Here is a 72,089-nt window from a genome sequence, read left to right as displayed (position 1 = left end):
TTGGTGCACTTACCTAGTGATGGTTTGGGGAGGGGCCTGTGACCTCCTCGAGAATCACTGAGTCTCAGATCTATCTCAATGGGCAGACTCCCAGTATCCAGGTTTATGATGATTAGATCTCGATAATGAAGATCGTAGTCACTAATTAACTTTTCCCAGCCAGGTCCATGAATTTTAGACCGGTTAGGTTCATCGGTGATGTAGATCTCATATGACAGATCCTTGTTGGTGATCAGTACTAGATTTCTTTGTTTTCCTTCTTCTTGAAATGCTTCCTCTTTCCACCGATAGATTGAAGAAGTGACTTGCTGCCTGCAGTAGCATGGCACATACTGCGCAAGAAAAAAAATCTTACCAGGCATGTATAACCAAGACAGATAGCGCTTATCATATATGTACCAATTGTTTTCAACAGGTTGCTATTTGATAAAACAAGGTACATCAAAAATTGAAAACATATCATTAAATGCTTAAATGTAGGCATTCCATTCAAACAATATGGTAGAAACTTTTATGTCCTTCATCAGAAAGATACACTAGTTGGTAGTAACTGATGGGCAGCATGGGGTGGCAAACATTTCTCCTTACCAGGCATGTCTTCAATCATCGAGGAAGATGCACTATTATCGCACTGTGAAGAACGCCTGACTCTAGTCCGGAGCAACGGAAGTTGGTACATATACCACAGCACATGGTTTCCCCTGGAATACGTTGCAAAACAACGTTTATATGAAATTCTCAACACGAGGAAAATTTTATTATCTTGAAGAACTATTCGGCTAAACCGGCATTTTTACATAAATAGTCGTTCACAAGTAATTTCCTAAAAAGGATTTCTGCTGCTTGGTTTTAAAAGCAGCTTTAGCAAATGTATATTTCAAGACAAGACAGGCAAAAAGGAGAAACAATGGTCTATCATCAGGCGGCTCAAAGGAGTGTTTGTAACATTAAAATTATATGTAAATTGGTCGGGGCTGCACCCAGCAACAACGTCATCCGCGACCATACGCCACCGTCGCCGATGCCAACCACCGGAACATGTGTGGCTAGGTGGTATTTGAAATGGGTGATCCATCAATGTTAACCTTGCCTCCAGCGTACAGGACCCCAAACGCTATCTTCAAGCACAGACGCCGACTCACAGTCAACAACACCCCAAACGCCGACCTCCAGCACCCTGTGGCCGGTTAAGCAATAGAGCTCAACGTCTGGCCACTCGCTTGGACTTCCGGCCACCGCCGTTGTTTGCAAGACCTAACGGGCTTCAATTTAAACTACCAACCTCCCTCGGCGAAGTTCATCGCTCACCTGTGACTTGGCCGCCGCAGGTCGCTGCAGCTCATAGCGTTCTCAAGCACAAACGCCGACTTCAAATCAACACCACCCCTAAGAGGCACGGGTCGTGTACAGGTTCGGCCTCGTACTGCGTTTATTTGGTCTAGATCACAACAAATTTCCAGGCAATTCCTAGCATAACAGCGCAGATGCGTCGCTTTCAATCACGGAGAGACGAAACCAACAGAGAGGAAAACGGATCGTAGCAAAAAAATTCACATAGAAATTAAGAGAAAATAGACTAACCCTGGATCTAGAGGGAGAATCAAGAGAGAAGAGACGATGAACGCTACAGCGGGTGAGTGGGAGGGGGCGGTCTGGGTTTGCACAAAACAGAACAGACAGTTATAATACGCGCCTTCTCACTGACATGGGGCTACTGTACAGCGGCAAAGACAAGACTATAGGCTTATTAGGAGCATAGAGGCACGCACGGACGACCCCAACACGCATGGACTTACATGCAAATAAGGCACGCTTTTGTTTCTGTTTTCGAAATTTTCTCAGTGAGGCGTTCACTGAGACAGGTTGTGCACGTCCATGACGCACGACCATGCTTCTGTTTTCCGAAGTATTTTTCCCTAGTACGGTCTCTCGGAGGGACAGGGACGTGAACCCACGGTGCGCATCGTCCTGTAAGGATAAGAATGAGACGCACGGAAAGGCCTCTGTATTCTAAATGTACATGCGGACGGTTGGCACACGGTTGTACATGCAGATGACGCACAGACGTCTTTTGTGTTCTCCTAGTTGTTTTCGCATGACACGGCCATTCCTCGTTGTGTTCTCCTAGTTGTTTTCGCATGACACGGCCATTCCTAGTTGTGTTCTCCTAGTTGTTTTCGCATGACACGGCCACTCCGAGGGACAGTGGAGTGAAGCCACAGTGCGCACGGTTATCCAAGGAGAAAATGCAGTGAAGTGCCTCAGTTTTCGTAACATTTTAAGTTGCTTGTTCACTGAGAGAGGCACGGGTGTATGTTTAAATGACGCAAGACTATGCTACTGTTTTCTGAATTGTTCATTTCTGACACGGTCTCTCGGAGGGACACGGTGCCTGCAATTAAAAGGGGCACGTAATCTTTCGCTTTGACGAATTCTTCGGATGCATCAGTTTTGTTCAATATGATAATGAGAATGGAAACCCAGCATCTAAAAAGTGATTGGAGGTTCGTTGCTGACCTTAAGTCATTATCACAGCATTCCAAATGTTTTCAGAGACGTGTTCACACGGACGTATGATTTTCACAACCTCTTGATGCACGTTCGTTTCCTGTGGGGTGCATGGACGCATGCTGCTTTTAAAAGACAGAATTTCATGCCAAGCAACTGAGATAAACAAGAGGATACTAGTTTGATTTTTGAGCATCTGTGTGAACTGATTTCTTTTATCATGGGATCCAGAAACATATGATCGATATTGAAAACAGAAAGCATGTACATAATTGCTTGACCATGTTTACACAATGCACTCATTCAATATAGCAAGTACATATCTTCAGACCTATTTTCAGCATCCACAGTTGAATGGATCTGGCAAATCCAGATATTCAACACTTGTGTTTTTAAGTCCATGTGAATGTGCTCGCAAGTTGTTGTTAATTTAAGTTCTGCGCAATTAGAAGCCCTTTTGTCCATCTGTAGTACCTCTTCTTGCCGTTTGTAAAATTCACGAGTGAAATCTCTACGCAGGCCAAACTTAAGCCTGATGGTCAGTAGCATCCTAGCATTGAGAATAAAGAATGTCACAAATTCAGTGTTTGCATCTGTGACTTCATAGTCTTCCAGCGTTAATGTCCTCAAATAGATGTCGTGATTATTGAGAAACACCCGCTGCTTTTGGCGCCCTTCATTTGTTATACCTCTTTGATCCCATCCTCCCCCCTAAACACACGAGAAGAGCAAACTTAAGAGTTAGTGCCAGTATATTATGCATATTATGCGTGGGCTTTCAACGTGTGTGAAATCATCACCTCGATAAACAAGTTTTGCAAGCATTGAAAGCATCGCAGCAAGTCAACAATCTCATCCAGATTAAAGCATGTGTGTGAGATAAACAAGGTCTTGACAGAATCCAGCACCGCGTGTAGGCTACTTATGCAGAGACCCTTCATTGAGCACATAACGTGATATTATTAGCTCGTGGATGTGAATCTCAAGTGCTTTTGAATAACGTAGGTCAAAGTAACGTGCAGAGGCAGTACCTGAATAACTGTAGTCCCAATGACGCTATTTGTTTCGTTGGATAATTCAGAAATTTTTCCCAGTGTGTCCAACACAGGTGCGGACAAAACTGTTATCTGTAGTTGTGCATCTACAGAATCATGTAGCAGTCTCCGGAGGGAAGGCGCATCCTCAATGATCAGTTTTCCTTCGTTGGAACGAATGCCAATGCTTACAAGCCTAGCTGAGTTTATTCGTAGACAGCAGAATTTCTTGTTGCAAACAAGCAGCAGGCACTGCAGGGCAGGGCAACCGTGGTGGATGAACTTCCGCAAGGAGACATCCGATATATAAACCTCCACCAGCGAAAGTCTCTTGAGCAGTGGGAGGCAAAGCATTTCTACAAGATTGTCTTCTAGTTTGCACATGGCGAAGGTGATGGTGTGGAGAGACGAGCGAAATCTCAAGATGGATGCCGGTGGCGATGGCATAGAAGAAGGGATTCTACGTGCTTGCCTGGGCCCTGGGTAGAAGAACTTTGGGAATACATGATAGAACTCTAAAACCTGGAGTTGGTCCAGATTCCGAGACAGGAACAACTCATCGACGCCACAAGGTTCGCACTGGAGGTAGCTTGTCGGGATGCAGAGGCGGCGAATAGGGCCCTTGTGATCGGAGAGGATAGATACAGGAAGATTGAAGCCATCAGCAACAGATTCTCCGCGGCAGTTGCAACTAAGATGTCGGCAGTGAGTTCCGACGTATGTTACCTAGATGATTTGCTTGCCCGGGAGAATGCCGATGATTTGGCAACAGATTTTTTCCAGAGATCTGGTAGAACGAGTATCAAGGATCACACGAAAGTCAAGATCGAGTGGTGCGGTGCGCCATATGCGGCGCCACCGAGATGCGAGCACTTGTGTGCGCATGCCTTCCTTTATGGGCAGACGAGAGATGATCTCGCCGAGGATGGCGTCGGGAAGATCGCTGATGCGGTCCGAACCAGACTCAACATGGTTCTCGGATCCAGTGGGCGAGCCACAGTCGCTCCTCTTAACGAGCTTAGAGGGCACAGGTACAGCCGCGAACCTCGTCTTCTTGTTGCTAGAGGCACGCTTCTTCATCTCCATTGCCAAGCTCGTGTCGCCTCCGTTGCAGGTCTCTGTGCGGTGGATCTGGGAAAAGGGTTAGGGTTTTATGATCCATAAAGACGACAAAATATATACGTACCTAATCTAGAAGATTTCGACAGACATGGTGGAATAGTCACGGCGTGGACAGACGTGCGTCTTCACGAGGCACGGGTATCAACTGTCTAGATACACAGAAGTTTGGTGGGAGAGGCATGTGTCCGAATACTCAGTTAGAGACGCACGGTTGCGCGGTCTGTAGAGACACGGGGGTGTGGTGCCACGACACGGGGGAAAATGTCATGTGAGGCACGTGCGTGCAGGCGGTGGAGGCATCTAATTGCAATATGTACAAGCACGGACCTTGTTGAAGCCTCCACAGAGCCAGCTATCAACTCCCTGGATGCACAAAAGTGTGGTGGCAGAGGCATGCCTGCGAACACTCAGGTGAAAAGACACGTTCGTGAAGTTTCTGGATCCATGGCAGTGTGTCTCCAGCGGAACGTAAAAGCCACGGCTCGTGGCACGTGAGGCACAAGGGTGCAGGCTCCGGAGGCACCGAAGTCTAGCCTCTACAGGCACGTACGATTGTCAACCCTCTGAATGCACAAAATTTCGGTGGCAAAGGCATGGATCAGAATACTCAGCTATGGAGGCACGGGTGTGTATTCTCTGCAATCACAAGGGTCACGGCAAGTGTCATGTGAGGCACGTGTATTGAAACACCATAGGCGCGGAAATGAAGCCTCTTAGGCACGAGTGTCAGCCCATTGGATGCACAAAAGTGTGGTGGCAGAGGCATGGGTGAGAATGCTCTGCTGGAGAGGCACCGTTGTGAGCTCTCTGGACCCGCGGGCGTCTGGCTCCACGGGCACCTAACAGTCACGGCTTATGTCAGCTATGGAGGCACGTAGATGCACGCGCTGGAGGCACTGTTGGGGAGTCACTACACGCACGGGCATGGCGCTTCTCCATGCCTGACTCAGCATAAACCCTCTCTGGGTGCAGAAAAGTGTGAGCAGAAGGCGCCGAAGTAAGGGCTCTACATGCACGTGTACCAACCTTCTTGATACTCAGTTAGAAAAGCACGGTTGTGAAGTTTCTAGACAAAGTCTGACCTTAAGACGAAGTGCAGCCGTCATGTCACGAGACACACGGTTTTATTGGCCTACTAATCACTGACTTGCTTCGGTATTGGAAAGGTTCCCACTGACGATTTCATTATCAGTGGGAACATGGTACTATACTAACAAAGAGTCAGTGTCGTGACGGTAAAATACTCAGAATCTTTCCGCTGAAACATTGACGTTTGCACAGTTACAACACTTTCATTTGCACAGTTACAACACTTTATAATCAAGGATTGTTATGGCAAGCTTACAGACGGTACAAAATATTTACAAGGGTTGTATGTTCATGTTCAGATGAAACGCACGTTCAAAAGGGTGCAACAACATGTAACCCTGCAAGCTTGGACAACTTACTCCAGCTCTGTGTTCAGCAGTCACATCTGAATGGGTCCGTCAAATCCAGGTATTCAACACGCGTGTGTTTTAAATAAAAGAACCGGTGCTTGCACGCTCCTGATAAAATAAGGCGAGCATGTTCAGAAGCCTTTTTGTGCCACAGAAGATCCTTTTGATGCTTTTCGTAAAATTCTTCCGTGAAGTCTTGGTGGTAGCGATAGTTATGCCTCATGGTCTCAAGCTTGCTTGCACTCAGAACAAAGAATCTCACAAATTCAATGTTTACCAAGCAGGGTTCATAGTCATCCAGCGTTACTGTCTTCAGACAAAAGTCATCTCGTTTGACAAACGGTCGGTGCTTACGACGCCATGTATTTGTTTCTCCGCAACAAAGTCCTCCCTAGATGTACATGAAGAATGAAAATACTTAAGCTCTAAAAACAGAGATTCTGTCGAAAGAGCATCCAGTGTAAGGTATTTATTGGATTCTTTGTAGATACGGGTGTATGTAATACTAAAACATGTCTAGCCACGGGTGTATCAATTTACAGACGAATGTAAGACAAGCCTTTTAAGACATATAGTAGAAGTAGTACAGTATGCATGTTATGGGCTTTCAACGTGTGTGAGAATCATCACCTCGATAAACAAGTTCTCAAGGCTTCGAAAGCATTGCATCAGGGAAACGGCCACGTCCACTTCAAAACACATCTTGATGAGCAAAGTCTTGACCGTTTGAAGCACTGTTGTCAGGCTGACTGCCGGCAAACCCTGCATGGTGCACGCACAACGATTTTAAAATTTGAACAAAAGGTTCTATTGAAATTTGTTTACTCGGACAAATGCAGCTGAAAACTAGGTACCTGGATAATTGTAGGGTTACGCGTGACCTTGGATTCAGAGAAAAAATCATGGAATTTGCCCACAGTCTCTAGTTTAGGTGCAGACATGACAGTTATCTGCAAGTTGCTGCTGAGAATATCGTTAAGCAACCGCTGAAGTGACGGGGCATCCTCTATAACAAGTTCGCCATGTCCACAGCAAATTCCAATGCTTACAAGGTTACGTGAGTTTATTCTTATGCAGCGGCTTTCCATATTCCAAGTAAGCAGTAGGCACCGGAGTGCGGGGCAACTAGAGTGGATGATGCTTTCAAGCGAGATGTCTGATATACCAACGTCCACAAGTGAAAGTCTCTTGAGCAGTGGTAGTTTAAGAGCTTGAACGTAACTGTCTGGTATTTGGCAAAGAGCAAAGGTGGCGGTGTGTAGGGAGGATGCAAACGGAGAGAAGGACGCCGGTGCAAAAGGCGCAGATGATGGGTGTGTGAGTGGTCGTACGACACACTCTCTCACGAAATCTGGGAACATGTAATAGAACTCAAGCACCTGGAGATTGTTCAGTTTGGATGATTTCAACCAGGCATCGATAGCGGAGGGTCTGGATTGGAGGAAGCACGCCGGTATGCAGAGACGGTGAACTGCGCCCACATGGGCAGAGAGGATGGCATCCGGAAGGGTCGTATCGTCAGTGCCAGATTTGCGAGGGCACCGAGTTCCGAAGTGCCTTTCGCGGGCGAGCTCCCAGGTAGGAGGCGCCACAGAGATTTTCTCGATATGAATTGTTTCTAGAGGCTTAAAACAACGAGCGGCAGGGATCTCACGGCAGTCGAGATTCAGAGGAGCGGTGGGCCATAAAGGACGCCATCGATGAGCGAGGATGCGAGTACGGATGCTATCCCTGATGGGGAGACGAGAGATGATCTCACCTAGGATGACGTCTGGGAGATCACTGATGCGGTCCGGACGAGTTTTTTTCCCGTGCTCCCCAGATCCGGTGGGCGGACCCTCACCGGTCCCTGCCGGTACCACCAAACACCCAGAGCAATGCGTCGTCGGTGGCACGAGCCTTGCCCTCTTGGTACTAGAAGCGTCAGACTCCATCTAGGAGCGACGGGTGCGGTGGATCTGCAAAGACGGTTTGGAGGACGGAGGTGTTGCAAAACACCATTTATCAAAAAAAAGTAGTATTTTTTAAGTGATGTCATTGCGAGAATAGTGACATCGGACAGTGGCAACAACCCGTAATCCATGCCTCCACTTGATTCACGCACATGCCTCTCCGAGCAGCGTGTCACTACAAACATACTGAGCACGGACGCACGATCGCAACTCTTCTTTTTGACATGGGACGCATGACCGCAAGTCTTCTTCCTAATATGGGACCGTGCCTCCGCTTGCTCGACCAACATGCCTATCTGAGTACACGACTCAGCTGAAATAATGACAACTGGGAGGCACGACCATCCCCTCTTATAATATATGACCGTGCCTTGACTAACTTCACGGTTGTGCCTCTCTTACTACACAAAGTCAGGTAAGCTAATCATAGCACAGAGGCATGACCATGAGTCTTCTTAACACAAGACTGAACCTGCACTAGGTTCAAGTGCCTCTCTGAGCAAACATGCCGACCGAGAGACACACCCACAACAACAACAACAACAGCGACGACAACCATGTTTAGGATCGCATCTGCTTTCAGTACCATAGTTTGAATAAGAATTTGAACTGATAAGTTCTATTAGGTATGTACTATGAGGATTTGAACTGCACTCGTAGTTTGAAATAACACACGTACGATACTTAACTTAATACCACAGTAGTTAAAATTTATGTGGTGTAATGCCATCCCTCCATCACCGTACACATATCGCGTCATTCCGTTTTTTGTAAAGACCGGTGATCACAAGTGAGAGTGAGTCCTGCACGCGCACAGTGTGCCACTGGATACTGATGAGTACAACGCAATCAACTGTCAGCCTAGCTGCATCTGCAAAAGCAGAAATCCCGGTGATCGCCATCCTTCCATCTTTGTGTATACAGTAGGTGCCAGGCAAATCAACGCTGCTGAAAATTTGTACAAGCCTGATGCTGCCCTTGAGAGGCAAATATCCAAGCTTCATCCTAAGATCATTGGTAACAATAGCTAGGATTTTCTGTACAATAACAAATTATTCTGGCATTAGATTACGAAGACACGCATGTTGACTGTGGTTTAGAGAAAGAAACAACGACGTACCAAACGGTCTGCGTGAACGTTGGTGAAACATAGACGGTGCACAAAGGTAATGGCAGGGATGTGTTTAGCATTTAAGACTAGTTTAATCATGCAAGCCATGTCGATATAGGAAAGTTTTATGCCCCAGGTGTAGACTGTCTCGTCTATGTAGCTCCTTTCCGATAAACTGAGGCCTTCAAGGGCAAAATAAATACAACCATGTATTAGCCACTATGTGTGAAGCAATGAATAGAGCAGTTAAAACTAAAATAAACGAATATTGGCTTTTAAAAGGGAAATTACAGTTTTAAACTACATTGTGAGTACAAAGAAAGATTTAATACATTATATCACAGATATTAAGCTCATAAATATCAACGGCATACCACAGTAAAATTATAATATATAAATGTTAAACCAGAACAAATATTGATAAGCGATCAGAACATACCAACGGAAGGTTTGGGAAACGCTTTGTGACCTCCTCGAGATTCACTCAACATCAGGTCAATGGGAAAGAAGAAATTTTCTGCTTGCAAATCCAGTTGTATAATATCACCATAAAACAGATCATAGTCACGTATCAACTTTTCCCATCCAGGTCCATGAAACTTAGACCTGTGGTTGCCATCTGTAAACTTAATCCTGTAAAACAATTCCTCAGTAGTGCCGAACACAAGGTCAAAATCTTCGTCTTCAAAACCATCCTCGAAAGCTTCATCTTTCCATAAAGAGATCAAAGAAAGTACCTGGTTCCGGTAGTAGCATGGGACATACTGCATAAAAGTAAAATTAAGACAAAGGTATATAAATGTTTTACTGATTTTCAAAAGAAAAAAATGCATGAAAGAGTTTTTTTTCCTTGAAATTTCTTGGCTTTCAGGCACGGGCACACGCAACATCTATGACATTTAATTAAACCTATACAAAACAATTGAACTTCTAATTACATCAAGGCCTATAAAATAAAAACAAGCATGCGCAGTATAGTTCCTTCCGAAGGAATACGTGTGGTTGCTGACTGCTGAATAAAGATAACTGTAACAAATACAGTGACGAAGGTTTTTTACTGGCCACGCGTGATTTGGTAGCAAAACTTACCAGGCATGACTCATAACAACGAGGCAAAGACACAATCATGAAAGATTGGGCAACATCAGATTCAACACCGGGACAGTTGAGGTTCCTGCAAACATCACACGCCATCTTTGTCTGCGAGATGTAACAATATATAAGACTCGGGTTCATTAATTATTAAAGAAAAATTTATTTCAACACTCCGCTAATGGTACAAAGAATTAAAGGACTGTATATCACTGATACACGCTTGTTTCAACGAGTAAGACAGAGCGGAGCGAATGCTGATATGGTGATATCCATTGATGTTAGTGTCTCTGTAAAAAATGAAAGAACGCGCACAGACCTCTTCAAATCTACAAGCTCTTGCAGCGAACTAGTTGGAAAAAATCAATTGTTGTCCTCCAAGATTATTCGCCTATAGAACCTCTTCAAAGGGGTAGGATATTAACACAAAAACTAAAATTAAGAGGGTAACATACAACAAGAATCCATCTAAAAAAGACAGTGCGCAACGCGTAAGTATTAAGCAGAGGGGAAAAAATTTACTGTATTTCAGAGCAAGTGGGGGAATCGTAGATCCATCTATGTGGGCTGTAGAGTGAAGAAGACGAAGCAAGAAAGACGGAAGGAACCAGAGAAGGGGAGCGGAAGAGCAAGTGACTCGAGAGGGAAGACGCACATAACGATGTATTTATGGAGTAATTATGGAGAGGGAAGAAATTTTGTGTACTCGCTCGCCAAAGCTGAAACTACTGACAACAGTAAATGGCTCCTTGCCATCCCAGCGCAAAAAAGGGGCGTGGGAGGGGGTGGGAGTTGGTGGGTCTGGAGAGTAGGTGGAGTATTTGGTCGAGCCGGACCATGTCGAAGTCCCTCGCCTTCATTTCCCCTCTCGCTCTCTCACTATATCTCTTCCTCTCTCTCTCTCCTCTCGAATTCGACGCCGCCTACGGCATCACATCTGCTCACATCCTTTGGGCCATGTCGACACAAAACTTCGGACAAGAGGGGAGGAAGGAAGGCTTGAACTTCCTTGAAGTGGATTTTGATTTCTATGTAGGTGATTTCCTGCTACATGCGGAGCGTTGAACTGGGGTTTGTTTTCCAAACAAAAGATCCGAGCTCTAAACATTCATGTGTCCTTGTAGGATAACCCTGACACCATCGAAGACCATGATTTCTGTGGCAAAGAGCTCGACCGTCCTCTCTACTGTGTTCTTCACGATACCAAGCCTCTCAGGTGTGTGGCTTTTGAAGGAAGTGACATGGGGAGGAGGTTCTTCGGCTGTGCTGTGAAAGTTAGTCACTTTCGAAAATCCGAGTTACTTTCTTGTTGAATCAAACTGTTTGGATATAGGACTTGTAGTCTACCAAAGAAGACTGATTTCTTCTTGTGTTTTCCGGTTGATTGTAGGAAACATTGTGTAGTCCTTTTACTTTACATAAAAGGGTAAAGGTCACTACTTATTTTACATCATTGAACACAAAAGAAGTGATCTAGACACTCTCATGTTTGTTTACAAATGGGACTTCTGTTTAATAGTCAGTATATTATTCAAAAAAACTCTCTGAATAAGTTGTCTGCAGAGGTAGCTCCAGATTAATCCAAGCTGGCTTAAAAGAAACTAAGTACAATTATGAAATAACTCCGCGGACAGGGTGGGCGAAGCACCATAATTGGTGTTGTGGGTACCTAACCATTGAAGTGCCACATTGCACAAACACGGTTCATAGTTAGTTGAATGAGGTTATAAACCAAGTATATGTGAACTTTATTATGTTCCAGAGCTTCTGCAGCAGTGTATTAATAGTCTCTGTTTATTTTGTTCCTTTTTTGTTCGCAGAGAGGCGTGAACTATGGAGTCGTCGAATGGGTTGACCGCCCATGGCCTATCATTATGCAGAGGTGCCTACTCAAGCTCTGGGGGATGTTAGATGAGAGCAATGATGATAGGCAAGCAAAGGATGAAGAGATAAGCAGGCTTAAAATGGATAGTGAACAAGTGAACCTTAAGCTCGAGAATCTTGTTGCAGCTGTGGAAAGAACTAATGTAACTACCATGAAGATTGACAGGCAGAAGAAGCAGATGGGTATCATTGATAAAGACGTCAAGCTCATTCAGAGGTCTCTTACAAGTGCCATTCATAATCTTAAGGACGACAAGGGTGAGATTAAGCTGGACATGGATTTTCTGAAGGAGGAGGTGCATAAGCTGAAGGAGAATAGAAAGAAGATGCAAAGCGTCATCTGTGATCTTTTGGGGCAAGGGTTTGCGAACACTGATGACCTCCTGATGATCAAGGCTATCCTCGAAGAATGATCATTAACAGTTGCCTTCTTTTGAAACGTTGCAAGGGATACTCGTCTAGTATAAGTTTATGCTTGGACATGGTTACTTGACTAAAGGCATGTATCTCATTTTTTGCAATCTTTCAGAGGGTGTGTGACGGTCTACACACATCAAATATTGATCTCCTGAATATTTTTATATTTCAAAGAGGGCGCATCCGGCAATCTTTCGTCTTGGATCGTTCCACGAGACATGGGTTACTGTAATCTAGCAAGGCACAGATGTCGCTGTGGCAGGCATGGGGAACCATGCCTCTGGTGACGTGGCACTGACTTGTCAAAGGCACGGTCCTATGTCAGACAGGAGTGCCGCACTAGCACTGACACATAAAATCTACAATCTACAGAGTCGCGCTTACTCCTGAAGCCGACGCACGCCAGTGCCGACTCGATTGTTTGTACTCAGACATAAACTCGTTCACGGACATGCGTTTACACGAAAGGCACGTACAGTCTGAGGTCGCTGGGAGCACGGTTTGAGATTAAGCAGAGCCACGGCCATGTGCACGTACAGTCTGCCACGAAAGGAGGCAGTGCCGTCTGGTCACTGCAGACGCACTGGTTTACATGCACTAGATGCACGTTCCTTGCAGAACAGGCAAGGCAGTGCCTCTTCTCTTACAAATGTTTTTGTTCCCTGGTCGACGACCGCACACGAATGTTTTTGTAGCATCACGATAGTGACATAAAACTATCAAATTTTCAGAACAGCGGGTGCATAGCACAAAAGCATTGTTATAACAAGCTTACAAAACGGTGCAAAAGGCTTCAGCCACGTTTAGACATAACACAGAATCAGATTGGCGCAACAACATCTAACTGTACTAGCTTGAGGAACTAACTACAGCCCTGTGTCTAGCACGCACAAGTGAATGGATCTGACAAATCCAGGCATTCAACACGCCTGTGTTTCAAATCCAAGCACAGATGATTGCAGCATGCTGATAACTTGAGATGGGCGCATTTGGAAACTTTATTCTCCCACAGGAACAACTTCTGTTGCTGTTCGTAAAATTCTTGCGTGAAGTCTGAGGGAAAGCGAAACTTAATCCTCATGGTCTCTAGCTCCGTTGCATTCAGAATAAAGAACCTCACAAACTCAGTGTTCTTCCCGCTTTTTTCATAATCTTCCAGCGTTACTGCTTTAAATGAATGGTGTGTTCTTTGAGAAACGCACGGTGCTAGCGACGCCAAAAATTTCTTGCACCATCAGGAACGTTTCCTCCCTGAAAACACATAAAGGTTGAAAGATACTCAAGATCTACGGAAGGACAAAATGAACGATAAATTCCATGACCCCCGTCCCAATCAGTTTGTCGAACATTTCCCTAGATACGGATGTATGTATAATAATAAAAAAACATGCCTAGACATAGGGTGTATCCATTGCAAACAAAATGTGAGATAAGCTTTTTGAGATGCAAGGAGTGCTCCACTATGCACGGTATGACCTTTTCATCGGGCGTGAAAATCATCACATGAACAAACAAGTTCTCCAGATTTGGAAGGCACTTAAGCAAGTGAATGACCAGGTCCACTTGATAAGTCATGGCCAAAAACAAGGTTTTTACAGATTGCCGCATTGTAGATAGGCTGGCCGTCGCCAAAACATAAAATTATTAGAACAAAAGGTTAGATGACATGAAACTACTTTCTCAAGGAAATGCAGCTGGAATTATTGTGAAATGTCAGTACCATAAGACCTGTGGAGTCAAGTGAGATCCTGAATTTGCCCAATGTCTCCAGTTTGGGTGCAGAGACGATGAATACCTCCATGTTATTGCTCTAGAGATCGTGGATCAACCTTTGAAGTGAGGGGGCATCCTCGATGATGAATTTTACTTTCTCACCACGGATGCCGATGCTTACAAGGTTAGAGGAATTTATTGTGATCCGATGCCTTTCTCTATTGCAAACAAGCAGCAGGCACTCGAGTGTAGGGCAACTAGAGTTGATCATGCTTTGCAACGAGAAGTCTGATATATCAACCTCAACAAGTGAAAGTCTCTTGACCAGTGGTAGTTCAAGTTCCTCTACATAATGGTCTGGTATCTGGCAACACGCGAAGCTCATAGTGCGCAAAGAACAGGAAAACCGAAGGACGGACTTCGGTAGTGAGGGCGTAAATGAAGAGCATGTGTGCGATAGTTTGACAGATTCTTTCACAAATCGTGGAAACAGGTAGTAAAACTCCAGCACCTGGAGATTGTTCAATCTGGGGGACTCAAGCCAGGCGTGGATAGTAGAGGGTCTGCATTGGAGGTAGCACGCCGGTATACAAAGGCGGAGAAGTGCGCCCACATGGCTGGAGAGGATGGACTCTGGAAGGCAAGAACCATCACCAAGAACTGTTTTTCCCTGATGCCAAGTTCCGATGTATCGTATACGAGCAAGCTCCTCGCTGTAGGTAGAGACCCTACTGATGATCTCGACATGAACTGTTTCTAGGGTGTTAAAAATACGAGCGACAGGGATCTCACGGCAGTCAAGATTCAGAGGAGCGGTCGGCCAAACAGGACGCCAACGACGTGCGAGAATCCGAGTGCGGATGCCCTCCCTAGTGGAGAGGTGGGAGATGACCTCAGCGAGGATGGCGTCCGGGAGGTCGCTGATGCGGTCCTCGTCGCTTCCAGCCGCTACCGCCAAGCCACCAGAGGACGGCGTCGCCGGTGGCGCGAGCTTCGCCCTCTTGGTGCATGGCGCACCGGAGTGGATCTCCATCTCCGTCTCCGTTGCTGGGATCGCGCTGCCTGCGAGCGCTGCTATATGTGGCGTGGATCTGAAAAGACCAAGGAAAAGGGTGTGTCTAGGGTTTCGAGACGTCGTCCGTTCGCCTTAAATAGCCAGAGCCTGGCCTCGGGCGACGAGCCAGAGCGGCGTCGCCGGAGGGGACGCCCGTCGGACCCTTGGGTTTCCGGAGCGGTGCCACATGGCGTTCACACCTGAATACGAGGAGACACCCGTCAAAACATAACTGGGGACGGGAGGGAAGGGCAGAAGAGTGGAGGGATCCGTTCAAAATGATTCCATTGACTCTATCACCAGGAGAGGCACGGTATGGCGGCCCAGATAGGCATGCTTGCTTTTTACGTGGCGTCACGTTCGTGCGTTTATAGCGGAAACCTGCAGCAGCCGCCTCATCCTTGATTCAGTGTTTCGGGTCACAGGCATGGGCATGAAGCGCCCAAAGGCATGGTCGGTGGTATTACATAGAGTCACGCTAGCCTGTGACTCTATCAGACGAAGATGCACGGGCGTTTAGCCCACGGAGATGAACCTTTGTCTTATGCACACCCACGGACGTTTACTCTGCGAGGCACGGATTGGCCTATAAGAGAGACGCTGTTTTTAAAAGCTTATTTCCTTGTATTTAAGAGCACAGACGTGCAGTCCATACAGCCACGGTTCCGTACTGAATTGTGTCACGCTTCTTTCTTGATAAAGGCGTCGACGTTCGTGGCTGTCTGTGTTTCAGTGTCAAGGGTCACAAGCACGGGCATACAGCCCTCAAAGGCATGGTGTGCTATTATATAGAGTCACGCACAAAGGTTTTCTGATTGTATTCCGAATGAGTCAGTGGGCTCGGTCAAAAGGAGAGGCATGCACGTCAAGCCCTCGGAGGCATAGTTTGTTCTTACTCGGAGTCACGTTTGTGCATTTATTTCAGAAACCTAACAGATTCGGGCGACTGTCCTTGTTAGAATTGTTTTCGTTGTATTATTTTAACTCAAATGCATGAAGACGACTTTCTGTGTGTCAGTGTTTCAGGTCACAGGCACGGTTGTCATGCCCACAAATGCACGAAGGCGACTTTATATGTTTAGTAGCGTCACTGTCCTTTACGCGTGTCAGTGTTTCAGGTCACAGGCACGGTTGTCAAGCCCACAAACGCATGTCATGTAATTATCCAGAGTCACCTTCGTGTCTCTTTGTGTTCCAAATGCATCCGTTGACTATATTACCAGCACAGGCACGGTCGGGATGTCGAGGGAGGCATGCTTGTGTTTTACGTGGAGCCACGTTTGTGCGTTGATTGCGGAAACACAACGTTTCGACGGGCGTCTCCACCTACTCGGGTGTGAACTCCACGTGGCGCTGCCACGGAAACCCAAGGGTCCGACGGACGTCTCATCCGGTGACACCGCTCTAGCTCGTCGCCTGAGGCCAGGCTCCGGCTATTTATGGCGGACAGACGGAGTTTCAAAACCCTAGCCACACACTCTTCCATCCTCTGCCCGCCGCCATGCCATTCATTCCTCTTGCTGCTCTCTATCCTGACCCTCTCCGCCATGGCTGGTCAGGAGGAGACTACTGCGGAACCCAGTGTCCAGACACTGCAGGAGATCCAGGCTGACGAGGGTTCCTCATCTGTAAGTTCACTCTGCTTCCGCTTCATTCGTTTTTTCTTTCCTTCGGCTACTTGGTTTAGTTGTGAAACGTGAATAAGCCAGACGGAGTCTCGAAACCCTAGCCACATCCCCTTCATCCTTTTGTCCGCCTCCAGGCCATCCACTCCTCTTGCTGTTCTCTATCCTGACACTCTCAGCCACGGCTGTGCAGAAGGAGACTCCTCCAGAGCGCCATGTCCAGTCGCAGGAGAAGATCTCGGCTGGTGAGGGTTCCTCATCTGTGAGTTCGCTCTGCTTCGGCTTCATTCGTTTTTTCTTTCTTTTGGCTACTTGATTTAGTTGTGAAACATGGATCATTGTGGTGAGCTTCATCCTAATGTTGATGAGGGTGCGTCCTGCCATCAATCTGACATCTTCTCCTTTGACCAGCTGAAGAACCTGTTCAATACTGTGGAAGACTTCGTGAAGATATCCACGAAGTTGGACGAAGGGAACAAAGCCATCATTGCACTTCTAATGGATGAGAAGGCGCAGCTCGAACTTCAGCGCGATAAGCTGAAGCTGGAATCATACGTTATGAAGAAACAGATCGATGAACTTCACGCTGAGCAACCAAAAAGAAGTCTCGCCAGACTAAGTAGACAGCAGCGACCCTGATCCTCGTATCTGAAGCTGTTAAGTAGTGCACTAAAAGTTTCTTATTTTGTCTTCCGTTACCTCGTGCCGTCAGTAACTTTGATAACAAATGTGTTTTACTTTCCTGGGTCACGTTCATTCCAAGTTTATGGGTACAGATGAACATTAACGTAATGGCCAGTTCTAGGGACGTTGTTTTTAAAAGCACGGACGTGAAGTCTCTGCAGCCAAAGTTTTTGAACCAACTAGAGTCATTTCTTGTGCACACATGAAGGCGTGGACATTCCTGCCTTTCTTTGTTTCAGTGTTTCGGGTCACAGGAAGGCATAGTCGGTGGTATTACATAGAGTCACGCTAGCCTGTGACTCTATCAGACGGAGACGCACGGGCGTTTAGTGTTAAGGTCACAGGCACGAGCATAAAACGCTCAAAGGCATGGTCGGTGGTATTATTGACACGAACTCTTGTTAATAAAAGTTCACAAGATATGAACTCTCTACTGACACAATTGCGTACTGAGATGGGTCACGCTTTTTCTTGATGTTACGTATATTATTCGATAGAAGCATGGAGGTTTGTCGTTGTATGTGTCACATTGTTAAGGTTCACAGGCACGGGCGTACAGTCCTCAAAGGCATGGTATTGTATTATATAAAGTCACGCTCGCCTGTCTTTGTGTTCCGAATGATTCCGTCCACTCGATCAGATGAAGAAGCACGGTCGTTAAGCCCACAAAGGCAAAGCTTTGTCTTACGCACAGCCACGTTCGTTCTTTAATTGCGGAGACCCAGCAGAATTGGTTCAGATGAGAACACCCACTGTTTACTCAGAGAGGCACGGAATGGCTTATTCGAGAGACCTGGTTTGGTATATTGCTCGCACGGTCGTGAGTCCCTGAAAGTTACGGCGTGCCATTGTGTAGAATCACGTTAGTTTGTCTACGTGTTCCAAATGAATCCATTGAACTGTCCGCGAGCACAGGCACCACCATGAAGCCCAGACAGGCATGGTTATGCTTTACATTTGATCACGTTCGTGCGTTTATAGCGGAAACCCGCAGCAGCCGCCTCATCCTTGATTTAGTGTTTCGAGTCACAGGCACGGGCATGAAGCGCTCAAAGGCATGGTCGGTGGTATTACATAGAGTCACGCTAGCTTGTGACTCTATCAGACGAAGATGCATGGGCGTTTAGCCCACGGAGATGAACCTTTGTCTTACGCACAGCCACGGACGTTTACTCTGCGAGGCACGGATTGGCCTATAAGAGATACGCTGTTTTTAAAAGCTTATTTCCTTGTATTTAAGAGCACGGACGTGCAGTCCATACAGACACCGTTCCGTACTGAATTGTGTCACGCTTCTTTCTTGATAAAGGCGTTGATGTTCGTGGTTGTCTATGTTTCAGTGTCAAGGTTCACAAGCACGGGCATACAGCCCTCAAAGGCATGGCGTGCTATTATGTAGAGTCACGCACAAGGGTTTTCTGATTGTATTCTGAATGAGTCGGTGGGCTCGGTCAAAAGGAGAGGCATGGACATCAAGCCCTCGGAGGCATAGTTTGTTCTTACTCGGAGTCACGTTTGTGCGTTTATTACGGAAACCTAATAGATTCGGGCGACTGTCCTTGTTAGAATTGTTTTCGTTGCATGACATTCGTGCCTTTATTGGGGAAACCCAACGGTTCGACGGGCGTCTCCTCAGATTCGGTTGTGAACGCCACATGCCGTTGCTCCGAAAACCCAGTGGTCCGACGGGCGTCTCCTTAATAAATAGTGTTGGTACCCTAGCTAATAACAACATATATCAACATTGGTCCTAGTTGCAGCTTCACAGGACCACTTATGCCACACATGGAGCACAGCCTCGGTGCATTGTTTTTTTTTCGTGTGTCTGTGTCTGGATAAATGTCTTAAGGAAAGGCAAATTGGTTCGGCCGAACATTCTGCATCAGCCGAACTGGCTAGACCCTTTACCTCACAGCCGCACGGCCCTGGTTCTAATCCCCGTGAGGCAGTTGGAAATGCCAAAAATTTTCTATGGGTACCGACACGTGGGGTCCCCTTGTCATCCACACAAACGCGCCACCACATGTACCACATTTGGCTAAGTGCACCTAGTACTCCACATCATTTTCAACTTCTTCGTCCCCTTCTCGACAAGCGCCGCCGCCGCCAGCTCCCGACGACGCATCTCTTCGCCGCCGGATCTGCGCGGCCGCCGCCAACTCCGGCAAGTAGGTGAGATCTCCCCTCATCCCCCTCGCGAATCTTCTTCCCTTCCCAAACCGCATGCGTCTCCCTCCGGGCGCGGATCTGATCCAGAAATTTTATTTGATACATGCGGTAGATGATTTGTTGATGGATATGATGGTTCTTTGATAGATTGATGGATGTCGTAGTGTAGGATCTGAGCCGTACGAGGGAAAAGAGAGGAAGCACCGTGTATTGTACTATGGTAGCGTACAATTCAACTTAGAGTTCAATATGTTCTATGTAGAATGGAGGAAGCACCGTGTCGACTATGCAAGTCACGGTGCCGGACCAGCCTTTGTATTGCCATGCTGTTCGGCATCTACTTCCAGCCTACTTTTGTTTTTGCAGCGGTAACAATTTATATGAACCTTCGGACAGTTCATTAATTTTGTTTTTTATTGCTATTTACACTAATGCATTGTGTTTGTTATTTCTTTTTATCTTGCATAGATCGTCCCATGCAATGTGAGATTGGCATTCAATGAGCTCGTCGGAGACACCGTGACCTTCGACGCTCTTGGGGGGCGTACACTATGCAGGTCGATAAGGGGCGAACGATAACCCAGATTGGAGGGAGATGAATGGGATCGTTTCATCGCCCGCTTGCGTCTTAGTAGGGGTGAATTGATCAGCTTCTCCTTCAGAGGAGAAAGGCCCAGGATTTCTATTATCTATCTGAATTTGATTTCCGACAGTGAGGATGAAGTTCATGAGGAGGACGATGGTGAGGATTCAGATGATGATGAGAACCCACTTGATGAAGCACTCTATGCCCAAAGACTGAGGCTGAGCGGCGATGAAACATGCAACCTCTGGGACATGCTTCCGCTACATGAAGACTACGTTGGGATGCCATTCGTGACCCGCCTCACAAGGACGAATGTTAAACAGCATCTCATGGTATGTTACTTACTGTGGTAATTACATGATATGCATGCTTAATAACTGTACTAGTTGATATGATATGCATGTTGTAGTACTGTGATGATATGCCATGTGTAGAATTCATTTAGTGCAGAATTTTTTATGGTATGCATGTGTTGTAGTAATGCGATATATCCTTATGTAGTGTAGTAATATGCGATGATATGGTTAGTGTATGTAGTAAACTAATGATATGCTTAATTACTGTAGTAATTTGATGATTACCGTCTAGTGTAGTGATGTGATGATATATATGCTCAGTGTTGAATCCAATGATATATGTGTCTTCAAGTGTATGATTTGCTGATAATTGCACGTGACATGCTCATATATCATATCAACTGTTTTCAGAAATTACCTAAGAGGTTATCTATTAGTTGTGGCATCGAGACGCATGAAGAAGGCATGGCTGCTGGACTACGCCTTACCAGAACAGGCTCCATCACCACCTGTGCCTACGCAGTGGACACGGACGGTCGCACTGTCTTCTACCGTGCGGGGTGGAAGAAGTTCCTTCATGGCAAGAATCTTCGGGCAGGTCAGGGCATCCTACTCACTGTTGCGAACACCCGTCGCCGTGACTTGAGGATGATGATCACCATCAACCTCATTTAGAACTGGCTGGGCCATGTTTCGATGTCAAATGAACTTGGTATGTTAGCTCTTGTTTCCAAGTACTTGCCGTGTATTACCGTACCTATCTATCTATATATATCTAGGTTCAGTAAATGGGCCATGTATCGCTGTGAAATGAACTTGTTATGTTTGGGGCTTGTTTTGCTGTTGCCCCAGTGGTTATTTGAGACTTCCTTCAACTTGAAACTGTCTTGACTTGTTGTTGGATGCTTGGTGTTGTTGCTTTATTTGAGACTTCCATCAATCCTATGGATGAGAAGGCGAAGGCGAAGCTCGACCTTCAGTACGACAAGCTCAAGCTGGACACATACGTTATGACAAGCTCAAGCTGGACACAGGCACGGGCATGAAGCGCTCAAAGGCATGGTCGCTAGTATTATTACATAGAATCACGCTAGCCCGTGACTCTATCAGACGGAGATGCACAGGCGTTTGGCCCACAGAGCTGAACCTTTGTCTTACGCAAAGGCATCGTGTGGTATTATATAGAGTCATGTTCGCTTGTGTCTTTTCCGAATGATTCCGTCGACTCATTTAGACGGAGAGGCACGGCTGAGAAGCCCATCGAGGCATACTTTAGTATTAGAGAGAGTCACATTCATGCGTTTATTGCGCAAACCGAACAGAATTGGGTTCTGATATGAACACTCGCCGTTTACTTTGTGAGGCAATGAGTGGCATATTAGAGAGACGCTGTTTTTGAAGCGCTCAAAAGGCATGGTCGATGGTATTACATAGGCTCACGGAGATGGACAGGCATTTAGCCCACAGAGCTGAACCTTTGTCTTACGCACAGCCACAGGCGTTTTCTCCGTGAGGCACGGAATGGCCTATGCGAGGGGCGTTGTTTTTAAAATCTTATTTCCTTGTATTTAAAAGCACGGACGTGAACTCCCTACGGACACGGTTCCGTATTGAGTTGCATCATCCTTCTTTCTTGATGTTACGTATATTATTCGATATAAAAGGCGTAGACGTTCGTGGCTATCTATATTTCCTTGTATTTAAAAGATAGCGACGGCACGCTTTTAAACAAAGCACAAGAACAGTGGTTCCACGACAAGCACGTCTCAATTTGCAGAAACAGCACTGTCGTGATTCTACAGGACGCTATGTTCTAGGCTGTGCACCATGTTTCCACCCGAATGTTCACCACAGGGTCATGGACATACACAGAGGAAGTGTCGTGTTGTGATAACAGACGCACAGTCTTACAGGTACAAGAGGCACGAGGAGGCATGTAGATTAACATCACAACAAATGAAACAGATTATACATGCGCACGCATATAGAGAGATGCATAAAAAGTGGACTACAAGAGATAAACTAAGTTGATAGTACTAAACGACCAATGTATTAATTAATAATGGAAATTAACGACAGGCATACAATATTAGAGTCAAATTTATAGTAGAGCACACACAATAAATAGAAGTCCTGATCATGATAGATCGGCTGGGTCACTGGAAACTCAAAAGTAGTAGTAGCTAGCATAAATATATAGAACTTGCCTCCAAGCATGTGGGATGTGGCTTGCAGCAAATGAACGGAGAGCCAAGGCAAGGACCTAATCAAGGCGCCCGGGCTTGTGCCCTTGATGGTCCACAGGTTGGACGAGAAGTGGGGGCGGCGTCGGCGAGGTGGATGTGCTCCTGAATGAGCTTCGCCAAAGTTTGCCTGTGGTCGAAGTAGGCCGCCATGGTCGACTCGTGGACGGCGCTGCAGGTGTCCTCGTAAACAATCTGTCCGTAGATCTGGCTGAACTTGTCGATGTCATCATGCATGATGAGGCGCTGCGCAACGAGAGCGACCTCCAGGTGTTCCTCCGGCGGCGTGCCGACCGGGAGCTGCAGGGCCATCAGCGCGCGAAAGAGATCGTTCCCATGGAGGCCGGCGAGCCGGGTCGCGGAAGCCGAGGTGGAGGCTCGGCCTTTACGTTGGCGACGCATGGAATGGAGGCGAGCAGTCAGGTCCTTCACCTTGCTGTTGGCGAAGCTGAACTTGTGAATGAAGTCTTGCAGTGCACCCTTGAGCCAGGCGGCGAAGCTGGCGTCGAAGAAGGAACGCGTCGTGGCGGACATCAGCAGCCCTGGAGGCACTGCAGCGCGTTGGGCTGCGGGTTGCTCTCCCTGACGACCTCGATAAGACATACGATGGTCGCCTAAATCGCCTCCATAGCCGATCTCTCACCGTCTCGCTCTTGCTCTGATAGCCAGATAGTTGGATCGGAGTAGAAGAAGATGGATGGTGATGCTTTTAAGCAAAGCACAAGCACAGCGGTTCCACGACAGGCACGTCTTGATTTGCAGAAACAGCACTGTCATGGTTCTAGACTGTGCAGCGTGTTTCCACCCAAAACGTTCACCACAGAGTCACGGACATGCACAAAGGAAGTGTCGTGCAGTGACAACAGGGGCACGGTCTTACAGGTACAAGAGGCACGCCCGCCTCTGTATTGTAAAATACTTCAGCTAACGAGTTATTTGGAGAGGCACGGCCGTCACATCACACGTGACTTCGTGTTCCAGATGATTTTAGTCGCTCGCTCTATTCACAAAAGGAAATCCAAACATACAGACGGTGCACAAAAACATGAAAACTTGATAGTTTTTTGAGCTTGTGAGTTGCTTCATGGCTGAAGGGCACAAAAACAAGTTCCTGACAACCTTACAGACAATGGATAAAGTACAAGCTCGAAGTCCAAACGGGAAAGCACGCAACAACACCTATCTCTGACAGCGGGATAACCGTTTTCAACATCCACAGGTCAATGGATCCGGCAAATCCATGATTGGACACTGGTTTGTCCAGATGTGTACTTTTAAATCCAAGTTCATATGCCTACAATACCCTAACAATATAAGACGAGCACGTCTAGAAGCCTTGTTGCCCCATTGAAGCACCTCTTCTTGATGTTCATAAAATCCTTCAGTGATGTTGTCTGGGGGGAGAGAAACTTAAGCCTCATAGTCTCTAACTCTGCGTTCCGAACAAAGAACGTTGCAAATTCAATGTTTTTGTTGTAGTGTACATATTTTTTCAGCGTTACTGTCTTCAGGCGAATGTCATGCTGTTTGAGAAACACCCGGTGCTTGTGGCGCCACTTATTTGTTACACCTTCCTCGCGGCATACTCCTCCCTGAAAATGCATGAAGAGTGAGAATACTCGAGGACTACAAAGGGAGATAGAGGCCTCGAATATAGTACGCTATGCATTGTATGTGCTTTCAATGTGTCTGGAAATCGTTATCTCAATAAACAGGTTCTCTAGGCTAGGAAAGCATCGCATCAAGGCAACAACCTTGTTCAGATTTAATGACATGTGGATAAGCAGGGTCTTCACAGATTGAACCTCCATTGATAGGCTGACTACGGACAAAGCCTGCGACAAGCACATACCATAAAATTAGCTGGATAAAAGGTCGCGTGACATGAAACTTCGGCACTGCAAGGAATGCAAGTAAAGAGTATAGTGCAAAAGGTGAGTACCTCGATAACTGTAGAGCCAAAAACAATCTTGGATTCAGGAAATCCTTCATAAAAATTACCCAAACACTCAAGCTTAGGTGCAGAAAAGACAGTTATCTGCAAGTGTCGGCTCTGAATATCGTGAATCATTCGTTTAAGTGAGGGCGCATCCTCAACAATGAGTTCGCCATTCTCACAAAGGATACAGATGACTTCAACTTTCCCTGAGTTTATTATGATGCAGTGGTCCAAGTTATTGCAAACAAGCAGGAGCCACTCGAGGGCAGGGCAACCATGGCTGATTATGCTTTGAAGTGAGACATCTGATATATCAACTTCCAAAAACGAAAGCCTCTTGAGGAGTGGAAGTTTAAATGATCATGCATACTTATCAGGTATCTGGCAAAGAGCAAATGTGACGGTGTGCAGTGAGGAGGAAAACAGCAGCGTGGAAGTCGGCGGTGAGGGCGCGGACGAAGAGATTTCGTGTGGTAGTGTGATGGTTTTTCCCACAAAACCTGGGAACATGTAATAGAACTCGAGAACCTGGAGATTCTTCAGTCTTGGGGATCGAAGCCAGGCGTCAACTGTAGAGGGTCTGCAGTGGAGGTAACACGCCGGAATGCAGAGATGATGAACTGTGCCCCCATGACCGGATAGGATGGCTTCCGGAAGGCACGAACCATCAACGTCAGGTTGAAAACTACACCGAGTTCCAAAATATCTAATGCGAATGACATCCTTACTGGGGAGCATGGACAGTACGTCGATATGAACTGTTTCTAGGGGCTTAAAAAGACGACCGACAGGGATCTCACTGCAGTCGAGATTCAGAGGAGCGGTGCGCCATAAAGGACGCCACCGACGTGCGAGGATTTGAGTGCGAACGCCTTCCTTAGTGGACAGATGGGAGATCACCTCACCGAGAATGGCGTCCGGGAGGTCGCTAATGCGGTCCGGACCAGACTGCTTTTCTTGATCCTCGGATCCAGTAGGCGCACCCTCGCCGCTTCCAGCCGCTACCGCCAAACCACCAGAGGAAGGCGTCGCCGGTAGCGCGAGCCTCGCCCTCTTGGTGCTCGGGGCACCGGAGTAGACCTCCATCTCCGTCTCCATTGCTGGGATCGCGCCGCCTGCGAGCGCCGCTATATGTGGCGTGGACCTGGACAGACGATGGATCTGGAGAAATGGACTAGCCTGTCAATCCACGAAACGACTTAAATACCCACGACGAGGAGCGGAGGGGTCCAGATTAATTACTTCTTCTATTTTTCTTTCTGACAGGAGGGCCCGGGTTAAGTACTACTTGTAGCAAGTCAATGGTAGATGGGTGCTTGAAACATTAAATAAAACCACGACTTTCAAGGTACGAAATGCATTGTTGCACACGCAGACCAGGCACGGGCGTGCCCCACAGTGCTCTAATTATTTACGGCACACATTCACTAGAAGAATCTGTTCGACGCCGGAAGCACGGTGGACCCGGTAGGAAAGAGAGGCACGCACGTGACGCCCACGAAGGCATGGGCTAGCACTCTGTGCAGCCACGGTTATGTACGTTTGTGATTCTCTGTGTTTCAGTCATTAGGGTCACAGGCACAGGCGTCAAATCCACAAAGGCATCGTGTGGTATTATATAGAGTCATGCTCGCTTGTGTTTGGGTTCCGAATGATTCAGACGACTCGTTCAGACGGAGAGGCACGGACGAGAAGCCCATGGTGGCATACTTTAGTATTAGACAGGGTCACAGTCATGCGTTTATTGTGCATGGTCGATGGTATTACATAGAGTCATGCTCGCCTGTGAGACTCGACCAGACGGAGATGCACGACCGTCTAGCCCACAGAACTGAACCTTTGTCTTACGCACAGCCACGGGCGTTTGCTCTATGAGGCACGGAATTGCCTATATGAGAGACGCTAATTTTAAAAGCTCATTTGCTTGTATTTAAAAGCATAGACGTTAAGTCCATATAGACACGGTTCAATACTGAGTTGCGTCACACTTCTTTCTTGATAAAGACGTCGACGTTCGTGGCTATCTGTGTTTCAGTGTCAAGGGTCACAAGCACTGGCATACATCCCTCGAAGGCATGGCGTGCTATTATATAGAGTCACGCACAAAGGTTTTCTGATTGTGTTCCGAATGAGTCGGTGGACTCCGTCAAAAGGAGAGGCACGGACGTCCAGCCCACGGCGGCATGGTTCGTTCCTACCCGGAGTCACGTTTGTGTGTTTATTACGAAAACCTGGTAGAATCGGGCGACTGTCCTTGTTACAATTATTTTCGTTGTAAGATTTTTAACTCAAATGCACGAAAGGCGACTTTGTATGTTTAGTAGCGTCACGATCCTTTACGCACGAAGACAACTTTTTGTGTGTCAGTGTTTCAGGTCACAGGCACGGTTGTCAAACTCACATACGCATGACGTGTAATTATCCAGAGTCACCTTGGTGTCTCTTTGTGTTCCAAATGCATTCGTTGACTATATTACCAGGACAGGCACCGTCGGGATGGCGATAGAGGCATGCTTGTGTTTTGTGCGGAGCCACGTTCGTGCGTTGATTGCAGAAACACAACATTTTGACGGGCGTCTCCACGTATTCGGGTGTGAACACCACGTGGCGACGCCACGGAAACCCAAGGGTCCGACGGACGTCTCCTCCGGTGACGCCGGTCTGGCTCGTCGCCAGAGGCTAGGCTCCGGCTATTTAAGGCGGACGGACGGCGTCTCGAAACCCTAGCCACACCCTCTTTCTTGGACTGTCCAGATCCACGCCACATAAAGCGGCGCTCGCAGGCGGCGCGATCCCAGCAATGAAAATGGAGATGGAGGTCAACTCCGGTGCCCCGAGCACCAAGAGGGCGAGGCTCGCGCCACCGGCGACGCCTTCCTCTGGTGGTTTGGCGGTAGCGGCTGGAAGCGGCGAGGGTGCGCCTACTGGATCCGAGGATCAAGAAGAGCAGTCTGGTCCCGACCGCATCAGCGACCTCCCGGACGGTGTCCTCGGTGAGATCATATCCCGTCTGTCCACTAAGGAAGGCGTTCGCACTCAAATCCTCGCACGTCGGTGGCGCCCTGTTTGGCGTGCCGCTCCGCTGAATCTGGACTGCCGTGAGATCCCTGTCCCACGTCTTTTTAACCCTCTAGATCAAGTACATTTCGAGTTGGTCACCGCGAACTCCGCCACACCGAAGGAACTCGTCCGCGTAACATACACTGGAACTTTTTTTAGAGGAGAACATGTCGGTGAAGATAATTCCTATGATGATCATATGGGCCATTCCGTGCCTCACAGACTAAACGCCCGTGGCTGTGCATAAGACGAAGGTTAGCGTGACTCTATGTGATACCACCGACCATGCCTTTGAGCACTGCATGCCCGTGCCTGTGACAATTGTGACCCCGCGTAAAACGCAAGCATGCCTCTCTGGGTCGCCATATCGTGCCTCTCCTGGTCATAGAGTCAACGGAATCATTTGGAACACAAAGAGACACGAACGTAGACACGAACTGTTCTACATGCATGTGTGGCATGTAGAACAGTGCGTTACAATGATGAAGGCAAGACCGTGTGTCTGGTACGTGACAAACCGTGCCTCTGCCATGCTTCATTGGTTTTGTCCATGAGCGTTTCAGCAGAATCATCTGCAAAGCAGAGGCACGACCTCGAATCTTATAGTGACTTAATTTTCAACGTGCTCGTGGAAAATTTTGCTGCTCGCAGAGGCAAGATGACTATAGAACTGTGCTTCCATCGTCAAACAGATTCTTCTATTGAATGTGTACCGTAAAAAATTAACTCACGGAGGGGCACGCCCGTGCCTGGCCTGCGTGTTCAACCGTGCATCTCGTGGCTTGAAAGCCATGGCTCCATTTAATGTTTCAAGCAGCCACCTACCTTTTATACCTGTTACGAGTAGTAATTAACCCGGGCACTCGCTCCAAAAAAAGAGGTAATTAATGTGGACCCCTCCGCTCCCCGTCGTGGGTATTTAAGTCGTTCCGTGGGTTGACGGGATGTAATCCATTTCTCCAGATCTACCTCAGTGAGCACTGGTCGTGGGCGGCGCCACCCCAGCAACAGAGGTGGAGATGGAATGCGCTGCTCGTAGCATCAAGAGGTCGAGAGTGGCGCCACCGGCGACACCGCCTTCTGGTGGTGCGCTGGTCGTCGGAGGGGATGGAAGCGGCGACCGTGCTCCCTCTCGATCCGAGGAGGAAGAAGAGGGATGTCGTCCGGATCTCATCGGTGATCTCCCCGACGTCGTCCTAGGTGAGATCATCTCTCGTCTTCCCATCAAGGATGGCATCCATACTCGAATCCTCGCACGTCGCTGGCGTCCTTTGTGGCCGATCGCTCCTCTGAATCTTGACTACCGCAAGATCCCTGTCCCACATCTCTTTAACGCCCTAGAAACAGTTCATATCGAGACTATGCCTCAGCTGTCTGCCTCCACCAAGGAGCGCGCGCAAATGCTATTCTGGAACGCGGATTTGTCGAAATCCTGTTGTCAGTCTTCCGGAATCCATTCTGTCCGTCCATGTTGGCTCGGTTAGCCGCCTCTCTATCCCGGCGTGCTACCTACAGTGCAGACCCTCCACCGTTGATGCCTGGCTCCGATCCTGGAAGCTGGACAATATCCAGGTTCTTGAGTTCTACTACCTCTTCCCAAGATTTCTGACGCAAGAGGTAAAACTACTGGATCTATGCACTTCAACTACACCCTCGGCACCGGAGTCCGTGTTTCGGTTTTCCTCCTCTCTCCACACCCTCGGCTTTGCTCTTTGCCAAATACCAGAAAATTACGTAGGGATGCTTAAGCTACCACTGGTGAAAAGACTCTCGCTTGTGGAGGTTGATATATCAGACGCGTCGCTGCAAAGCATAATCCACTCTAGTTGCCCTGACTTGAGTCTCTCCTGCTTGTTTACAATAGAGGAGGTCGTCGCGTCACAATAAACTCGTGTAACCTTGTAAGCATTGGCATTTGTTGTCCATACGGAGACCTCATTCTTGAGGATGCCCCTTCGCTTCGACGGTTGATTGTTGATTGTCTGCTCGACGACTATTCGATAACCGTTGTCTCTGCACCTAAACTGGAGACGTTGGGTGAATTCGTGTTCGTGTCTCCCTCGACGTGTGTTGAGGTATTGACTTTCCTTCATACTGGAACAGAGCTGCACTTGTTCCGATGTTTGTTCTATTAATTTGATGGTCTATGTTCTATTCTTCATGCAGAGTCAGGAATTGGAGTTAAGTGGTGTCTCTGCGTCTGAACCGTATCCATGTCGTCTCACGTGTCTTGAGGTATTGAGTTTTCACGATACTTCCAGCTTCACTTTGTTTGTGAGGAAACAAGTTTTATTTCATCCAACCTTTATTCTATTAGTTTTGTGATCCATCTTCTGTTATTTTTCATCAAGGGTGTGAAGGCAGTCAGTCTAACAACAATGCGTCAATCTGTCAAGACCTTGCTTATCTACATTGATTACAAGGTGGGCATTATTGTTGATTTGCTGCAATGCTTTCCAAAACTGGAGAACTTGTTTGTCGAGGTGATGATATTCAGAAATGTGCATACTGTAGTACTCGTTCCTTTTCAAAATGCTTGTCTTAATTTTGACTGAAATTGATGCACCCGTATCTACACATGATTTATTGTTGGATACATCCATATATAGACAAGTCTATGTCTAACTTCTTGTTACGGAGGTGGTAGAACTAATTGTTTCATTTGGTTTTTTGATGGTATGTATCTCTTTTTATAGACGCTAAGTATTTTCAACCTATCATTTATATTTTAGGGATCGTTGATTTCTTACGGTGAAAAAAACAAATGGCGTCGTAAGTACGGGCAGTTTCTCAAACATCACGACGTTTGTCTGAAGACAGTATCGCTGGAAGATTATGTTCGCTCCGGGAGTTACGCTGAATTTGCGATGTTCTTTGTTCTTAGTCCAAAGGATCTGGAGACCATGACCATGAAGTTTACCTCCCCTCCTGCAGAGTTCAGGGCAGTATTTTACGAAAAGCAACAAAGGGTTCTGGAGTGGCATAGAAGGGCTTCTAAACGTGCACGTCTAAGATTATCATCAAGTTGCAGCCACGCACGTCCGCATTTAAGAAAGAGGAGTGTTGAATACCTGGATTTGACGGTTCCGTTCAGTTGTGGATGCTGAAATCAGGCCTTGTGTTAGTTCTCCAGGTGTATGGAGTTATTTGTTGTTGCGTTCTCTTGAGCTTGGGTTTTATGTAAACTTTATCAAAGAACCGTTGTAGTCTTTGCACCGTGTGTAGGCTTGTCTGTTTTTGTGTTGCGTGCGGCCATGAAGGAAGCGTGTGGTTTTGCGGCTTTGTACGGGCCGAAGGACTATAAAATGTTGTGGCACCAAGGTTAAAATATATAAAGTAGATTTAATTTTTCAGTGGAGAAATGCACGCTGTATGTGTAACCGTACCTATGTTGTATGTACAACAGTGCCTGTCGTATGTAGCTGTCATACATAGAATGGATGCACATCCGAGCCTGTGTTGTAGGTAGAGCGGTGCCTCTCGTATGTACCTGCCATACACACTGACGAGCTGCAGTTGAGCCTTGCACTGATGGAGCTGCGTTTGAGCCGCTTCAATGTTTCAGCTCCTCGTTATGTGGTTATAAAAAACGGCTTGTAAGTTTATTTGGTTCAGTTGTAGAAACAAAACAAATTTAAGCAGAACAGATTTTGCTTGTTTAGGTATTTTTATTACTCAGCTGAGAAAATATTATAAGGGCGATAGGTTTTCTTGTTAATTTTTGCAGCCGTTTATTTATGAAGTTGGATGGTGTAAGAATACAACCATGCGTCTCTGCTGCGACACAGGAGAGATGAAAAGAGCTGAAAGCATAGATAGCCACCCCAGAGGTCAACCAAACCTGTTTCGCGGGGCGTTACGTAGTGGCTTTGGTGACCGCACAACCGAGTTTCTACTCAACAGGCCACACCCAAATGTGTCTCGAGGATTCTAGCCGTGACACTGCAGACTCACGACCATGCTTTTGACCTTGTCGTGACATTGTGATGTTCGTTCTCTGCTTGAATAACGTGCCTTCCACAGCCACCCTACTGTGCGCGTAGCAGAGGAGCAACGCCAGTTGATAAAGTGCTTTTTCTACTACTAAAATTGTGGCCCTCGTTGCTTGAATTCCATGCGTTTGACAGTGGCTCTTTGGTACAGAGCCGTGGTTGCACAGAGTTCTTGCCCGTGCTTTTAAGGACAGTGTCTCTCGGATCGGTCACTCATTGCCTCACAAAGTAAACTGTAAGGGTTCACATCTGAATCCAATTTTTTTATGTTTCTGCAGTAAACGCACGAACGTGACTATGCCTAATACTCAAGTATGCCTCCATGGGCTGCTCGTCCGTGCCTCTCCGTCTAAACGAGTCGACAGAATCATTCGGAAAACAGACACAAGCGAACTTGACTCTATATAATACCACACGATGCCTTTGTTTAAGCTAGTGAAATGGGTGACGAGATTCACGGTTTTGCGAATTCACAAACGCATGACGTGTAATTATCCAGAGTCACCTTGGTGTCTCTTTGTGTTCCAAATGCATCCATTGACTATATTACCAGGACAGGCACCGTCAGGATGGCGATGGAGGCATGCTTGTGTTTTGTGCGGAGCCACGTTCGTGCGTTGATTGCGGAAACACAACGTTTCGACGGGCGTCTCCACGTATTCGGGTGTGAACACCACGTGGCGACGCCACAGAAACCCAAGGGTCCGACGGACGTCTCCTCCGGTGACGCCGGTCTGGCTCGTCGCCAGAGGCCAGGCTCCGGCTATTTAAGGCGGACGGATGGCGTCTCGAAACCCTAGCCACACCCTCTTTTTTGGACTGTCCAGATCCACGCCACATAAAGCGGCGCTCACAGGCGGCGCGATCCCAGCAATGAAAACGGAGATGGAGGTCAACTCCGGTGCCCCGAGCACCAAGAGGGCGAGGCTTGCGCCACCGGCGACGCCTTCCTCTGGTGGTTTGGCGGTAGCGGCTGGAAGCGGCGAGGGTGCGCCTACTGGATCCGAGCATCAAGAAGAGTAGTCTGGTCCTGACCGCATCAGCGACCTCCCGGACGGTGTCCTCGGTGAGATCATATCCCGTCTGTCCACTAAGGAAGGCGTTCGCACTCAAATCCTCGCACGTCGGTGGCGCCCTGTTTGGCGCGCCGCTCCTCTGAATCTGGACTGTCGTGAGATCCCTGTCCCATGTCTTTTTAACCCTCTAGATCATGTACATTTCGAGTTGGTCACCGCGAACTCCGCCACACCAGAGGAACTCGTCCGCGTAACATACACTGGAAGTTTTTTTAGAGGAGAACATGTCGGTGAAGATAATTCCTATGATGATTCGTACCTTCCAGAGGCCATCCTCTCCGGGCGTCAGAGTGCAGTTCGCCGCCTCTGCATTCTGGCGTCCTACCTCGAATGCAGGCACTCCACGATCGACGACTGGCTTCGATCCCCAAGACTGAACAATCTCCAGGTGCTCGAGTTTTACTACATGTTCCCACCATGCTTGAGACAACATGACATAGGGCCATTCTCATGCCCTTCGCTCATGCCATCACCACCAGCATTAAACCCTCAGATTTCCTCCTCTCTCCAAACCATCGCCTTTGCTCTTTGCAAGTTACCAGACAATTATGTACGGGTGCTTAAACTACCACTGCTCAGGAGACTCTCGCTAGTAGATGTTGATGTATCAGACGTCTCATTACAAAGCATCATCAGCTCTACTTCTCCTACACTTGAGTCTCTGCTGCTTGTTTGGACAGTCAGGCACCATTGCATCAGAATAAACTCACCTAACCTTATAAGCATCGGCATTTCTGGTTACTATGGGAAAATTGTTATAGAAGATGCCTCGTCACTTCAACGGTTGCTTTGTGATGGTGATTGCAAAAAGTTGTGGATAGTTATCACCTCTGCACCTAAACTGTAGGTCATGGGCAAATTATCTAATATTTTCTGTGAATCCGGCGTCACAAATGACCGTATAATTATTCAGGTACTGACTTTCAACAATACTTTCACCTCCATTCATTGGTATGAACAAGTTCCATGCAATTCAACCTTTACTCTACTAATATTATGTTTTATTCTACATGAAGTGTTTGCCGACAGTCAGCACATCCACAGCGGTTCATTCTATCAAGACGTTGTCTATCAGCATGGATTATGACCTGCACGCAGTCTTTTCCTTGGTGGAACACTTCCGAAGCTTGGAAAACTTGTATATCGAGGTGATGCTTCTCACACATATTGTAAAACACATACCATGCATGGTGTAGAACTCCATTCAACAAAAACAACGTCACATACATTTGTATCTAATGGACAAATGTGTATATAGTCATGGACCAGTATTAGGACAAAACTAAAAAAAAGCTTTTATTACAACAGAGGTTATAGAATTATTCCTTCACTTGCTCTCCCAGCAGAATCACTCTTTATGGAGCTTAACCATTTCAAATATTCATGTTTATTCAGGAAATAGCCTCCAATGAAGAAAGTCGTGCGAACGACTGTCCTTGCAAGCACCATCATGACGTTCGTTTGAAGTCACTGACGCTGGAAATCTATGTTCAATGCAAGAAAAGCATTTGATTTGCGACATTCTTTATTCTCAACGTAGCACAGCTGCAGACTATGAGGATCAAGTTTCTTCTTCAGGAAGACTTCATGGAAGAATTCTACAAACAGCAACAAGATGTGCTTCAGTGGGACAAAAAGGCTTCTAAACATGCTTGCCTTAGGTTGTCACCAAGTTGCAACCACGGGAACTTGGATCTAAGGCACGCATGTGTTGAGCACCTGGATTTAAAGGATCCATTCACTTGTAAGTGCTTAAAACAGTGCTGGAGTGAGATGTTGCCACCACTTTCCGGTTTGGAATTTACGTAGGTGTGGTGAAACAATGCCCGTACCTTTTTTGCTCAATCTGCAACCTTGCCAACAGCGAACTCGGTATTTCGGTCGATGGCTAAACGGTCTTTTGCTCACGTCGTACATTTCATTAACTAAAAGGGCTTCAAGTCTCTGCAGCCATGGCTATGTACATTTGTGACTTTCTGTGTTTCAGTGATAAGGGTCACAGGAACGGGCGTCAAATCCGCAAAGGCATTGTGTGGTATTATATAGAGTCATGTTCGCTTGTGCTAGCGTTTGTGTTCCGAATGATTCAGTGAACCACGGTTCGTCAGCAAACACACAGACGATCATGACTTCGTAGAAAAGTGATTCGAGACGCACTGTTCTACCTGTCACACATGCACGACCATGGCAAACGCACGGTTTGCCACGAACCACACAACGGCCGTGAAGTGATACGACACGCACTGTTCTACATGCCACACAGGCACGCCCGTGATTCCACGTGCTTCAGTAGCACGTAAAGACGTAATTCTTTCATAGGAAACGCCGGGAACCTACTGCCAGGCACTATATCCATTTGTAAAACAGAAACGCAAACACAACCGTGACCCGTTGTGTTTGAAATCTTTGCATCACAGAAGCACCGCGTGAAGGCACATGAAGTACGGTTGGACACGCATCGCAAGCACGGTTATGCACATGAGGTACGGTTAGGCACATGCAGGGACATAATTGCAGATGTCACCGCTGTTGCGCGTTTTTTAAAAGCACGGTCTTGCACTCTCTGTGTTTCAGTGTTTCAGTCATTAGAGTCACAGCCACGGGCGTCAAATCCACAAAGGCATCGTGTGTTATTAAATAGAGTCACGCTCGCCTGTGTTTTTGTTCCAAATGATTCAGTCGACTCGTTCAGACGGAGAAGCACGGACGAGCAGCCCATGAAGGCATACTTTAGTAATAGGCAGGGTCACAATCATGCGTTTATTGCGCATGGTCGATGGTATTACACAGAGTCATGCTCGCCTGTGAGACTCGATCAGACGAAGATGCACGGGCGTCTAGCCCACGGAACTGAACCTTTGTCTTACGCACAGCCACGGGCGTTTACTCTATGAAGCACAGAATTGCCTATATGAGAGACGCTGATTTTAAAAGCTTATTTCCTTGTATTTAAAAGCACAGACGTGAAGTCCATACAGACACGGTTCCGTACTGAGTTGCGTCACGCTTCTTTCTTGATAAAGTCTCTGCAGCCACGGTTATGTGCGTTTGTGACTTTCTGTATTTTAGTGATAAGGGTCGTAGACACGGGCATCAAATCCACAAAGGCATCATGTGGTATTATATAGAGTCATGTTCGCTTGTGTCTGTTTTCCGAATGATTCCGTCGACTCGTTTAGACGGAGAGGCACGGACGAGAAGCCCATGGAGGCATACTTGAGTATTAGGCAGAGTCACATTCGTGCGTTTACTACAGAACCATAACAGAATTGGATTCAGATGTGAACCCTCACTGTTTACTTTGTGAGGCAATCAATGACCGATCCAAGAGACACTGTCCTTAAAAGCACGGGCAAGAACTCTCTGCAACCACGGTTATGTACCAAAGAGCCACTGTCAAACGCATGGAAGTCATGCAACGAGGGCCACACTTTTAGTAGTAGAAAAAGCACTTTATCAGCTGGCGTTGCTCCTTTGCTATGCGCACAGTAGGTTGGCTGTGGAAGGCACGTTATTCAAGCAGAGAACGAACATCACGATGCTAGGACAAGGTCAAAAGCATGGTTGTGAGTCTACAGTGTCACGGCTAGAATCCTCGAGACGCATTTCGGTGTGGCCTGTTGAGTAGAAACTCGGTTGTGTGGTAACCAGAAGCACTACGTAACACCCCGTAAAACAGGTTTGGTTCACCGTTGTGGTGGCTCTCTATGCTTTCAGCTCTTTTCATCTCTCCTGTGTCGCAGCAGAGACGCATGGTTGTATTGTTACACCATCCAACTTCATAAAGAAAGGGCTGCAAACATTTACAAACAAACCTATCGCCCTTATAATATTTTCCCAGCTGAGTAATAAAAATACCTAAACAAGCAAAATCTGTTATGCTTACATTTGCTTTGTTTCTACAACTGCACCAAATAAACTTACAAGCCATTTTTTATAACCACAGTACGAGGAGCAGAAACAGTGCAGCGGCTCATATGCAGCTCCATCAGTGCAAGGCTCAACTGCAGCTCCTCAGTGTGTATGGCAGGTACATCCGAGAAGCACCGCTCTACCTGCAACACAGGCACGGTTGTGCATGCATTGTGTGCATGACAGGTACATATATAAGACAGGCACCGTCGTATATACAACATAGCATGGTTACACATGCAGCGCGCATCTCTCCACTGAAACATTAAATCTACTTTATGTCTCTTAACCTTGGTGCGACAGCATTTTATGGTCCTTCGGCCCGTACAAAGCCGCAAAACCACACATTTCCTTCATGACTGCACGCAACACAAAAACAGACAAGCCTACACACGGTGCAAAGACTACAACGGTTGTCTGATAAAGTTTACATAAAACCCAAGCTCAAAAGAACGCAACAACAAATAACTCCATACACCTGGACAACTAATACAAGGCCTGATTTCAGAATCCACACCTGAACGGAACCGTCAAATCCAGGTATTCAACACTCCTCTTTCTTAAATGCGGACGCACGTCGCTGCAACTTGATGATAATCTAAGACGTGCACGTTTAGAAGCCCTTCTATGCCACTCCAGAACCCTTTGTTGCTTTTCGTAAAATACTCCCGTGAACTCTGCGGGAGGGGAGGTAAACTTAATGGTCATGGTCTCCAGATCCTTTGCACTAAGAACAAAGAACATCGCAAATTCAGCGTAACTCCCAGAGCGAACATAATCTTCCAGCGATACTGTCTTCAGACAAACGTCGTGATCTTTGAGAAACCGCCGGTACTTATGACGCCATTTGTTTTTTTCACCATGAGAAATCAACGATCCCTAAAATATTAATGATAGGTTGAAAATACTTAGCGTCTATAAAAAGAGATACAGACCATCAAAAAACCAAATGCAACAATTAGTTCTACCACCTCCGTAACAAGAAGTTAGACATAGACTTGTCTATATATGGATGTATACAACAATAAATCATGTGTAGATACGGGTGCATCAATTTTAGTCAAAATTAAGACAAGCATTTCAAAAAGGAACGAGTACTACAGAATGCAAATTTCTGAAGATCATCACCTCGACAAACAAGTTCTCCAGTTTTGGAAAGCATTGCAGCAATTCAACGACGGTGTCCACCTTATAATACATGTAGATAAGCTAGGTCTTGACAGATTGACGCATTGTTGTTAGACTGACTGCCTTCAAACCCTTGATGAAAATTAACAGAAGATGGATCACAAAACTAATAGCATAAAGGTTCGATGAAATAAAACTTGTTTCCTCACAAATAAAGTTAAGCTGGAAGTATCGTAAAAACTCAATACCTCAAGACACGTGAGACGACATGGATACGGTTCAGACGCAGAGACAGCGGTTACCTCCAAGTCCTGACTCTGCATGAAGAATAGTACATAGACCATCAAATTAATAGAACAAACATCGGAACAAGTACAGCTATGTTCCAGTATTAAGGAAAGTCGGTACCTCAAGACACTTCGAGGGACACACAAACACGAATTCACCCAACGTCTCCAGTTTAGGTGCAGAGACAACGGTTATCGAACAGTCGTCAACCAGACAATCAACAATCAACCGTCGAAGCAAAGGGGCATCCTCAACAATGAGTTCTCCGTGTGGACAACAAATGCCAATGCTTACAAGGTTAGACGAGTTTATTGTGACGCGACGACCTCCTCTATTGCAAACAAGCAGGAGAGACTCAAGTGCAGGGCAACTAGAGTGGATTATGCTTTGCAGCGACGCGTCTGATATATCAATAGCCACAAGCGAGAGTCTTTTCACCAGTGGTAGCTTAAGCGTCCCTACGTAATTGTCTGGTATTTAGCAAAGAGCAAAGCCGAGGGTGTGAAGAGAGGAGGAAAACTGAAACACGGACTCCGGTGCCGAGGGCGTAGTTGAAGTGCATAGATCCAATAGAGTTACCTCTTGTGTCAGAAATTCTGGGAAGAGGTAGTAGAACTCAAGAACCTGGATATTGTTCAACTTCCAGGATCGGAGCGAGGCATCAACGGTGGAGGGCCTGCACTGTAGGTAGCACGCCGGAATAGAGAGGCGGCTAACCGAGCCAGCATGGCCGGACAGAATGGATACCGGAAGACTGACAACAGGATTTCGACAGAGCCGCGTTCCGGAATAGCATTTGCGAACGGGCTCCTTGGTGAAGGCGCACAGATGAGATATAGTCTCGATATGAACTTTTTCACCATCGTTAAAAAGACGAGAGTCAGAGATCTCGCGGCAGTCGAGATTCAGAGGAGCGATGGGCCACAAAGGATGCCAGCGACGTGCGAGGATTCGAGTACGGATGCCATCCTTGATGGGAAGACGAGACATGATCTCACCTAGGACGCCGTCGGCGAGATCGCTGATGCGGTCCGCACGACATCCCTCTTCTTCCTCATCGGATCGGGAGGGAGCACGGTCGCCGCTTCCATCCCCTCCGATGACCAACACACCACCAGAAAGCGGCGTCGCCGGTGGCGCCACACTCGACCTCTTGATACTACGAGCAGCGCTTTCCATCTCCACCTCCGTTGCTGGGGTGGCGCCGCCCACGACCAGTGCTCACTGAGGTGGATCTGGAGAAATGGATTACAGCCTGTCAATCCATGAGACGGCTTAAATACCCACGACGGGGAGCGGAGGGGTCCAGATTAATTACTTCTTCTATTTTTCTTTCTGACAGGGGGGCCCGGGTTAAGTACTACTCGTAGCAAGTCAATGGTAGGTGACTGCTTGAAACATTAAATAGAACCACGGCTTTCAAGGTACGAGATGCACTGTTGCACACGCAGACCAGGCACGGGCGTGCCCGTCCGTGTTTTAATTATTTACGGCACACATTCAATAGAAGAATCTGTTTGACGCCGGAAGCACGGTTCTACGGTCATCTTGCCTCTACGAGCAACAAAATTTTCCACGGACACGTTCACATTCAAGTCAATAGAAGATTCAAGGCCGAGCCTCTGCTTTGCAAATGATTCTGCTGAAACGCTCCTGTCACGGCTTGTCACGTACCAAACACACGGTACGGCTTGGCATTGTCACGTACCAGACACACGGTCCTGCCTTTGGCATTGTGACGCACTGTTCTACATGCCACACAGGCATTTAGAACAGTTCGTGTCTACCTTCGTGTCTCTTTGTGTTCCAGATGATTCCGTTGACTCTAACACCAGGAGAGGCATGGTATGAAGGCCCAGAGAGGCATGCTTGCGTTTTACGCGGGATCAAAATTATCACAGGCACGGGCATGAAGCGCGTAAAGGCATGGTCGGTGGTATTACATAGAGTCATGCTAACCTTTGGCTTACGCACAGCCACAGGCGTTTACTCTGTGAGGCACGGAATGGCCTATACGAGAGACCCTGTTTTTAAAAGCGTATTTCCTTGTACAGGCATAAGCACGTGCATACAGCATAGAGGCATGGGCGTTTACTCTGTGTTTTAGTGTCAAGGGTCACAAGCACGGGCATACAGCCCTCAAAGGTCTTCTAATTACATAGAGTCACGCACAGAGGTTTTCTAATTGTATTCATAATGAGTCGGTGGAGAGGCATGGTTTATTCTTACCTGGAGTCACGATTGTGCGATTATTACGGAAACCTAATAGAATCGGATGACTGTCTGTGTTACAATTGTTTTTGTTGTAAGATTTTAACTCAAATGCACGAACCGTCAAGTGTGTCAGTGTTTCAAGTCAGAGGTCACCTTCGTGTCTCTTTGTGCTCCAAATGCATCCGTTGATCTATAACCAGGAGTGGCACGGTAAAGATGCTCAGGGAGGCATGCTTGTGTTTTACGTGGACTCACGTTCGTGCGTTAATTACGAAAACCCAACGTGCATGTTACAATTAAGTCGCTAGAAGAGTCAAGGCCGTGCCTCTGCTTTGCAGATGATTCTGCTAAAACGCGGACAAAACCAAGTGAATGAAGTGATGGCAGAACCACGGCTTTTCAAGAACGAGACACACGATCCTGCCTTCGGCATTGTAAAGCACTGTTCTACATGCCACACACAGGCACGGCCGTGATTCCACGTGCTTTAGTAGCATGTAAAGACGTGATTCTCTCACAGCAAACACCGTGAACCTACTGCCAGGCACTATATCCATTTGTAAAACAGAAACGCAAACACAACCGTGACCCATTGTGTTTGAAATCTTTGCATCACAAAAGCACCGCGTGAAGGCACATGAGGCACGGTTGGACACGCATCGCAAGCACGGTTATTTGAATTACTTACAGTCATGCATTCATAACAGAAGAACATGCGTTAGAACAGGCGAGGCACAGTTACCACGAAAGCCACGGTTATGCAGCCCTAGAAGCACGACCCAGATTATGTGCTTAAAAACGTTTTCGTTCCATAACGGCGGGCGTGACCATGCAACCGTGAGAGTCACGGTTGAACACTCACCGGTGGCATGACCGTGGCTGCCTGTGCCCTTAGGTTATTTTTATCTCACTGTCACATAGCAGAGAAGCATGCTTGTATGCTTACAACATCCACGTTCAGAAACCGACGCGGCTGCGGAAAATAACAAGCAAACTTGTGCCTCTAATATTTTTGTCCGTCGAGTAAAAAATACATAAAGAAGCAAAAGGCGTTCTTATTTAAATTTGTTTTGTTTCTATAACTGCAGCAAATTAACTTACAAGCCGTTCTTATAACCACAGCACAAGAAAATAAACAATCGACAACCGCCTGCCCTCCCCACCAATTCCTTGCTATTTCATCGCTCCACGTGAGGCCTTGTTTTTGAATGTTCAGCGATCCATTCTTCCTTCTCGACCCTTGTGCAACCCCACCCTTCTGCGTAGCTATTCAACCTATTTACCTGTAAAATTAATATTCATACATAAAAACAAAGCGAAAGATTGCGGTCATCACTGTTTTTTGCTTACGTCCTGTTTAAGCTGCATTATTACCTTTTAATTTTTCTATTCGTACTGTTCTCCGGTACCAAAAAGTCTCCACTTAGACCTTTCCTTTCTGAAAATGGACTGCGCAGATTCCATGCCTTGTCCCGGGCTTCCCTGTACGCATTCTGTGTGCCTGGTTTGTGTGATGTTTGATTCTGGCGTAGATGCAAGACTTTGGGAAATGCTCCCTGCTGTCAGTGGGGTCGTTGGAGTTGCTGGCGTCTGACGTCTTCCTCCTGGGCTTGGAGTGCATTGTCCTGAGTCGTTTGATGTCCCCGATGGTGTTGTCGGTGTTGTTGGCCATTTCATTGACCTTGCCCTCTTCTCCTGCTGCGATTTCCTCTTTTCCTCTTCAATCCTCATCCTCTCCTGGACTTCTGGGTTATCCGGGCAGTTTGTTTTCCTGTGACCCTTTACTCCACAACGGCCGCACTTGGATGGGGCTTTGTTGCCTTTTCCTTTCTTCTCAGAACCAGCTTTGATTCGATCTCCTTTTTTCGTACCCTTTGAGCCACTCATGGGAGGGTTCTTGAGAGTTTCGGCAAGAATGCATGTGTCTGGTTCCTCGGCAAGTGCCGCCATGACTTTTATTTTCATATCTACCGTACACTCACGCAGCACACAGTATGCCTTCTCTTTTCTGCAAGCATTTGAACAGATATCCAACAACTCAGCGTAAGCGAGGCCGAATCTCATAGTTTCATCGCCTTGTATGGTCATGCTATCACCTTGACTTGTAGACAGAACTTTCAGACTCTCTGATAGATTCCTAGTCCATCTGGGGATGACAAAGGATTTTGGAAGTTGATCGATCATGCCTATTTGGTCCATCACCTTAAGCACATGGCAGCACTGAATGCCATCCCTACTCATTTTCTTGCAGCTGCAACTGTATATTTCTTTTTGCTCATCCACATCTACCGTGAACTCAGACCTGTCAAATTCCTCGCCCGGATATGGTTTCCACACTTTTTCTCCAGGCTCAATAATCTTTTTTTCAAAATACTGCCTCCCCTTTGCCAGGTCAGAGCACTTGAAGTAAGTCCGGTTCCGTAGCTCCAGCTGGAATTTCCTGAAAATTTCATTCGTGTATACTTGACTTGCTTGTCTTTCAATCGGAAAACCCGTCTCTAGTGATGGCGCCTTCTCTTCTGCTCGGTGTCTTTTCTTGTCAAGCGTGGCGAGGCAATTTTGCTGAATCATGTGATACGCATTAACAAACCTTTTTATAGTGTCCTTGTGGTCAACGTAATTCTTCCACATCGAATTCGTGCTCTCACTGCGAGTGGTTGTTAATGAGAAAGGATAGAAACAGTCCTTGAAGTAGGCCGGCACCCAAAAATTTCGGAGTTCCCATAGCGTGTTCAGGTGTTTATTGCCTTCCGCCTTGTGCAGAGAAATTGCTGCTTTCCAGGCACGCTCAAACTCGTCTTGATCTAGTGAGTTTTTGACGATTCGAAATATATCATCAGACATCCCTGGGTGCTACGCAAACACTGCTGCGTTAATTTCCTTCAGGTTCTTCCTAATATGCCACAAGTAGAACCTGTGCCTCGTCCTCGGAAGAGCTTCCTTTATTGCAGTCTTCATCGCCTGGTCCTGGTCTGTTATTATGTATTTTGGCTCTTTACCTCCCATTGCCTCGACAAACATGCTTAGGAGCCACTTGAATGACCCTATTTTCTCATCCTTCAAAAGGCCTACTCCAAACAGGACGGTCGACCCGTGGTTGTCGACACCTATAATTGGTGCAAATGGAAAGCCATATATATTCGTAGAGAATGTGGTGTCAAAAGACACGAAATCTCCATATAGATCACAATTCATCTTACACAAGGAATCTGTCCAGAACAGGCTACGCACTACATTGTTCTCTGTCTCTTCCACATGGTGGAATCCCGGCCTCCACCTCTGCATATCAGCAAACATTTTCATGGTGTCTGCGATATCAGTGTCGCGCTCTCCAGCCCTGTCCCAGCATGCAATGTTGCTTATGTCAATCGTGTCGAACATAATTTCTCGCCTCGGTTTCCCCATGGCAGTAAAAATCTGCATAACCTTCCTTGGTTCTAACCTCGCCTTCTGCAGCACTTGTATAAAGAATTTCTCCTGAGGTGTCATCTTCTTATAGCATCTCATGAACTTCAGCATCCAATCAGATGGGTGAAGCTGGTGGTTGTGCTCTAGACAAACATTCTTCAGGTACCATTTCCTCCTATCTGTATCCCTCTTGGCTGTTATTTGGACTGGGCAGCTTGTCCGGATCAAGCAGTTGCTCCTTCTCTCCATAACATGTCTCTCAGTTGTTTTATTCTGCCCTTCCTTGGTGCACTGAAACATCTGCTTGTCAAGCTGCTAATCATATGTCGATCTTCTGCTCGTTGATCGCTTGGCAGCAAAGCCAACCTTTCTAGCATATCTGCAGAAAAACAAAAAGCACTCATCCAATGATCCGAATATCGTACCACCCTCTGGTTCGAGCGCTTCGGTAACCTCCTGAATCGTTGGGTATATGCCTTCTTTAAACATGTCATCCATTTCTTTCTCTACAATGGTCGGCGGCGCCATGATGATTCTGTCTACCGTGTCTTCGTTCGTCTGATCGCATTCACTTCTGACGACATCAGTCTCATCGCCAGCCACAGGTCCACTTACAGCGGAGCTGCTGCTGCTCTGTTGTTTGTCACACGCAGCAGCGTCGTTTCTGCATGGCACGGCCAAATCCATAAATGAGTCTGCCTCTCCAATGTTGCATTGTGCAATGCTGCTCCCTGTTTCTCCGGCACTCGTGCAACCAAGGGACTGTGCTGCTTCTACCATGCAATCCGTGCAGGCGTTGTACGCTACTTGCTGCTGTGAACGTTGTGTTTCCTTCGAAATGGATGGAGAACTATGATATTTCTTTCCCTCATCTGTTATCCCCTCTGCCAAATCCTGAACACATGGCAAGAAACAGAATTAGGTGACCATGCTACACACACATCTGCACAAAGAGGAACAGATGTGCTTCTGTTTACACCATACAACTGGAGAGGCACAACAACATCCTATATAAAAGAACAACTGCACATACAGCCGTACAAGACGGACAGCCGTCCTCCTATTTTCCACTTTACCCTATTCTCCCATAAAACTGTTTGTGTGTTGAATTGAAAAAGCATAGTTCCGACGTCACCTTTGTTTTCCCATGCCTCTCTTGTCCAGCAAATCTTGGCGTGATTTTGCTCATGATTTTGAATGCCATCGGAGATCCTTTGGAAGGACCCCTCATGTTGAACGCCACAAGTGATCCTTTCAAAGGACCTTGCCTTATGTTTTCATCGATTCATGGACTACCGCGATACTTGCTTCCTTCCTCGTACACCTGCGTGTGGAAGATACTGCAATTTAAATATACCAGACGAAAACAAAGAAAAAACTGCTCACAAAAAAATATACATTTGCTTTATGTGTTGTTGCACGTTCGTATATGATGTCACCTGTATTGCTTTCTGATGCTGCTGTATGGTAGAGCTTATTGCTCCTATGTTTGATTTTGTCGTTGGGCTCTTCTTGCTTGTGCAAACCGTACCGAATCCTTGAACACCAATGCTTTTGTTGCCAATGATCCTTCTGCTTGCATCAAAGGAAATTATGTTACCCTGCACCTCTTCATTATGACCGCCTACAAGCGCTGGGCCGTCACAACGCCCGCTCTGCGCCTTTGTGGGCATCTGTGTCTTCAAACCAAAAAATAATTAGAGGCACATGCGACTAAAACTTCCACGTACGTTAAAACCAGCGTTTGAAGTTTTCGTCGTTACCTGCACAATCTGCTTAGTGGAGTCTCTGCTGCTTAGAATGCTCCTCTTGGCAGGTGTCTGTTGCACACCATGCTCCTGGTTGGGGCGTTTGCCAAGAACTTGTATCTCACTCTTGACTCCAATTATTCCAGCCCGCATGGCATGTGCGTGTTTGACAGCATCTGCATCCTTGATCTTCTTCTCGTTTTGTAGTAAAAAAATTCTTCCACCTCTCGATACTCAACTGCAGAGTAGATGCACAGGATAAACAGATATTACAGCATTCATCCAGGATATATAAATCATTTTTGTTGTTGTTAATGATCTACTATTTGGTGTTCTCAGTGGTGACACCTTGACAGCAAACGTCCCAGAAATAAAAGACCAAACACTAATGTTCAACTGCCTTACTATTACCTGCCTCCCATAATTCTTGCCGATGTCGTTCAAAGACCGACCGTCCCTGTTGTCCTGACCAGATGACGCACTCCTGAACATCTGCCCTGAAAAAGAGACGTAATAAATATAAAGGTTATAAACTTGCAGTATCAGTGTTGAAACTTTTCGAAGTCGATATCAACAGAGATATATTTTTAGTTCTATATAATTAACATATATAAATATATACATATGTTAATTTTTAATTAAACTACAACCTCAACCAAAGTGAGATCCTCTGATGCTAATTTGCTTGTGCAACACTTAACACAAAGATAACCATGAAACCTAACAAAAGTAACAACCTCGTATTACAAGGACGAGAGGATACAAAACAAAAAACAAACTCAAATCAAAGCTACAGTGTAAAACTAAACAGTTTTATTCTATGAATCCCGACCACAACCAGTTTTATCAGGAATCTCCACGCAAAAGGTGCGTTGATAAAAAATTTACTAACCTTTGATTGTCGAATCTTATGCGCTGATTGTTCGAAAGTCACACCTTTCTAAATTGTGGGGGGGTCTGCTTCCCTGCAGTTTGTCAGCGATCCCCTTCAATGATTTTGAATCTCGGAGAGAGAGAAAAGAGAAAGAGAGAGGGAGAGAGAGAGAAAGAAAGAGAGAGGCTACTTCGTTTTTTGCGTGCAGGAGAAGAATAACCTGATAGGTGGGGTGAGTTTTGCGACGCATGAGAGATGGGCATGTTTCTTGGGCGTGACGAGATGTGGTAGGTCGACTTCACTTGACCGTCGACGACACTGACAAGTGGACTCTCAGTTACTAATTCCTCTAAGTCTCTCACTAACTTGTGGGGTCGGCCTTATATGAGTCCTACGAGGAGTACCTCCATCTGAGGTGAGAAAATGTGGTAGGTGGACTTCAAACTCATACTGATATGTGGGATCTCAAATAGTTCCTCCAAGTATTTGACTAACTTGTGGGGTCGTCCGCAGATAAGTTCCAGATCTCTCTCCATCTAGCATCCGTGGCGACAGGCGAGCTCTCCAAAGGAAAGCCAATCATGATCCCTCCGCAGAGTTCGCTCGTCACTGAAAAATTATCGTTCTCCTTCATCTCACTCACTATGGATCTCCTATTCAGGTAATCCATTGCATCCTCACCATGATTATGCCACCGATTCAACGTTTGAACAAAAAAATTACCGGTGCTAGCAATTCCGCGGGCTGCGTACACACCGCATGTGCGCAACACAACAGGTGGGGCGCGATTTGAATATCGGTTCCGGATCCAATTATCTTCAGCTGGTCCGTGCTCAAACTGTTGCGCCATCTTAACAGCAGAGGGGTTATGGATTTAAAATTAGGACTCAGCTAACCTCACTTTAACCATGCCAACTGCATGCTTGCGCCGTGGTTTTGCTAACTTGAGTTATATCTCCAGCCATGCAAAACTTAAGCACTCGTCTTAGCTAACCAACTAGAGACAGGTCAAATTAATTGTATAGATCCGCAATCTATAGCAGAGATCCAAAGGATTTATGTCCTTTTTGCAAAGCAGTTACTAACTCAGAGTTAGAACCCGTTTTAGCTAACCAACCTGTTGATGATGGTCTCACATGCACTGCTAATAATTGTCTTACATAGCTGACCTGGTAACGATGACGTCTCATGACCTCTTATGTAGAGTTCGATGAGATGGACTCCACCCCACAGCTGTCGGAGACTCAGTCTCAGTCTGTCGATGGCATGGAGATTGTCACCCAAGATTTCATGGTTCATGACCAACTAGAGACAGAGAGACTAAGGATCGAGTCAAAACGTGCAGCGCACAAAAAGCTTGTTGAGGAGTACAGGACAAAGAAGCAGCTTGCTGCCTCGAAGTAGGTGTTTTTTATCATGCATCTCGCGTGTGTCGTTGAAATTTCTTTGGAAATCAATGCCTCTCATTCTAGCTGCATTTTTAATCACGGCTTAAATATTTATCTCTGTTTTGCTGACTCGGCATTTATATGTAAGCTTCTGCCAGAAAAGCATGTGGTTCAACAATACATTTCCTAAAGGTCATTTCTTATCTTTGTCCACAGAGCTGCTGCAATGGGTGAATACGAAGAAGAGTTCAGCACAAAACTTAGCTTCCAGAAATTCATTTCTGTCTGTGAAAAGCTAACAGAACCACAAAAACGGCTTGTCAGAGATATTGGTTTTGGATACCTTCTAGATCTGTGTTGTCGCGAGCTTCCAAGGTGTTTCGTTCGCTGGCTTGTCCGCTATTTTGATTGCCCTTCCAGGTGTTTCATACTGCCTAGTGGATACAGATTCCTTATCAACTCGTACACCGTGCACCGGATCTTAGGAATTCCATTGGGCGGGCAGATTATCCCTAGAAAATGCTCAGAAGCTTTCAAATGTCAGGTTAAGTCTAAAACTCGGTGTGCTGGGCACGCTCCAAACATCAGAGAGTTAACTGATCTCATAACCCCAGAGCTGACAGGAGAAGTGTTTCAACGGGTTTTCGTGATGTTTGCAACAGCGGTATTTCTATACCCAACGACATATGATTGCGTTAGCCCCGACTATTTAGCCGCTCTAGAAGGACCAGCAAGTAACATATCATCATATGATTGGTCCAATGCTTTCACAGAGAAACTGGTGACATCACTCCAGACCTTCAAGGATAAAGGATTCGCATGCGCCCTGTGTGGTTGCCTCCTGATTCCAGTGGTTCGTTCACTAACTTGTACACTTATTTATACCCACAAGAAGCTACAAGAACATGATTAATTTTTACCTCTTCCCCACTTGCAGATAACGTATTTTGAGTACCTGGATACAAAGATTATGGACCTGGAACCTGACACTCCTGCAAGACTTGTCATGTGGGACACAGAGGCCATTAAGAATTATGCTGTCATAGACAGCCTGTCAACAGAGGACGAAATTTTTGGGAAACACACGGTGAGTCAACTTTTCATCATTTTCCTTTGGCGAACTTTTCGACTCAACATAATGACTTAGCTGCCATGTATTAATTTGACTTGACTGTAATTCTTTCCTTCCACATGGCAGCTGAAAGACATTAGGCGCACGCCTTTCCAACCACCGCCTAGCTTTCAGGCGCCATTTTTCCAAATGAGTCCCAGACTAGAAGCTTACATAGAAGAATTTGTGCCTCAAGAAAAACTTTGTTCCGTAAGTGATTTCCAGCTTCTGCACCTGATTTTATGTTTGAAATGATGTTCCCTAAGTTTTTACGAAACAGAAACATGTCCTATTGTGTTCATCCAGATAGTTTCCTATAGTACATAAGTTTTGCTTTTGTGTTAAAACCAGAAGTGCTTCCTATAGGACGTTAGCTCTGCTTTTGTGTTAAAACCAGACGCGCTTCCTATAGTACGTTAGTTGTGCTTTTGTGTTAAATATAGAAGTGCTTCCTATAGTACCTTAGTTGTGCCTTTATGTTAAAACCAGAAGTGCTTCCTATAGGACGTTAGCCGTACTTTTGTGTTAAATATAGAAGTGCTTCCTATAGTATGTTAGCTGTGCTTTTATGTTAAATATAAAAGTGCTTCCTATAGGACGTTATCTGTGTCTTTGTGTTAAAACCAGAAGTGCTTCCTATACGACGTTATCTGTGCTTTTGTGTTAAAACCAGAACTGCTTCCTATAATACGTTAGCCATGCTTTTGTGTTAAATATAAAAGTGCTTCCTATAGTACGTTAACTGTGCATTTGTGTTAGATATACAAGTGCCTCCTATAGTACGTTAGCTCTGCTTTGGTGTTAAAACTAGAAGTGCTTCCTATAATACATTAGCCGTGCCTTTGCGTTAAAACTAACAGTGCTTCCTATAGTACGTTAGCTGTGCTTTTGTGTTAAAAACTAGAAGTGCTTTCATATAATACGTTACCCGTGCCTTTGCGTTAAAACTAACAGTGCTTCCTATAGTACGTTAGCTGTGCTTTTGTGTTAAAACTAGAAGTGCTTCCTATAATACATTAGTTGTGCCTTTGCGTTAAATATAGAAGTGCTCCCTATAGTACGTTACCTATGCTTTTGTGTTAAAACTACAGGTACTTCCTATAGAACGTTAACTGTGCCTTTGTGTTAAACATAGAAGTGCTCCCTATAGTACGTCATCTGTGCTTTTTGTGTTAAAACTACAAGTGCTTCCTATAGTACGTTAACTGTGCCTTTGTGTTAAATATAGAAGTGCTTCCTATAGTACGTTAGCTATGCCTTTGTGTTAAATATAGCACTGCTTCCCTACGATGGTAGATCAACCATGCTTCGTAAGGTAGGTCGACTGTGCTCTTTCAAGGAATGTGTTCACCATGATTCATGGACTTTGTTAGCCACGCTTCCCGCAGCACACCATGTGTCCTTCTGCGCACATTATTCCATGCCCTTTCTGCAATTATTGACACAACGTACAGTAGTTCACAAGATATTTTTCATTCTTGGTATTAATAACTTCTTTTCATTCTTGGTGTTAATAAATCTTTCAATTCCAGGCCAAGATGAAAATTGCCAAAGTTATCAATGAAATCTACACAGAACTTTTCTCGCGGTTTCAACCAGTTCTCGAGCAGAAATTGGAGAAGCTCCTTTCACTTGGTAGGGATCTTAGTGCAAAAGAAACCAAGACCAGAGACCAGGGCGTTTATTGTAACTTGCAACAGGACGACTCAAATGAAAAAGAAACTTTTTCATCACTCCCTTCAACATATTCTACGCTTCCAAGTTCTAGCACGACAAGCAGTCAAAGTACTTCCAGCAGTGGCTCAACCAGTGTCCTTCACGCCACATCATACTCCCTGGAAAATTTAAAGGGTTGCTGCGATACCCCTGACCCAGAATCCCAGAATCCGTACGACAAAGAGCAGTCCCAAATTCGTCTATCTTCACGCCTAAAATCATCAACCCAGATTAAGTTGCTACTGGAAATGAACAGGATCGACCACAACAAAGAGGACATTGATGAACAAGCCAAGATTCATCTGGACAAAGTGCATAACCATCTGCACAACTGCCTTGATGGCTTGCCAGTCCATGAGCCCTTCGTGTCAACATCCGAGATGCTGGAGAGCGGGGCAATTATAATGATAGGTGAAAATTCATCTGAGTGTTCTGTACCGATTGAAACCCAAAATTCTGCTGGAGGATCTGTAGACCACAACTCTCTGACAAGCCCACTGGAAAAACTCTTGGAGGAAACAGCAAAACCTACTGCAACAGAAACATCAGCCTCGCACTCTACGGTTGACAAACAATTACTGACTGATCCAATCTCAACAGATACACTTGGAGCACCTGTTTATCACATTGGGAAAACGTCACCAACTACTGCACGGTCCTGCGGTTCTGATAGCGCTCACAACAACTCTTCAACCAACACAAAGAGCCTCACTGTATCCCAGCCTGCACAAAAATCAAACAATGTCACTGGACAACGTTCTTCTTCGCTGCAGGAAGATAAGGTCCATCTTGTTTCAACTTTGAGTGACGAGAAGAACATTGCTGAAACAGAACGCACAAGAGCTACTTCCTACCTTGCTCCTACAGTAGAAGTCCCCAGTGATTCTGCCAGCGGTTCTGGCTCAGTACTGGACACGGGAAAAGCAATCCATCCACTAGTGATGCTCCACTGGTTGCTGCACCATCTGTCAATGCAGAAGACAATAACATTGCAGAAGAACATGAACAGTGTATGAAGCAACCACCTATTGATCCCACAGACAGCATCCCTATTACCACAAGCGCACAACCGCCAGAACCGGAACCACAAATGGCAGCTCACAAGAGGTCCTTAAAGCAGTCAGAAGATCCAGGTAACAAGAGTACAACGCGTCCTATGAAAAGAGTTAGGATACTGGAGCCTCCACATAATTCAACAGAAACTGCAAACAACCAGTCTCTACAAGCTGACAACCACAGAGGCCTCCTTAATTGTGGATTCATTGATGATGATCAAATATGGTCTGACCCATCTATCTATGAACAACTTGACAGAGTCATTGAACAAAAAAAGAAACAACCCTTTCATAACCAAGTAGCATCACAACAATGCCAACCTGATACTGTCTCACACTTGGCCAAGAATTCAAGCTCGTCAGCTAGATCTTCCCTTTCTAACTATCCAGAGCCACCTATACCCAGCAGATCAGGATCAATTTCAGGCGGTAGCCACCTCACACAGGCCTTTGATACATCATACTCTACAGGTTTAACTCAAACTGTCTTGTCCCAAAGTTTACCAGCAACTCCCTTGTCCCAACACTACAACCAACCAGCTCCTAGTATCAAAAACCACTTCTACCAACATCCTGGTGCTCAGAATAACGGCGGTTCAAACAAAAGCCAGCGCTCACCATATGCGATGAACAACCAAAGTCACAAGCAGTACCAGCAACAAACCACTGTCCGTGATGCCCACTACCCCCAACACAATGATGCTCAGAATAACAGCACTACATGGTGCCAACAACGCCAACCTCAAGAGCAGAACAATCAGCAACCACACAGAGGCGGGTCTAATGGGCAAAGTTACAGTGCCTTGCAACAACAGTTCAACAGCATGCAGTATTCCGGCCATCCTCTCCAGCATTTTCCAACAGATATCCCTTCAAGCTCAACCGGTGATCCAACTGTCAGAACATTAGAACTGCGCATGCAGCACCAACCACAACGCCTAATGTTCCAAAGAAACAACAATTATAATGAGGGTCATCTGCAAATTAGTAATGGTCAATTGAACTCCGGTGGTCATGTCTTCCAGCCTCGTCAACATCATTCTGAGCTAGAACAGACTCGATTTACACTGACCAAGGGAATGACCATCAAGATCACTGCCAACTTTTGGAAATAAGAGATTCCACAAACAAGGAGAAAGAAGTGTATGAAATAATCGTCGACAATATGCCAGGTATCAAGCAAAATGATAGGTAATGAATTCGTTGTTCCTGTTACAGTAAAGTTTTGGTCCCTTCGTTTACTAATGCAATATATTCTGCCTGAAGCTATCATATTCAAGTGTTTCGGCTCGATTCTTCTACTATTGAAATTGGATACTAATCATTTCCTCTTATGTTAAAAAAGAAAATCTTACGATTTAAAATTCATTTGTTTTTTTTACAGCAAGAGGATATTCTCCGTCGATCGACGTTGGGCCGATCATTGAACTTTAGGTTTGTCAATGAAGGTATACGGATATATCAACTCATTCGTGGTCGATGCTTACTCAGCGTTGCTGATGAAAGAACAATTCTACGCAACGCCAGCATTTGTGCACAAGCATATAATGTACATGGACGCTTCTGTAAGTTCTTGCTTCTCATAAATAATAATAACAAACCACATTTACTACTACTACCACACTGAATGACACAGCTTCAATTTTCTGCAGGATAAATTTAAAGTTCTAGGAGCAAGCACAGAACTACTCAAGGAACACATTGTGGAAAAAACTATTGGGTACAGGCTGCCCAACAAATGTAACATCGTGAGTTCACCCTACTCACTCTATCTGCCCAGTGTTCGTCTTTGATTCTACAAGTTTTTCTTGTTACAATGATATTATTCCCTGTTAATAGTTTTAGGTCTTAATACCTGTGAGAAAGGATCCACATTTTATCTACCTCATCATCGTGAATCTTGCAATGCGTCGCTTCAAAATTTTGTGTCCTTATATCAATTGCGACGGTATAAAGGAACACTCGGACATTGTCATCGAAAACTTCAAGAGAGCTTACCATTCTGCTTACAACAACTATCCTCACACCATGGCCTCCTTTCATGTCAAACCTGTGCAGAGTGTATGTAACTCAGACACAGAGTAAGTTTCTTTTAACTGTAGCTCTACCTCATTTAAACCATGCATCTTTTTGTTCCACTACACATCCCATACCTACTGCTCACCTTCTAATCACAGACATTAATGCTCTCAATTTTCAGGGATGACAGTGCTATTTACACCATGAATTTGATGCCGCTCATTAATTTGAATAATAATTCATTTTTTATCAATAATGTAAGTTCACTCTCATTGACAACACATCAACATACGTTCATCCAAGCCAGCTGAACATTAAGTTTTACAATAAATTTTATTAATTTGCACGGCTATGTGTTTGCAGATCCATGTGAAACCGATGAGAGAACAACTAACTTACAAAATGATAACATCCAACCACAACACAGGCCATGTATTTGAGGCACTGAGCATCGTCCTCAACAAGCACAATATCCGGCGCGAAAGAAGAAGAGTTGGAAGAAGATGACTACTGCTTAAATGTGCCTTAATTTAGCTGGAGCCATCCGAACATTGTTTCAGCCAGCCATATCGACTCATATGTAATCACAACAATGTTTCACCTATTTTTGTGTCCGTCCAAGATATCTGCTATAGATCCCGTTAAACACAGCTGTGCGTTCAAATGATCAAGTCTTAAATTCATGAACAGCAAACATTTACAAATAAGAATCATATTTTTTCCAAAAGTTCTAAACATGATATTCAACACATCACTTCCTTGCACTAGAACACCACTCACTTCAATAAGACATAATAAAAGAAACAATTGAAACACAGAGGAAAAACACTATCAACTCGTAAGCATCTGACGAAGGAGCTAAATGACTCACCTCCAGTAATCCGGGTCATAGAGGCACTGTCGTGCCTCTTATCCACGTAGAACGTGCCTCTCTTACCACGGACAACTAAGCTGACACACACAAGTGCGCCACCAGTTAACACAGGGCCGTCCCCTCTCGACAGCTTAACACCGGTCCCTCTCCAAGCCAAATGAGTCATGGAAGCACGACCGTGGCTCAAGTTAACGAAAGAAGAACCATCCTCTGTGATAGACGACTAAACTGAAAAAATACCAAAACAGAAGAACGACTGTGACTTCAACTGTAAAAGGTCCGTGACCTCACAAGTTTCAACGACGAGTCTCTCTCAGCAAATAAGTGAAAGCAAACGTTTCGAAAGAAAGGCACGACCATGCCTTTGAGTAACATCGTAGACGTGCCTCTCCGAGCGAACGTGTAAGAGAAAGCATTTGCGAACAACAGACAGAACTCTGACTCAACATAACATAGCACATGCCTCCACTGACTAGACAGACATGACTTCACTAGCAGACTAACTAGAAATATTACAGAACATACAACCATGACAGTGACTCATACTAACATAACGCAGTGCCTCTCCGAATTTAATACCCAAAGGAAGGATAATGCCTCTACCAAACATACGACAATGCATCCAATGCCTTCACGGCCATGCCTTTCAAAATCAAAGTACCACCACAATAATAGAAACACAGAAACGCAACCGTCGATAACACAATACTCCCACAATAAGTATCACACTGGATTACCGTGCCTAAAACAGACAACATATACTGAAACAGACAACATATATTGAAACAGACAGCAAAGTGAGAAAATCTAAAGAATCTTAAACACACTAAAGCTCTGCATAAAAACATTTCAAACACACAACCACAACCATATATTCAATAATAAAACAACCGTGCCAAACACAGTACAAACACAAAGCAAAAGTAAAGCCCCTACCTGTCAGTGAAGAAACTAGCAAACTAATAAGACCAGAGCGTGCCTTGCCTAAAACAAAAACAATGCCTCCCTGAACAGACGACTGTGCGCTGCCTAGAATCACGAAAGTGCACATCTGAGTGCTCCCCTTAATACATCTCATCTTATACCAACTCGTAGCAACAAATCATAGAGGAAAATATTCTTGAAGGCACCCAATCAAGAAAAACATAATGGAACGAAAATAAACTTAAATTTCCAAACTAGTCAACTCCATCCGGTTCAAAATAAAACAACCACAATTACAAATTCATTAGTCTATGTAATATTACCCCATACAATAACTATCAAATAACCAATTCATCACACAATCCATCTTGCCAGCACTTCCACCTGGACTACTCCTCAGAAACGTCCTCGCCATCTGAGATCAGGAAGACAGCGACGATGCAGGATGTCCCTCATCGACAGAAACCGGCGGTATAGCTCATAGCTCACATACCCTTCCTAAAGGAAAATCAAATGAAAACATGAATATACAAAAAAACAAGTATTGTTCTAGCAACGAAGGCAGAAACTAACGAAAATGAAATCTTCACTTACAGTAGCTCCATATTTCAGGTGATCAAAAGTAAGTGGCTTCCAATCCCAGTAGTGACGAAGAAGTTCTGGAAAAGATGACTCCAGCTTCGAATAAGATTCGTCAATGATGGCTCCTACTAAGTCCTCCATGGAGTCCCTTTCTTCGCCGCCTTTGATCATAAACTTCTCTTGGATGTCGATGTGGTACCCTTCTAGAATTCTGATGAAATCTTGAAAAAGAGCATCTCTAATATTCCTGACGCCCACACTAGAGAAAGTTATACCTCTATTCTCAAGGAAATCCTTCAGGGAAGGGCACTCCGTCCTGGCCCTGCAGAAATGATAGAGCAAAACATGATTCCGCATAGCCAGTTGCATGACAGCGACTTTTCTACGCCCGTAACAATCCTTTCGCGTGAACTCCATGCCGAGACCAACAAACTTGTGCTTCTCCTCGCGCAACCAGTCCTCGTACAAGCCAATGATCTCCTCCACCTTGCCAGGCTTGTTGATGTACCACACGTCGAGCTTCGTGTTACCATCAGCAACTATAGGATGGTACTCGGTGGTGTTCAAAAAGTCGTCCATGGCAACGAGCAGCAAGATTCCTAAGACCCTGCGACAAGGTTGGGGAGTGGCGAGGAGGGTGGGAACTGACTGATGTTCTGTGGGTACAATACGACGTGAAGACCTCACAAACACGGCCAGTATTTAACCTTGGCGAGGGATCTTTGAGTTACAATGCGCATTAACGTGTGAACTAGGAACAGCGAATAGACGGTTGTGCTTCTGAAGCTCATAAAACCATGCACTTCGTAAAGTCACGGCTGTGCACAAAAATTTGATGCCGTGGAGAGATCGAGGAGCCTCTAACTTTATTTTATGGTAACTGACACACTGAATAGTCACATCAAACAGCCGGCACATCGGTCATCAATTCCTCCTTTGAACAAAGACAACCAACGGAAGAATCCAATGAAGCAAACAAACAGCCAGCCGTACACCTTAGATCCGAAGGCCAAAACTCATCAGTGCCTCATCTAGCTAGATTCACAACATCTGTCCCTCGATAGTCAAGGCTGGTTTCAGGTGAGGCCCGGGTATGCAGGCACAAAACGCACGTACGTGTCTATCAGGCACGGGTATGCAGGCACACGACGCACATACATGTCTATTCCACAGGCACGGGTATCACCACAGGCACGTAGAGATACAGGCAGCAACTCGCCGTAAAACACGTGAATGCAGGCAACAAAGGCACGGAAATGTAGCCTCTACAGGCACGTGCTTCGGCTTGGCAAGGCACGAATACGGCCTTGCAATTAACGTTCTCGAGCCACGGCTAGACACCCTCTGCGTACAGACATGGAATTGCAGCTTCTCCGACGCACAAGCACGGTTTTCGAATTGGCATTCTCGAGGCACAGATACAAATCCTCTGCATAAAAATCCTCTGGATGCAAAAAAGAGAAGTGGCAGAGCCATCGGTAAGAACACTCTGTTCGAGAGGCACGGTTGCAAACTCTCAAGAGGGACAGCCATGTGACACCGCAGACACATAGACACGTGACGTGTATCACATGAGGATACATCAAATACAAGCAGCGAATCAACGGTAGAAGTGAAAGAACCACAGTTTTAAAGTGTCTGGAGGCACGGGCGTGTAGAAGCACAGGCACGACGAGTCACAGCCACCGCATCCCCTCACGGACAGGCATCTGGCACCACAGGCACGTAGAGTCACAGCCAGCGTGTCTCCTGAGACAAGCGAATGCAGGTACAGGACACACGAAACTGCAGCGTATACAGGCACGGAATTGCGACTTTCGTCGCACAGGTACGACTTTCGAATTGGCGTTCTCAAGGCATGGGTACAAACCACCTGGACGCACAAAAGAGTGGCGGCAGAGGCACGGTTGTGTAGTCTGAAGAGAAACTGCCGTGTGACACCACCACATAGAGACATCGCGTGTGTCACGTGAGGTACATGAATAGCGGAAAAGAAGCCACGGAAGTGAAGCCTCCACAGACACGGATGCGGGCTTCTAGAGGCACGGTCCCGAAGAACACAAAGACAGGAAACTGAAAATGTTGCCTCGTATGTTACCAGACGTTCCTCTCTTGTGCGAATGTGTAAAACACAACAATACAAACACAAACAAACAGCGGTGAATATAAGCCAAACAAAAAACACGCTTCTCCCAAACAATACACATGCGTCCCCTCACGGATGGGCGTCTGGCACCAAAGGCACGTAGAGTCACAGCCAGCATGACGCCTAAGACATGCAAATGCACGTACAGCAGAAACCGAATTAAAGCGTATACAGGCACGGAATTGCGGCTTCTCATAGTTATCGAAGCACGGGTACAAACAACCTGGACGCACAAAAGAGTGGTGGCAAAGGCACGGTTGTGTAGTGTCAAGAGGAACTGCCGTGTGAAACCAGCACGTTACAGACATGGCGTGTGTCACGGATGTACATGCATAGACGAAAAGAAGCCACGGAAGTGAAGCCTGAACATACACGGATGCCCGGATTCTCGAGGCACGGTCCTAAAGCACACAAAGACACGAAACTAAAATGTTGCCTCGTACGTTAGCAGACGTGCCTCTCTTGTGCGAACGTGTAAAAGACAACAATACAAACACAAACAAACGGCACTGAATAAAAGCCAAACACAAAACGCGCTTCTCCCAAACAATACATATGCGCCACTTCAACAGGTTCTCTAAATATACATGAACTCGCGCAAACGTCAACAAGGAACTTGTAACATGAAAAAACATAAGAAATTATATTCACATAACATGAGACGGTACTCCATAGGATTTAACTAAAAGTACTCATTAATTATACAAAAAAAGAAATGAAAGTCTTCCAGGAGTCCATTCTGCTCAGACCACCGGGACCATTCTACTCAATTGGAGTTCTGCTCAAAAGCATCAACGGCGTCCGGGGTCGGGAAGACAACGAGGATGCATCATGTCCTTCATAGACAGAACTCGGCGGTAGAGCTCGTAGCTGACATACCCATCCTAAAATAAAAAGCGGATGAGAATGAAGATATACGTAAAGAGGAAAAAGTACTATTGTGGCAATAAAACAAAAATATAAAGACGAAATTTTCACTTACAATTGCCGCATATTTCAGGTGTTCAAGGGAAAGCGGCTTCCATTCCCAGTAGTCATGCAGGCCTTGTGGAAAAGACGACTTCATACTCAAGTAAGATTTGTTTATGACGGCTCCTGCCAAATCTGCCATTGAATCCCTTAGATTGCCTCCTTTGATCATGAGCTCCTCTTGAAGGTCGATGTGACACTCTCTTGGGATTTTGAGGTAACTGTTTGCGAGAACATCCCTATCGTTCCTGACGTCGACACTAGCAAAAATTATACCTTTGTTCCGAAGGAAATCCTTCAGAGCAGCGCACTCCGTCCTGGCCTTGCACAAGTGATAAACAAGAACATGCTTGCGCATCGCCAGTTGCATAACGGCAACTTTTCTACTACGATCAAAATAATCCTCTCGTGTGTACTCCAGATCAAGACCAACAAACTTGTACCTGTCCTCACGCAGCCATTCCTCATAGAGAGTAAGAATCTCCTCCACCTTGTGGGGCTCATTGGTGTACAACACATCGAGCTTGGTATTACCATCAGCATCTATAAAGAGACGCTCAGTAGTGTTCCTGAAGTCGTCCATGGAACCGAGGCTGAGACGACAATGGAGTTTGACTGTGCTTCTCGTACGAGGCGAGGATGACGGGAGCTACCTGCACTTCTCTGGAGGGAATAAGACGCGATAACCTCCAGGAATAGACCACTACTTAACCTTTGGGGAGAGATGACTCAGTTACCATGCGGCCATTTAATTGCTAAGGAAACGGTGAATGGACGATTGTGCTTCTGCAGCTCGTGAAACCATGCACTTCAAAAGTCACGACTGCCACGCTGTAATCGAGGAGCCTCTAGGTTAACTCTAGCACGGTATCTGGCACAATAAATACTAACAATAAATAGCCATCCCATCGATCACCAGCACATCTTTTGACCGAGAGAACAATGCGAAGAGGCAAACGAGATGACCCTGTCGTACAAATACTACACTGGGAGTGAACAAAAATAGAAGCACGATTCGCCAGAACAAAAGCCACACGCGTGCATCCACTTTGGTTAAAGACAAACCTCACTAACATCAACGCACCATGTCTGCGTACCACCAGAAACATTGACAAAACAAAAGCACGTCCATGCTTCTGACATACATATAACCCTGGGCTATCATACATATTCCCGCCTGAAGCCAGCGTACATAAAAACAGTGACTCCACTGGGTCAACGACTGCCTGAAAAAAAATTGCAATACCAAAGTCACGAACCGTGACTCGATTTCAGATGCAAACGTGCCTCTCATTAGCAACCATCATGCCTCCCGTCAATTTGCATCCCCCGACATATCGACCATGCCTCTCCTGTTACAACGACCGTGCATCTAATAACATCATCACTAGTCCTCTCCTAAAGAAACACCCAACCATATCTGATTAAACATGTGATTAAAAAAACACAGAAGCACGAGCATGCTTTTCAGCATGTATAAACGTGCCTCACAGAAAGTATGTGAGGCAGGATAGGCACGTAAAAGACTCCGCTCGGAGGCAGCACAGCTGGACAACTATAATGGGAGGCAGCTGGACGAGTCAAACATCTCGTGTCCCCATAACACCTCGGAATGCACGCACACCATCTACAACTAGCATTCATTCCATTTCGTAGAATAAAAAATAAAACAAGAAGCACTCATTATTACTCCTTCTCTCTCCCGTCTCCTTTATATTTCAATAAGCTCCGACTCCCTCAGCCACAACACAACTCATTTGCCTTCTCCGTCGCCTGCTTCTAGTGTTCGTGCTTCTTCTCCGTCTCCTGCTTCTAGGGTTCGTGCTTCTAACCCGCACACAATCGATTAATTTCTAAGCCATACTTCTCTCGTAGATTGCTGGCCGTGGGTGCTTGCCCTAAGCTTCCCATCACAAACCCATCTGCCTTATCCGTCCGCCTACTTCTAGGGTTCGTGCTTCTTCCCCGCACACAGTCTCATTTCAAACAAGTTATTGTAGAGTTTTTATTGGGTCTCTTGATTAACTTCCAAGCCGTGCTTCTCTCGTAGATTTTGCTAGCCGTGTGCGCTTGCCCTAAGCTTCCCTACCCAAATCTCCGTTCGTCAACCCTCGTTCTTCTTCTGTCCCGGGTAAAAAGCATATGCGTAAGCAGCATGCTCCGATCCGTATTTATGTTTTACGTTTAGCTTTTTCATTTGATAGTTATTGAAGCATCAGATCTGGTACAACGACTTCATTCTCTAAAGGAATATAAAAACCATTTGAAAATCTAAACAAGTGTTATAAACTCTGTCATACTGCTTTTCTCCAAGGAGTAGATGAGAAGATTTATGGTAAATTTGTAGTTGTTGCCTGCCTTCAATATGGCTAACATATTTGAAGCTAGTCGTTGTCTACCTTCCACGTTGAAGCTTGTTTTTAAATTGTTATGATATTCTTGTTTTCTTAACATAGTTTTTCTGAATTATTTAGGTATGATTTGCCCTACCTGCCGCCAACCAGGCGGCCCTTGCGAACCACACCCTGAAGTTCTCCAGGAGTTTGAGGTTATTCTTGATGAAAGTTTCTGGAGCCGCATGGTTAGTAAGCATCACTAACAAATTAGTTGCTTACAACACAGTAAAAATCGTCACTGTCACTCATACCCCCTTGCACCTACACTAGGTTCCCCTGCTGCCACTTCTTCGCAAACGCCTTGTGTTTTCATTTTCCATTAGTTTGCTTGACTATGCCCTGATTAATATAGACCATTAGTTTTGCCTGCCTATGCCTTGATTACTATAATGCATCTTCAGTTCTAATTAAAATTAGTCAACATATGCCAAAAATATGTGTCCACTAATTTATAATACAATTATGTTGTTATCTGTAATTCTTATCAAAAATTCATATCCAATTTAAGAAAACTTTTAACATTAATAGTACGCGAGTTCAAATTTATACTTACAGGTTGTTATTTGCACTATTTTTTCCAGTATGCACCTTGTAATGTCAGAGCTTTTCTCGCTGAATACATTGAAGAGAAGAAGAAAGAAGCAAGAAAATTGTGTAAACAGCAGGTAGAGCCAGCCCTTCTTACACATGAAGGGAGGTCTTACAATGCTTTGTTTAAGCATAGGGCGAACTACACAAAGTTCTGCGGTGGTGAGTGGAACATCTTTGCGGCTGATTATGAACTTCGTGCTGGAGACCGAATAGAATTTGAACTACCAGACGAGGGTCTCAATCTCGAAATACAAACATATCAAGATAACAAAAGGCTGCTTCCATTACCCCACGTTGGTAGGTATTTAATATTACAAACATTACAAACTTATCTTCTTTCGTTATATTTTTATATTACAAACTTATCTTCTTTCGCTGTAATTTTATATGCATGAATCGAACTGAATAATATTAACCCCGTGTTGGATATAACTTTATCTAACTTTAAAAGCTTTTTCTTTTTCTAGCTCTCGACGATCTTTCTTCTGACGATTTTGACCATGTTCACTGCTGTGTCTACTCTAAGGATATTGAGCTTACCTACGACCAGACACGATTCTTTCTACAATGCCTTTTCAGAGATACTTCATCCGTTGCCGTCCATTTGTCCATGTCTTGACTCACACTAACACCAAAGACTACGTCATGGTTGGTTACAACTGTCCTTGTAAAAATACCAAACGTATTTTGCTCATATGTAATATAAACAATACTGACGTAATATTGCTTATATGTAAAATTATAAAGAACCTATTTATTCAAACCTAAAACAACAAAACTTCCGTTGTTCTCTTAATATGTTGTTTTACCTGTTTACACACAAACCTGAACATGCCGGGAACTATATTACTTCCAATATGGAATTTCTTAATGTTTGTGCACTCACCATATTCGGACATTCTTTTATTTATTGTCCAAGTGACAAATCAACGGTTTTAATTTCTATTTAATTTCGATTTTCTTCTAGAAAATTCCGAGGAGCGTTGTCTCAACACTAAAGAGATGGGTGGACATGCCAACCAATGGCAGGGTAACCCTTGAAGCTCCTGATGAACCTACACATGTCATCACTCCTTCATCGTACTACATCTCCAAAAACGACGGCAGGATGGTAATAGAAAAGTCTTCTTTCAGAGACTTCATATCAACTGCATCCTTCGTTGAAAAGAACGTTGTTCTAATCACTTTCAAAGAGCGCCATGACCGTTCTATGTCCATCATCATTCAGCGCATTATGTAGATTCCGTCGGAACCAGCACCTAAAATGGAAGCAAACAGTGTATCTCCTAGAATGTTCAATGCTCGTTTCATGATGATGCCTCCAGGAGCAAAACACTCATTACTATAAGTTTGCTAGTTAGGATGGTAGAGTAATTTAATTATTATGGAGCTTGAACTATCGGAATGATCTTTTGCAACTTATGTAGCTCTTACGGACACTCAACTTGCTGTTTCAACCATCGGAATGATCCTTTGAAACAAATGCTATTTGAACTATCGAAATGATTCATTCGAAAAAATGTAGTTCTTATCCTTTGAAAATTTCACAATTCAAAAAACCAAAAAACAAAAAGATTCATTTTCAAAAATCTAACGAAACAAGAATCAATTTATGATTCAAAACCTCTACCAATGCCATGTTATCAAACTTATTCAAACCATCTAGTGAAACATATCTCAATTAAAAACCAAACAGGACTCCGTTTTCAAGTCCAAACTATATTTACTTCAACTTTTCCTAAACACACACTTGTGCACCGAATAACATAAAAACCGTGCCTCCCTAACCAAGGAAGATTATTAATTGAAAAAAACGTTTTCACTACAAAGGCACTACCTCTGCTGAGTGTTCTACCGTTTACATGACTACTTTCACAGCCAAAGATGGATCACGCAGGCAGCACGCAACGAATAAAAAAATTCAATGAACAAGACAAGTGAAAATCTTAAAAAAACAGATAAAACAAACCCCTGTTTCCGAAATTCTACGCCTGGAACCGCCGCGTGACTAGCAACTGCTCTTTGGCGGTTTCCTTTTTTGCATGACAAATAAACCCTTTCACTTTTCTGACTCCATTTCATCCTCTTCCTCGAAAGTTTCTCGCCGGCCGCAGTTCACCACCGCACACCTCCAGCCATGGACGACGGGAAACTAACAACACTCACCGAACACATCACTACCCACGGTACAACCGTGCTCGAGGTGGTGTACACCAACGACCCAAGGACCGTGGAGCGGATCATCAAAAAGTACGAAGAATGGCTAAAGGAGGAGAAGAACAAGTTCGTCGGCCTCGACCTCGAGTACACACGTAAGAGCAGTTACATACGACAAGGGATCGCCGTCGTCCAACTTGCCATGCGCGAGCATGTCCTTGTATACCACTACTGCAGATCCAAGCGCTCCCAGGCGTTAGTTGACTTCCTGCAACGGAAAGCGGTAACTTTCACTAGCGTCGACACCAGGAACAACAAGACCATGCTTGCCCGTGCATGCATCAAAATTCCAGACGAGCGCCACGTCAACATCCAGAGGCTATTCTGCATCAAGGGTGGTGGAGAAAGGGACTCCATGGCTGACCTTGCAGCGGCCATCATCGACCCCTCATACAAGAACATGAAGAAATCATTCCCAAAGGAGAAGCACCAGTTCTGGGAGTGGAAGCCACTTTCACCGATACACCTTGAGTACGCGGCAAAGGACGGGTATGTTAGCTACGAGTTGTACCGTAGAATCCTAATCATCAAGAACGGGCTACGTCACCTGCACCAACAACCAATGAAATAAAGACTCCGCCCACATAAGAGCAATGACGAGGGATCTTCCAACGGCTGGAAGCGCCGGAAGGGAAACAGTGGTTGGTAAATTGCGAGAAAATGGATGTCTACATTAAACTAGTAGGGACTACTATTATCATAATTTAGATTGTATGAACCTATGTTGTAAATATGTTTGTTGTTGCTCAAAGATGTTGTGTGTATTGTATTACTATTTTACGTTTGAACTTTGAACATAGTGGTGTGCTCATGTACAAATGCATACTACGTTTTGCATGTCTAAATGCAATTAGTAAGTTATGTCCCAGTACTGAGCAAGCATATATTGTATCCATGATTATAGAACGAGACATATCTCGCACGATATTGTATTATAATTTTCATACTCAACCTTTACAAGATGCATCGTGCATTTACAAGAATATGTGATGATATCATTGTAAACTTTCAGTACAATGCTTATTAAACATTGGTGTGAACAATTCATAAATATTGCAGAAGATCATTCGGTACACAGTCACAAGCGACGAGAACTTTGTTACTTTAACCACATTGAAAAAAAAGCCTTGCCTCCATTTCACATCAAACACCGCTCCGTCCATTCAAAACATCCTTGCTATTGCACACAGGTTCCTCTCCGTACACCAGTTCTGCACGATGCCACAAAACTACACTACTGTGTGCAACTGACCTATGTACAAGCGTGACTCACTAAGTGTCTACTCAATCCATGCCTGTGGTGCCACGCACCCGTGACCCTAGAGACTACACACCTGTGCATCATTAACCGAGCCCCTCTAACCAGATATTCGGACTGATGCCTCTACTGCCGTACATCCGTGCCTCTAGAATCTTGACAGCAGCAAGAGGGTTCAAAACTGTGCCTCCACACAACCGTGCTTGTACTGACTGCACTTCCGTGCATCTGTTTGCTTGATCAATGTGCCTCACATGAAACCCACAGTAACTCTACGTGCTCCGCACGCGTGATCGCAAATGCAACTTTGGTGCTGCACAGACGCGTCTCTCAGTATACCCGTACCTCCACAACCGTGCTTGTACTGACTATAATTCCATGCCTCCGTTTTGCTCAATCCACGTGCCTCGCATAAAACCAACAGTAAATCTACGTACTACACACACACGTGCCTCTCGCATGAAACCCATAGTATCTCGCCCGTACAACTTTGGCGTTGCACACACGTACCTCTCAGTATACCCGTGCCTCCTCACGACCGTGCCTGCACTGATTTCAATTCCGTGCCTTCATTTGCTTAATCCACGTGCCTCACATAAAAGAGATGCACAGTCGTGCCTCAGAGTAAACAACACACGTGCCTCTACTGTATTGATAACTATGACCCCAATTAAATAACATCCGTCCAAAAAAACATATTTAAAAGATATGCACAGCCATACCTCTTCTACAAACATACAACAGCAATGAACACTTAGGTTCATATCGTTTCATGTATCTAGACAACATTAAACCGTAACATAGATTTTTAAACAAAATCCATTTATGTTCAAAGGCTATAACTAACATCACTGCGGCAGAAGATTGAAGATAACAACAAGCCTCCCATCACGCTCTTTGAAATTTATCAGCACCAAGCTGTTTACTTCAATAGACGATGCCTGGAGAAAATCACTGAAACCTTCCTGTTTGACAACCATTCTACTACCCAAGCCAATGAAGTAGGAGCAAGGAGTGCTCACATATATATCATCATCACCAGATTCCAAAGTAACTTCAAGGGTTAAAACGCCAGTCCTAGGAAAAGTCACAGACTCCTTCAAACTCCTCACAACAATACCAGGAATAACCTGACAAAAAACATCAAGCTATCAAAAATAGAACAAAAATTCAAAGCTATAAATAGAAGAGATAATAAAATAAATAAATAAACAGAAACAAAGAAAAAACAGTGGAAAAAATCTGACCATATGATGACCATTAACATTCATGGAATCAATCCTGTGAACAAAAGGACAACACGGTATGTAGACATCATCAAAGAGTTGACACCTCATGAAATACATCTGCTGATAATTAAGAAAAACACCACGGGTGTAATAACAACTCCCAACAAGTTCCATCTCGGAGTCGCTCAAACCATCAAGAGCTACAAAATATAATTACACAGGCTCAAGGGAACAGAAAAATCATCATGTGCAATAAAACAAGCTAAAAACTTCCTTAAAAATAAACCTTACCAACAGACGGTAAAGGAGACAACGCATCTCCACGACCAACACGATAAAAATCAATACCAATCCATGTTCCATAATGTTCAAGCCTAATGGTCATTATATCACGAGGACGAACACCATAATCACTGACCAATCGTTCCCAGGAAGGACCATGGAATTTGCTCCTCAACTGACCATGACTAAACAGAACACCATACAAATAACCCTCATTGCACTGAAAAGCAAGATCAGTATCTTCGTCACCCCTTCTTATGGCTAAAGCCCTACACTCCTCGATGTAACGAGCAAGATGAACTCTAACACTGCACGGAACATACTGCACAACAAATCAAAACAAGGATCATAATCAAAACCTAAACAGCATGAGCAGCACCAAAAGAAATAAGCGTGTGTGCCAAAAATTGAACAATTATAAAATGATATTCTTACAACACGCCTCCAACAACGCCGATCCAGGACCACACTGAACCCATCTATAGAAGAATCAACAGAAGAACACGGGCCACCAGGCATACGGCAAAAAGGACAAGCCATAACTGCAAGGAACACAATGATTATCAAGAACTAATCCCACAAAACCCAGTTGAAACTTGACATCTGATAGTGTTGGTAGTCCCCACCCGTAATTACCCCATAAATCTCCATATCCCGGAAATATAATGGGAACAAAAAGAGAAACAAGAAAGGGAAACAGGGAACCCACGAAGGCAACCGGTAGGGAACGGCGATCACGCGAACGGGGAAGCGCGGTCGACGCTAAAGAAGGACCACCGTAAGAGCAGGCAACAAGTGCGGCGGCCGGGACAGGGGCCGCCGTAACCACGCGACAAGAGCAGCGGCGGCGACGGGCGGAGACGACGGCAAAGAAAGAACAGTGCTCCACGACGGTTCGCCCACAACAGAGAGAAACAGATCTCAAAACAGATTAAAAGGTTTTACAAAACATTAAAAGTATAAGGACTAAAGTGAAAAAAGGAAAAACCAGAAAGGGAAACCGGAAACCGGAAAACACGGGAGACGCCGTGCGCGCGCCAAGTGTCGCGCGCGGAGCGCCTCGGAAAAGTCTCCCGACCGCTCCGCGCGTGACACTTGGCGCGCGGGGAGCGCTCCCCGACTAATCGTTGCGAGGAGCGCTCCTCAATTATTGATTTCGAGGAGTACTCCTTTCAAAGATCACTCCCCTCTTTTCACGTTGTGACAAGTAGTGGGCTGAATGTGCGTCATTTGTCGCAACCTGAGAGTTTTCCATTTTTTATAAATTTATTTATTCAAAATGTTTTATCTCTTAAACCGTGTGTCCAAATCTCAAATTGTTTTCACCGTTGGATTCTTAGAATCGAGATCTTCAAAATTAGTTACCATGTTGATTGGTTTTAACAAACTTTTTTTCATTAAAAAACCGGACAAAAAAAAGAACCGGGGGCACTTTTTTTTCTTTGCGAGAGCCGTTTTCGAGAGGCACGGCCGTGCCTCTCGCGAAAGCAAATCCGTGCCTCTCGCGGAAGCAAAACCGTACCTCTCATGGAAGGAAAAAAAAGAAAACACGTTTCTTTTCATTTTCAAGAGGCACGGCCGCCTCTCGCGCAAGAACAAAAAGAGAATACACGTTTTTTTTTCATTTCCGGAAGGCATGTATGTGCCTCTCGCGGAAGAAAAATCGTGCCTCTCACGAAAAAAAGAAAAGAAAACATGTTTTTTTGTTTTCGAGAGGCACGGCCGTGCCTCTCGCAGAATCAAAACCGTGCCTATTGCGAAAGAAAAATCATGCCTCTCACAAAAAAAACCATTTTTTGCGCAAATTGTTTTTCCAAAAAATTTATTTTGTCAAGAAGTTAAGAAAGATCGTGAAAACCCAAAAAAACATCTAAATGGCCGAAAACGCGTGCGAAAAAAAAATCAAAGGGAGCGTCCAGAGCGCGACACGTGACGACGGTTGACATCGCGCCAAGTGGCGTGCTCTCAGCCCAACCCATGTGATCATTGGGAGGCTCCCGAAGGAGCGCTCCTCAACTAATTGCTCTCACGGATGTCACTCGGCCGCTATGTCTCGCTTTAAGCGAGACCGAGTTTAGTGGCCTCACGTCAAATGAGACGTGCTAGTGGACCCGCCTAGTAGCATTCCGTTTGTTTTTTCATTTGTTCGTTCATTTCTATCAATTTTTCAATCACTCGTTCGTTTTTTTCTTACTTAATTTCTTTATAGTAAAATAGTCTAGAAATTAACAAGAATGCTTGTCATGCATTTCAAAAATGCTCATGCAATAATAAAGTTTGTTCGCACAAATTCAAAATGCCCATACCATTCAAAAAGTGTTGAGCGGGTATTCGAAAAAATGTTCAAAAATGTAATTTTAAAAGAGGGTTCATCATGTGTTTGAAAAATGTTCAACACGTATACTAAAAATATACAACATGTATTCAAAGAAAATGTTTAACGTGTATTTGGAAAAAATCATCACGTGTATTTATGAAATATTCAACATTTATTAGAACTATACTCCAGATGTATACAAACACTGTTCAATGTGTATTTGAAAAATGCTAACATGTACTCCCCCGTCCCATAATGTAAGACGTTTTTGACACCACACCCCGTCCCATAATGTAAGGCATTTTTTACACTAGTGTAGTGTCAAAAATGTCTTACATTATAGGACGGAGGGGTATTTAATAAAATGTTCAAACATATGTTTGAGAAAATGTTCATCATGTATTTTAATAATATTTAATATCTATCAAAAAATGGTCAGCATGTATATAAAAATCTATGCGGTGTGTATTTTACAAAATGTTCAACGTGTATTTGTAAAAATGTTCAAGGAATAGCCGAAAAACCTTTCACATGTATTCAAAAACTTTTTAGCATGTGTTTAAAAGGTGTTCAACATATATTTGAAAAAATATTCAAAAAATATCCAAACAAGTATTTTTTTTAATGTTCATCATGTATTTTAGAAAAATGTTGAAGGTGTATTTGAAAAGTGTTTCACATGTATTAAAAAATGTTCAACATGTAATTGAATTTTTTAACATCCATTCAAAAACAAAATTCAAATTTGTATTTCATAAATAATCTATACGAGAGATATAGAATGTGTATTTTAAACTGTCGACATGTATTTGAAAAAGAAAAAAACTAAAAACAAGAAGAACAAATAAAAATAAAAACGCTAATAAAAAACACGGACTGGAAAAGGAAAAAAAACACGTGAAACCTTCCCAAAATCGGCATGCACACAAGCCATGGAATGACCTAAATTCAGCTCTGTGTCGCTTCAACATGACCGAAAATAACATCTGGGTATGTAGTATGTACAAAGTCAAGCTATTGAAATCAGAAAACGATAGGTATGTGTTAACTTCATGTGTTATTGGTATCCTGCTGTACCCTCAGTTTTGAATAGTAGTGTTGTTGGAAACCTCATTTAGTACCCTCAGTTTTGAATAGTAGGGTTGTTGGAAACCTCATTTAGCATCGGTGTGGTTCATTAAACTGGTGCATGTGAAATCACAATTTATGACAATTTAGAACTAAATGTAAATTTTGTTTGCCGGATTTGCATCACATATCTAAATCTAATAAATGTCGGAAATCCTTTGAGGTTGTTGATATTTCCTCATGTGTATATAGAATTTTTTTTCAGATCTTTTTGTATTTTATATTATACTATTGTACATACTTATCATTATTTTCTCAAGATACACGGGCGCGGCAGCGCGTGCTTCTATGATCTAGTGGATCATTAAAACGAACACACTAAGTGTTCCTTCAGAAAGTCGGCCATTAAATCGTAGTCATCAAATGTTTGTCCATGGTCTGGCCTACTCCATTGGACATGCATATTTTGATCGATGCCAATTTAAGCACATGCAATTACAATAAAAAAGCATCAGATTTTTAATTAATTGTTACATCCAATCAATCCGAAAAGTTGTTGGTCTGGCCGTACGTGTCAAAAACGTCATTCTACTTCAATTTGACTGTCCGTGGCAAAGACCTCACTCATCGGCACCTCCATTTGCCTGGAGCACTTCAACAAGTCCGCACAGTAGGCTAGGACAATCTTCGTCGCATCGAGATCCAACTCCGACCTCTTCAGGAACAACATCTTGGAATCCACCAAAGCGACCTTGGTCTCAAGACTCTTATCTCGGAGCTTGAACTTCTTATCTTGCATCTTCATGAACTTGCTAAGCTTCTTCGCCGTCTTTGACTCCTTCACCTCATGACATTTGACACACGCCTCCTCCTTCTTCGCCATGTTGTGCTCGAACTTCTTGGTTATCTTGGTCGTCGCCCCTTCTCGCTTCACCTTCTCCTCCTCTCACTTCCTTCTCCGGTTCCTAATCACCTTCTTGGCCGGAGCAAGCTCTTCTTGTGTCGGAATGATTGGATCAACACATTTATCTTCATTCAGCATGACGATCTTGACGTAATTGGCAATAGCGGCGAGTCACTTGATTTGCCCTTTCAACTTCATCCAATAATGCATAAAGATAAAGTAGTTGTTCTCCGTCTTGCCGTATAGCGCGCACGCACGTCCGGGCTAGCAAATGAAGACAATGGATGATCGACAAGTTGCGATATTGAACGGATCAATGAGACCAACACATGGAGCAACGTGCCATAAAAATAACGGGATCTTGGATTGTTGTGCCACTTTGCCACCGGGTTTTCACTTGATTGTAAGGTGCTCTTGAATGGTGTAGCATCGATGGCATAGCCACTCCAGATTGCGTTGAAAGATCACTTTCGTG

The 72,089-nt window shown here is 45.1% G+C and overlaps 4 protein-coding genes and 1 pseudogene across 4 annotated transcripts; 1 reads left to right on the top strand and 4 right to left on the bottom strand.

Moving 5' to 3' along the window:
- Nucleotides 1–14,369: 14,369 nt before the first annotated feature.
- On the bottom strand, nt 14,370–16,875 carry LOC109738635 (F-box/FBD/LRR-repeat protein At1g16930-like). The gene is made up of 3 exons (XM_020297730.3): nt 16,805–16,875; nt 14,784–15,363; nt 14,370–14,636 (listed from the first exon to the last, which is right to left on the bottom strand). The coding sequence occupies exons 1-3, from the start codon at nt 16,873–16,875 to the stop codon at nt 14,370–14,372; spliced, it is 918 nt and encodes a 305-aa protein (XP_020153319.3).
- Nucleotides 16,876–41,813: 24,938 nt separating this feature from the next.
- Nucleotides 41,814–46,747, bottom strand: LOC141042618 (uncharacterized; annotated as a pseudogene).
- Nucleotides 46,748–56,051: 9,304 nt separating this feature from the next.
- On the bottom strand, nt 56,052–56,816 carry LOC141042617 (uncharacterized). Its single transcript, XM_073511466.1, has 3 exons — nt 56,671–56,816; nt 56,250–56,559; nt 56,052–56,153 (listed from the first exon to the last, which is right to left on the bottom strand). The coding sequence occupies exons 1-3, from the start codon at nt 56,814–56,816 to the stop codon at nt 56,052–56,054; spliced, it is 558 nt and encodes a 185-aa protein (XP_073367567.1).
- Nucleotides 56,817–59,174: 2,358 nt separating this feature from the next.
- Nucleotides 59,175–59,935, bottom strand: LOC109738633 (uncharacterized). The gene is made up of 2 exons (XM_020297728.1): nt 59,366–59,935; nt 59,175–59,267 (listed from the first exon to the last, which is right to left on the bottom strand). Exons 1-2 carry the CDS (start codon nt 59,933–59,935, stop codon nt 59,175–59,177), a joined length of 663 nt encoding a protein of 220 aa, XP_020153317.1.
- A 4,541-nt stretch (nt 59,936–64,476) lies between these two features.
- Nucleotides 64,477–65,127, top strand: LOC141042616 (uncharacterized). Its single transcript, XM_073511465.1, has one exon. The coding sequence runs from the start codon at nt 64,477–64,479 to the stop codon at nt 65,125–65,127; it is 651 nt and encodes a 216-aa protein (XP_073367566.1).
- Nucleotides 65,128–72,089: the final 6,962 nt, after the last annotated feature.

Source organism: Aegilops tauschii, chromosome 3 (genome assembly GCF_002575655.3).
Source record: "Aegilops tauschii subsp. strangulata cultivar AL8/78 chromosome 3, Aet v6.0, whole genome shotgun sequence".
Taxonomy (NCBI): Eukaryota; Viridiplantae; Streptophyta; class Magnoliopsida; order Poales; family Poaceae; genus Aegilops; species Aegilops tauschii.
Note: the sequence above shows the minus strand (reverse complement) of the source record. Positions and strands in the feature narration are given on the sequence as shown.

Bases quoted from the DNA above. Each gene is read 5' to 3' on its own strand.
- LOC109738635 (XM_020297730.3), bottom strand. From the start codon at position 16,875: ATGGCGGAGAGGGTCAGGATAGAGAGCAGCAAGAGGAATGAATGGCAT. The intron at 15,364-16,804 runs GTGTGTGGCTAG...TGGTCTTTTCAG, and splicing joins GGCGGGCAGAGGATGGAAGA to ATCCACGCCACATATAGCAG. The intron at 14,637-14,783 runs GTGCTGGAGTTT...GCGTGTTGCCAG, and splicing joins CCAGATTGAACAATCTCCAG to ATACCAGACCATTATGTAGA.
- LOC141042617 (XM_073511466.1), bottom strand. From the start codon at position 56,816: ATGGACGACTTTTTGAACACCACCGAGTACCATCCTATAGTTGCTGAT. The intron at 56,560-56,670 runs GTTTGTTGGTCT...TCATTTCTGCAG, and splicing joins TTGCGCGAGGAGAAGCACAA to GGCCAGGACGGAGTGCCCTT. The intron at 56,154-56,249 runs GTAAGTGAAGAT...ATTTTCCTTTAG, and splicing joins ACCTGAAATATGGAGCTACT to GAAGGGTATGTGAGCTATGA.
- LOC109738633 (XM_020297728.1), bottom strand. From the start codon at position 59,935: ATGGACGACTTCAGGAACACTACTGAGCGTCTCTTTATAGATGCTGAT. The intron at 59,268-59,365 runs GTAAGTGAAAAT...TTTTTATTTTAG, and splicing joins ACCTGAAATATGCGGCAATT to GATGGGTATGTCAGCTACGA.
- LOC141042616 (XM_073511465.1), top strand. From the start codon at position 64,477: ATGGACGACGGGAAACTAACAACACTCACCGAACACATCACTACCCAC.